The sequence below is a fragment of the Carcharhinus amblyrhynchos genome, chromosome 5 (genome assembly GCF_965287045.1).
Source record: "Carcharhinus amblyrhynchos chromosome 5, sCarAmb.v2.hapA, whole genome shotgun sequence".
Taxonomy (NCBI): Eukaryota; Metazoa; Chordata; class Chondrichthyes; order Carcharhiniformes; family Carcharhinidae; genus Carcharhinus; species Carcharhinus amblyrhynchos.
This window is the reverse complement of record NC_137328.1, coordinates 15,041,792-15,113,880: the sequence shown is the minus strand read 5'-3', so window position 1 is coordinate 15,113,880 and position 72,089 is coordinate 15,041,792. Positions and strand designations below refer to the sequence as shown.

The 72,089-nt window shown below is 43.6% G+C and overlaps 1 protein-coding gene across 2 annotated transcripts; it reads right to left on the bottom strand.

Moving 5' to 3' along the window:
* Positions 1 to 31,106: 31,106 nt before the first annotated feature.
* LOC145343400 (programmed cell death 1 ligand 2-like) lies at positions 31,107 to 41,447 on the bottom strand. Of its 2 annotated transcripts, XM_080189621.1 has the most exons (7): positions 41,069 to 41,447; positions 37,413 to 37,481; positions 36,062 to 36,421; positions 34,892 to 35,170; positions 33,535 to 33,681; positions 32,041 to 32,155; positions 31,107 to 31,583 (listed from the first exon to the last, which is right to left on the bottom strand). In XM_080189621.1, exons 2-6 carry the CDS (start codon positions 37,465 to 37,467, stop codon positions 32,103 to 32,105), a joined length of 894 nt encoding a protein of 297 aa, XP_080045747.1. In that variant the 5' UTR covers positions 37,468 to 37,481; positions 41,069 to 41,447; the 3' UTR covers positions 31,107 to 31,583; positions 32,041 to 32,102. The 2 variants fall into 2 exon arrangements, with proteins under 2 accessions (XP_080045747.1, XP_080045748.1); XM_080189622.1 differs by lacking the exon at positions 32,041 to 32,155.
* Positions 41,448 to 72,089: the final 30,642 nt, after the last annotated feature.

Below are 72,089 nucleotides of genomic sequence, written 5' to 3'. Positions count from 1 at the left end.
TCCTGTGGACACTTAAGCTTTTAGAGCTTGCCTGCTGTTCTGAATTGTGGTTTAGCTTCTAATTTCTGCTAAATATCTCACCTGAGTTATGGGGAAGGGGGAGGGCAGAAGTCAAATGGGTGTAGAAGAAATCTGAATTGAGAAGTTTGGTTTGGGATATCAATAACTCTGTTCAAAATATTATTGATATCATTAACATTACCCATCATTTAAGACAGTATAGTTGTTCATATTCATGTTGCTTGCTTTTGGCATTGTCAGGGTGTTGGGTCAGAATGCCAAATTACATTAGGAAGCTAGACTGGACCCCAACAATTTTTCCTTTTTGGCACAAATGTTAGGGTAGGATTTATTTTCCAGGAATGACTACACTGACCAAATAAGGATATTTTATAGTAAAAAAAACTTTATTTAACAACACAGTTTCAATATAACATTAACAAATGAAGCAGCTTATACATTAACAGTTGAACAATATTTAAAAATGAAAGAAAGCAACTTTACTTTCCAGCTTATGTCTGTTCCAAATAAGCCCCATTCATGCATAGATCAATACCATTTTTAAATAAATACAATTAGCAAACCGAGGCATACATGCTATAAACAGTGTTAAGTCTTGGAGCTTTTAGAGAGACATTAAGTTCCAGAAACCTGCAAAATCCATCTAACTTTAGCGCTTTCTGCAAGTGCTTTTTTCCCTCTGCTACAGGTCCAGCTCTGCATCCAGGGGCGACATGGTGGCTCAGTGGTTAGCACTGCTGCCACACAATGCCAGGGACCCGGGTTTGATTCCCAGCTAGGGTCATTGTCCACGTGGAGCCTGCAGATTCTCCCCGTGTCTGCATGGGTTTTATCCAGATGCTCCAGTTTCCTCCTGCATCTGAAAGATGTGCTAGTTAGCTGCATTGATCATGCTAAATTCTTCCTCAGTGAACCCGAACAGGCGCTAGAGTATGGGGACTAGGGGATTTTCACAGTAACTTCATTGCAATGTTAATGTAAGCCTTCTTGCGACACCAATGAATGAACTAAAACTAAAACATTGACCACATCATCACATGACCCCTGTCATGTGGGGTGGGTTGGGGGCGGTGGCGCCGTGATTAGCACTGCTGCCTTACAGCAGCAGAGACCTGGATTCAATTCCGGCCTCAGGTCACTGTCAGTGTTGAGCTTGCACATTCTCCTTACGTCTGTATGGGTTTCCTCTGGCTTCTCCGATTTCCTCCTACACTCCAAAGATGTGCGGGTTAGGTGGATTGGCCATACTAAATTACCCTTAATGTCAGAGGGATAAGCAGGGTGGATATGTAGGGTTATGGGACAGGTTCTGTGTGGAATTGTTGATGCAGGCTCGAAGGGCTGTACAGCCTCCTTCTGCACTGTAGGGATTCTAACTCCGGTATTCTTCATCAAATGTTGCCACAGTGATGCTTCAGTCCTGCTGAGCTAAAAATCTAATTCCTCTTCAATGGGCTGTGGGCATCCGAAAACAGAGAACTTGGGTGGAATGGGTTAAGAAAGTCTTTGTTACATTAAAACCAAGTTAAATTTAAGAGAAAAATGAATTGCTGAGTTAAAAATATAAAGTCTCCTGGGGAACTGAAAGCTAAGCCCTAGTTAACGCACAGGAAATACCAATACGACTGGCTTTGAGCATCTCTACTTTCGTCTTTTACCACAAACCATAAAAGTTTATTTTCAATCCATCCTATCTCCACAGGGAGCCACAGGTCAGCAATAAGTAATACTGAGAATGAGTTGAACACCAATACCTGAATTGATGATTTGCTAGCATTTGAAACAAATTCACCTTACTCCCAAAGGCCAAAAATTCAGCAACTGTGCCACCTTGCAGATTTGTATCCTGATATACCTAGTTTCTTCACGGGAACATATTTTTAAAAATTCATTTGTTGACATGAGCATTGCTGGCTGGCCAGCATTTATTGCCCACCCCTTGTTGCCACTGTTCAGAGGGCAGTTGAGAGCCAATCACATTGCTGTAGTTCTGGAGTCACACGTAGGCCACACCAGGGTAAAGGAAGTTAGTGAACCAGGTGGGTTTTCCCGACAATCGTTTCATGGTTAACAGTAGATTCTGAATTCCCGATTTTTTTTTTAATTGAATTCAAATTCCACTATCCACCTGGGATTTGAACCCAGGTTTACCTAGAACATTAGTTGAGTTTCTGGATTAATAGTGTAGAGGCCATTGCCTCCCTAAGTACAATTGCAAGACTTCTTTCCGGGCTTCAATTACATGTGAATAATCTGAAATTTATGCATTTGTTTCATATGCAGGGAAAGATAGGTCAGGAAATTCATGTGTTGATCACTGGCATCATTTGGGCAGGCGCCTCAATGTAAACTTGCCCTTTGAACCATTGTCACAATTTGGCACTGAACAGGCCCATAGCTAAATCCAAGGGTATGATGTGGGAAAACTATGCCATGTATTGCTGTGGAAAGTCACTGACTGATGATCCACGGCCTCCAGTAATCTCTCATCATTAACCAGCATTTCTATAGCTCATCCATTTTATACCTTACTCCTTGCTTTAATGTAAGTATGATTCTGGTTACCCGCTAACATTCTCAGTCCTGTTCTCCTAATTATTTTTAACCTACAATCTGTTCTGCTTGCAAAAGGTGATGCAACACTGAAATGAACTTTAGTTAATGATGAATCATTAACCAACTATTTTAAAAGCAATCCCTCCCAGATCTGTTAATTTTATTCAATTTCTATTTGCGTGCAGCATCCTCCTATCGTGCATCCATCAATTTGATCAAAATTGAAATTTCCTAGGACTACAGGGGCAACATGTTAGCACAGTGGTTAGCACTGCCGCCTCACTGAGCTGGGGACCTGGATTTGATTCCTGGCGTGGGCCACTGGCTGTGCGGATTCTGTATGTTCTCCCTATGGGTTTCCTCCGGGTGCTCCGATTTCCTTCCACAGCCCAAACGATGTGCTGGTTAGGTGCATTGACCATGCTAAATTCTCCCTCTGTGTACCCAAAGAGACACCAAACTGTGGCGACTAGGGGATTTTTACAATAACTTCATTGCAGTGTTAATGTAAGCCTACTTGTGACATCAATAAATATACTTTGAAACTTAAACTTTATTACTGAAGACTTGGAACTTGGCTGTCATCTCAACTCCCAGAAACTTCTGCAATCTCTTTGTTTATTTGGTGCCCTGTGACATATTCCTATATTTCTTTTCCCTTTTTTGCTCATCTTTATTTGTATCCAAAGAGATTCACTTCCTGTATGCACTCCATTGTAACTTGCCCCACTCTAAAAAAATAATTGGCCCCTAAGTCCTGCCTTAAATCCCCAACTTCGAAGTAATTCCAGTTAACTTTTCAATTATCATTTGATTTCAGTCAGGCTATTATTTATTATTTACCAGCATTTCTAGCTCATCCATTTTATACCTTACTCCTTGCTTTAATGTAAGTATGATTCTCGCTACCCACTAACATTCTCAGTCATGTTCTCCTAATTATTTTTAACCTACAATCTGTTCTGCTTTCTCTGCTGTGTGAGTTTAAATTAACCTTACACCCTCCAGATCAGGCAAAGTCAGTTCCTCTCAAACAGTTTCTTTTGGACTAAGAAGTGTCCCAGGAATCTGAGAACTTCCCTCTTTCACCATGGGCAGGATTTCATGGCCCTTTCGTTCCAAAACAGTAAAATCTTGGCCGAGGTCAATGGATCTTTCTGTGCTCTGCCCCTTGCCTGATTTTAATCAGGCAATTGAGGTGGGCGTGTTAGAATATGAACTCCCTGATTAAATACCAAATTGGTGGGCCAATCAAGGAACATCTTGCTTTGTATTTAGGAAGTACTCTGAAGATCACCACTCTTGTCCTCCATCCTCAATCTTAACTCCTAATGGGATGGAATTCTCCTATCTGAAGACTAGGTCCATGGTGGAGGAGGGAAAGTGGAGATCAAGGGGCTAACTCTTCCAGCCCTGATCTCATTGACTATCCAACCGGGTGTTCTGCGCCATATTCCGTGGTGGGGTAGACTGGATGGCACAGAGTCATCCCATCCTACCCGGGCACCATATTGAAAAGAAGCTCAATATCACTGACCCATTATTGAAGAAAGAAGTTGGACCTCCTGAGAAAGAAGACGTATCTCCAGGAACATTCCTGGAAGATGGATTCCTTACAGGACACTGAATCTGTTAGATCTATGTGAAATTTCTCCCTCGCACAGTACTGTGGCATTCCGGGATCCAGTTTTTCCAGTGGCCATTATCCTAAACTCCGGAGACAGCATTGTCCAGGCGAGTCCTGACATCTGTACATCATGTTGTTCTGAAAGTGTTTCATACCACATGTTTTCTTGCTGGCACTGTGGAGAATCGGACGTGAGTGATCAGACCTTCACCTACAATCCATTAGCGGGAGTTTTATGCCGGGCTCCAGTGGGTTTGCTGATCTACCATGGGGGGGGGGAGCCAGTGAAGGTTTCCCCCATAAATTCATGTCAGGGTGAAGCCATTTTTGGGCTCCCTGTCAAATCCTACCCCCTCCATTGAACCTGCCAGTGGAACCATGGGAGAATTCCACCTCTAATGTCCCCAAAATAATTACCTTCTATGCAACTGTTACCCATGGTTCCAACATGGACAGCTGCTGGCAGTACTCCCATTCCTAAAAATATATGTTCTTGGCCCTGATGCCAATAATGCAATACTATTTGAGACCAACGTGATAATTACAGAAGTTGAATCTCTCATTCTTTTTCTCCTGTTTATGTCCATCTGACAAAATAACGTGCTTCGCAGTACCATGTTTGTTTCTGTCCTGCGTCTCAGATCTTGTCTGCATCACAACATAACATAGCGATTACATACTTATAGATGCATAGGGATTTCTTACTCTTTTCTGCTTTACCTTCCTGTGCTAGGAGTGGCCACCCATTCTCCCATTTGTCTTGTTGTACCTGCTTTCTTAACTTGCGTGCCATTAATTTGTTTCCGTCTGTGTGCCATGAAATCTGACCAGTTCATGGAATCATAGAATTCTTACAATGCCAAAATTTGATCCATTTGATCCATCACGGCTAACACCAACAACCAACCCCAGCCCCGTTACCTCACTTAATCACCCTGAAAGTTCCCCTGACACTAAGGGGGAATTAAGCATGGCTAACAACGTAACCCACACACCTTTGGATTGTGGGAGGAAATCCACGCAGATGAGGGGAGAATGTGCAAACTCCACCCAGATAGCTACTTGAGGCCGGAATTGAACGGGGGCTGTGAGGCAGCAGTGCTAACCACTGTGCCACCACACCGCCCCTCACTATTTTCCTGCTTCAGCAGCATATAATGTTTTCTGATGTAATAGATCCCGGAGAGGCCGCCTCATATAGCTTGTGCATTTAATTGTGTGTACTTGCCATTTTCAAAAACTCAGTTTCGTCCTTAGCTTCTAAAGGGAATTATTTTTGATGGATTAGGCATATATTTAGCAATTGAATTTCAATATAGATAAATGCAAGGTGGTGCATTTTGGTAGGAGGAGTGAGGCCACATATTCCTTGGAAAATAAGTCTCAGTGGGGTTGAGGGGCAAAGACATCCAGGAGTACTGATACACATATCACTATAGCAACCAAGGTTGATAAAAAAGCAGTCAACCAAGCATTAGGGTTCATTTCACGAGGAATAGAACTGATAAAGCAACAACCTTGTACACAATCTTGGTAAGAGCAACCTTGGAGTGAAGTCAACAGTTAATGATATGGATCTGTGAGCATTGTAGAAAGTGCAAAATAGGTTCACAGGGATCATATTGGAACTAAAAGATTATTACTAACGTGAGTCCTAAGCAGTCCAGGGCTCTTTTCCCAGAAAAGAGAAGATGGAAGGGTGATCTGATAGAGGGCTATGAGAGATTATGGAAGGAGATTTAGAGAAAAAGGAGAAGAAGTTCATTACCCCAGTGACTATCTATTACATGCAGCTTCCAATATTAAGCTCCATGAATGTCAATTGAATGAAACATCGGGAGAAGCATGTTTACTGTCTGTTCTGTGCGATTGTCCAAGACAAATTCCTGTCTCACTGCTTCCATTTGCAAGGGAATGCAAAGATAGAAGCCATGAATAGAATATTTGCAATGCAGAAAGAAGCCTTTCGGCCCATTGAGTCTGCACCTATTCTCCAAAAGATCATCATGCCCAAGCCAAAACCCCAGCTCTATACCTGTAACCTCCTTCATTTTCCATAGACCATCTGCACATCTTTGGAGTATGGGAAGCACCTGGAGGAAACCTATGCAGACATGAGGAGAATGTGCAAATTCCACACAGACAGTCACCCAAGTCTGGAATTGAACCTGGGTCCTTGGTGCTGTGCTAATCACTGTGCCACCACACCACTCACTAATCACTATCACTCATCACTAAATCCACTAGGGATTTGAGGATGAACTTCCCTGCTCAGAGATTAGTCAGAATTTGGAAAAATACTTGTCACAAGGATTACTTGAGGTAAATAGCATTGATAGGCTTGTGGACAAGCTAGGTGAGCAAATGAGGGAGAAATAATTAGATTATACTGACAGGTTCAGATGAAGAGAGATGGTAGGAAACTTATGCAAAACATAAACACCAATACAGACCAATTCAGCCTAATTATCTATTTCTGGATTGTATATTTTCATTATTGTGGTCCAGGTCTTCTGTTTTCCAAATAGTCCAAGTCCTGATGTGCCCTGGAAGATGTGCCATAAGACCCACAGAAGTCCCAGTGCTAGGTCTCTGCGGGAATTGTCTGAGAAGTTTCAATTTCTATTAGGAAATTTTCCTGTTCCCAGGACACTCAAATAAAGTTTCAAACTTTGAGTTGAGTCGGAATCTTTGGAGGGTTCTGAATGGCTGGAATAGTTGCCCAAGAAATGCTCAACTAGTAACAGCACGTGTACTCCTGCCTTACTATACAACTGACCCCTCTCCTCGCTGTGACTGGCATCAACCCCTTCCATCATCATCGACCCTCCACCTCCCTCCCCCAACCCTCTGACTCTCACGGCCTTCTGACTTCTGTCCTCTCTGACTTCTCCTGACCCTCTGAGTCCCACTGACCCTCAACTCCCCTCAAAGCCAATCTCACCACCCTACCCAACCTTCTATCCTATCCAGCCATCATCCATTCCACCCTTCTTCCTGCTTCCCTACCAGCTACAACCCTGGCCATCTACCACCCTAACCTGCTGTCTACCACCTAAAACCTATCTACCCTGTCATCCTATCCAGGTAACACCCACCCACTCTATCCACTTCCTCACTCACTCTCATTCATTAACGTATTAAAAATTCCAATGTGTTCCAAGTGCTTGTGGATGAAGACTTACCAAAATATAGCAGCTAGTGCAGTAAAAAGGGATGTGGCTTGGCTTCCCCTGAAGACCCCACGAAGAAAGTCATTGGGAACAAGTACACGCCACATTTCTGAGGAGGCCTGACTTGGAAGTTCAAGTTAGAAATGTGGACCCCTAGCATTGGGTAAGTATGTAGGGGCAGAGTGGCAATCTGACAGTGATTGCCTCTCCTCAGAAGGTTCAGCCCATGAGAAAACATTGATTGAAAGATTCCATTCCTGGCTTGGATCACTGTCTGTGCAGAGTTTGCACATTCACCCAGCGTCTGGTTGGGTTTCCTCCAGGTACTCCAGTTTCCTCCCACAGTCCAAAGATGCGCAGGTTATGTGGATTGGCCATGCTAAATTGCCTTTAGTGTCAGGGGAACTAGCTAGGGTAAATGCATGGAGTTATGGGGAAAGGGTCTGGGTGGGATTGTGGTCAGTGCAGACTGCCAAATGGCCTCTTTCTGCACTGTAGGATTCAATGAATCTATGACTCACCGCCAGCATTGCTAACTAATGGTGACACATGCATATTCCTGGTTGAATCACCAGACTATATGAAATACACATCAATACATCCATTTTCTCTGGAAAAATGGCACTCATCTACATCATTGTATCAGTTCTGAAACCCACTATGAAAAAGGTGCCTGATTTACCTGTTGGTGCTATGAGCTTGCAGTGACATTATATGCAAATTCATTTCCTATTATTTGCCAGTTCATGTCACTGTCAGGAATGTTGTTTCTTCATGTTAAGTCTTTCATATGATTTAGAATCATACCATTGTGAAATATTGCAATGGGGAAGGAGTTATTTGGCCCATTGTACCAATGTCAGTGCTTTGGAAGTGTTATCCAATTAGTCTCTCTCATATGGTGGGATTTTGCTTTCCTGCCTGCCAGGGAAATCGTAATGGGTGAGAGGGTGGACTATGCCAATATCCGGTGACCTCAGGCAGGATTTTCCAGTCTTGGGGTGAGCTGAGCTGGAAAATCCCACCCATAGGATCAAAGTAGTTACAGTACAGAAAGAGGCCACTCATCCCAGCGCAGCCATGCTGGCTTTCTGCAAGAGCAACTCAGTGAGTTTGCACTTTCCCTACTTGTAGTAGTCCTGCAAATATTTCTCTTCAGGTGCCTCCTCAGTTCCCTTCCTGAAGGCCCAATTGTATCTGTCTCCACCATAGTCTCAGGCAGTGCATTTCAGATCCTAATCACTCGTTGGGTATTAAAATTTGCCTTATGTCACCATTGGGTCTTTAGCCAATCACCTCAAATCGGTGTGTTGTTTTTGACACTTTGGCTAAAGGGAACAGTTTTGCTCTATCTGCTCTGACAAGACATCAAATCATTTTGAGTATTTCTACCAAATGTCATCTCAACCTTTCCTAAGGCATTAATATCCTTCCAAAAGTTGGGTACCTAGAGTTGAACAATATAAGTAGAAAGTAATATAAATAGAATATAAATAGAAATGGTCCAGAGCTTCACGTTTTTAGGTGTCCAGATCAACAATAACCTGTCCTTGTCCACCATGCCAACACTATAGTTAAGAAAGCCAGCCAATGCCTCTACTTTCTCAGAAGATTGAGGAAATTTGGCATGTCAGCTACAACTCTCACCAACATTTAGAGATGCACCATAGAGAGCATTCTTTCTGGTTGTATCACTGCTTGGTATGGCGCCTGCTCAGCCCAAGACTGCAAGGAACTACAAAAGGTCATGAATGTAGCCCAATCCATTGCGCAAACAAGCTTCCCATCCATTGACTGTGTCTACACTTCCCACTGTCTTGGCAAAGCAGCCAGCATAATTAAGGACCCCATCACCTCGGGCATTTTCTCTTCCATCTTCTTCCATCAGGAAAAAGATATAAAAAGCCTGAGGTCACGTACCAACCGACTCAAGAACAGATTCTTCCCTGCTGCTGTCAGACTTTTAAATGACTTACCTTGCATTAAGTTAATCTTTCTCTACACCCTAGCTATGACTGTGACATTACATTCTGCAATCTCTCCTTTCCTTCCCTGTGAACGATATGTTTTGTCTATACAGCACGCAAGAAGCAATACTTCTCACTGTATGTTAATACATGTGACAATAATAAATCAAATCAAATCAAAATATACTCTAGCTGAGGCCTAACCAAAATTTGACCTAATTTCTTAAACTTTTATAAAACTCTGGTTAGCTCCTGTACACTATTCCTCTATCAATAGAGTTATCAATCCTATATGCTTTTGTTCAGCCTGCAACATGCACGCCACCTTCAACGATTTTCATAGAATCCCTACAGTGCAGAAGGAGGCCATTTGGCCCATCAGATCTGCACAGACTCTCTTTTGCAGAGTATCTTACCCAGATGTACCATCCTGCCCTATACCATCTAGCCTACATATTGTGGACACTAAGAGACAATTTAGCATGGCCAATCCATCTAACCTGCACATCTTTGGACTATAAGAGGAAACCGGAGCATCTGGAGGAAACCCATGCAGACACGGGGAGAAAGTGCAAACTCCACACAGACAGTGACCCAAGGCCAGAATTGAACCTGGGTTCCTGGTACTGTGAGGCAGCAGTGCTGATCACTGTGCCAATGTGCCATCATACTGGCCATTACTTGATTGATGTGCATATGCCCCTGGATCTTCAGGCTTCAGTCTCCCCTTTAAAATTATGGCATTTAGTCCCCCACCCCATTCTCATAAATGCAATGAATTATTACATACTTAAATTTCATCGATCACACATCTGCCCATTTGAATGTCTTCCTGAAACCTGTTACTATCAACCTCATTCTTTGCTGAATTTTCCAGTTCCATGTCAGATGCAAACTTTTAATTTACGTCCAGGATACCCAAATTCATAGATATCAAAAAGGGTATCATTCCCAAAAGCAACCTTGAGGAACACTTCTGTCCTGGAAAGATCAAATTGGATTGCTGCCAAACCTCTTCAAATCTTCAGGCTTATCTTTATATTTTGAGAACAAATTGATCTTTCCACAATTGTCCAAATACATGTTAAACTCTTTCTCAGCACAGAAACTTGCTGTATTTTGGTTTAACGTCAGTTTATTAATGTTCAATCTTTAAAAATTCCCTTTCCTCTTTTGAGAACTTTTGTCAGAGACCAAACCTTAACTCTTTAAATGTTAAATCCTGCAGCCTGGGCTTCCTGCTGGGCCTGGTCCAGATCAAATTTAATGTACTGGCCAGCCTGGGCGTACAGGGCAACTGTGACCTACTTGACACATTTGTGGATGATTGGTTGGAAAATGCCACAGAGGTCTCCATTGCTGGTCTGGAAGGACCTGGCAGCATAAAAGTTTAAGGTGGCCATCACTTTCACAGCCACTGGGCGTGGGTGCCCCCCCATGCCAGGTTCTGCAACAAATGGCACAACTGTTGCACTGTCCCCGTTCAGAGCTGGAGGCATCGGCAGCACACTGTGTCCAACAGTTGTGTGTGAAACAGCCGGGGCCTCCACTCCTCCTGTTCCTGCAAACACCACCGCCCCCCCCTCCCCGGCCCCCGCCCCTAGCAAAGGCAGTCAAGTCTTGCCTTCACTGGCTGTCTCCCTCTACTCCCGCAAGTAGTAGGGTCAGGTCCTCCTCCTCCTCAGCTCCAGCAACGACCAAAATAACAGCAATGTAAAAGCAAATTACTGTGGATGCTGGCACCTGAGAGCAAAAGAGAAAATGTTGGAAAATCTCAGCAGTTCTGGCAGCATCTGTAAGGAGAGAAAAGAGCTGATGTTTCCAGTCTAGATGACTCTTGGTCAAAACTGAGCTTTGACAAAGAACAGCAAGATCAATTGGTGAATTGCAAAAGTCATCTCGTCAATCTGGAGAGGAAGGGAGACTCTAGGGAAAGAGAGAGACAGATGGAGAGATTAAAGAGCTCTGCTCAACCCCAACCTAGCAACACATACTCTCCATACCTCCCCAACAGGCCCCCCAGTAACACATCCTCCCCATACCCCCCCAAAAGCCCCCGAGCAACACACCCTCCCTATAGCCCCCCAACAATCCCCCAGCAACACATCCTCTCCATATCCCCCACAGACACTCAGCAACACGTTCTCCCCATACCCCCTACAGACCCTCAGCAACACGCAATCCCCATACACCCCCAATAGCCCCCCAGCAACACATACGCCCCATACCCCCCTGCAGTCTCCCCGTAACACACACAGCATACCCCCTACCCTCCTCACAGACCCCAGAATGGCAACACAGCCACCACTCTCCCCCCGTTCCTCCTCCACTCACAACACATACCCAGAACCCATATAGTAGTGGGCATAGACAACATTGCTTGACAAGTCCTGATGCTGCAGGACTGCTACTTCATAGAGTTTCCAACCCATATTCCACTGGCAAAAGTGCTTGCTGCTGCCAGCACTAGGACCCAGAGTAAGTGCTAAGATCCGAAGTCAGCACTCTGACCCAAGTCTGTCCTGAGAGGCCGAAGTTGGACCACATGAACAACAGTAGCCCTCCATCTCCCCACACACTCGCTGGCCGCCTCCCCCCAACCTGAAACACAACATGGTCACTACAAAACAACCCCCTCGAGCCGCACAGAGTGTTTGCTCACCGTCTCTGCTCAAGCGCCTGAATGCGACTTTTCTACTTGTGATGTTGTCCTGACCAATGCAGCTGCAGTGAACAAGGTGGTTCAGGCAGGTGAGCTGGGACGATTGGGAGTGAAGCTCACTAATTACATTATGATGAATGCAAAACAATGCAAACTGATGTTTTGCCTGTTTTTGGCAGGGTCCCGATTGTGCCAATTTCTTCCCCTTGTAAAATGGGAATGGGCGCCAAAATGGACACCCATTCCCACGAGTCAAAGCACAAAGAACAAAGAACAAAGAACAAAAACAGCCCGGGAAACAGGCCCTTCGGCCCAACGAGCCCGCGCCACCATCTTAACACCAGTCCCCCTCTCCACCCATGACCCTTATCTAATGTTTTATGGCCATCCACATTGAGGGAAACTAATTTAGGGACAATTTATTACTGCCAATCAAGCCTAATAGCACATCTTTGGGGTGTGGGAAGAAACCGGAGCACCCGGAGAAAACCCACGCAAGCACAGGGAGAATGAGCAAACTCCCACAGACACCGGCCCAAATCCATGTGTCTGCACAGCAATCAGTGATAGTCACTGAGTCATATCAAGCCCAATCTCACAATTTTATTTTGTCAGAAAATGGATGTGATGAGGTTGTAGAATTGCGCCCACTAAGTATTCCCACCTACACATCCCTGAGTCACGAGGTTCTTCACCTCGCAGGAGCACCTACCAAACCCCCTCCTCCTGTTATCAGTGATATTCTGCATGATGTTAACTCGCTTTATTATTCATTACTTTCTCCCCCTCACTTTTAGCCACGCTGACTCTGTTCCAATGTTTGGGATTCCTGACATTTTGAGGAGGTCCCAGCAGTCAGTCAGGTCTAACTGAATGTGAGTAGTTTAAAGTAAACAATACTAACTGCAATGTTTGCTTTTTATTGGGACTTTCCCTTAACCATAAATATCAGTGCTTCCTGCTTGTACCACTGAGATTCCAAAGCACATCAGAGAAAGCTATTCTTCAGTACGAGCAAGAAAGGTAAACATTCAGAGCGGCTGAATCTTTCAGACAGCCGTTACAATACCATACATTTATACCATGGAACCATAGAATCCCTACAGTGCAGAAAGAGGCCATTCAGCCTATTATGTGCAGAGAGCATCGCACCCAGGCTCCCCCCTCCACTCTATCCCCGTTACCCCGTACATTTACCACAGCTAATCCACCTAACCTGCACATCTTTGGAAACTAAGGGGCAATTTAGTGTGGCCAATCCTGCGCCGTGGGAGGAAACCAGAGCACCCAGAGGACACTCGCACAGACATGAGGAGAATATGCAAACCCCACACAGGCAATGACCCGACTCCAGATTCGAACCCAGGTCCCTGCGCTGTAAGACAGCTAACCACTCTGCAACCATACACTGTACAATTGCAGCTGGCCAGGCCTGTTTAGTCTGCAGGTTAGTGCGAAAACACAGAGTGTAAGAAAATACAACATACAACAGCTGCTCTGGCCTATCGGCTATAGTAATTGGATTTCTAGCAAAACATGTAGGAAAAGGAAACAGGTATGTAGGCCAAAGGTTGTGGTGGAAAATTATAGCAAGAGAGTCAGCTTTCATGTATATAACTCATACTAATTGCATTAACTCTTTATCCCTTAAATCATTTTCTGTTTTCTTTTTCAATTTTTTTCTATACTTTCTGCCTTTTGTTTGGCTTTGCTCTGAATTATGAATCTGATGTGTACCTGAAGCTTCATTGCCTTGATTCATTTCTGTTTAACGAAGAACAAAGAACAGTACAGCACAGGAACAGGCCCTTCGGCCCTCCAAGCCTGCGCTGATCATGATGCCTGTCTAAACTAAAACCTTATGCACTTACAGGGTCCGTATCCTTCCGTTCCCATCCTATTCATACATTCGTCTATTTGCCCCTCCAGTGCTGCTATCCTACCTGTTCCCATCACCTCCCCGGGCGCGCGTTTCAGACATTCACTACCTTCTATATAAAACACTTGAGTCACACATCTCCTCTAATCATTTCCCCATGCACCTTAAACCCATGTCCACTAGTACTTGGCTTTTCTGGATTGATTGTCTAACGATAATACCACTAGGCCAAGGCCTACTTGATTTTTCTACCCTATGAAAGAGCATCTGACTATCCACTCTGTCCATGCTACTCATAAACTTGTAAACCTCTATCAGCTCACCCCTACCCTCTGTCTTTCCAGTGAGAATGAGCGTGCAAAATAGGATGCCTAGAGCCCATTGCAGTTGGTGCAATGTCTGTTTGGTGCTTGCAATAAATTTACTGCCGTTGCAATAATGAGTGATTCATTAGAAAAGTGAAAGGTTTGTTTATTAGTCACAAGCAGGGCTTACATTAATACATGTAATGAAGTTACTGTGAAATTCCCCTAGTCGTCACACTCCAGCGCCTGTTCATGTCAATGCAGCCTAACCAGCGTGTCTTTCAGCATGTGAGAGGAAACCGGAGCACCTGAGGAAATGCATGCAGACATGGGGAGAATGCGCAAACTCCACACAGACAGTGACCCAAGCAAGCAATTGAACCCAGGTCCCTGGCACTGTGAAGCAGCACTGCTAACCACTGTGGTGCTGTGCCGCCCATTGTGACCAGTTAAGTTGGATTGCAGTCATGTTGTGGACAGGGAGAGCGTGGATGTGTGTGTGTGGTGGGGAGGGGGAGGATCAGGCATTATAGCTGTGTGAAGATAATGCATCATGGGGGTGGGGGGGGAGGGCGAGATGGGAGGTTCATTGTGACGAAAGGAAGGACTGGGCAAGTGGTACGAAGATCAGACATCAGGACTGGAACTGGGGTTTGGGGGAATGGGAAGGAGGCATTGGCAGCGAAATCTTCCTTGAGAAGTGAGACAGAAGAGGTGGTACCGGTGGTAGCATCCCTGCTTCGCCTGGCCCACTGGGTGTTTCAAAAAGCCATTTGTCATCTTGAGGTCTAGAATCCCTACAGTGCAGAAGGAGGCCAATCGGCCCATCAAGCTGCACCAGCAGCAATCCCATCCCAGGCCTTACCTCTGTAACTCCATGTATTTACACTGCCACTCCCTCTGACACTATGGGTGGAATTTTACCGACATGTCTACCCAAGGTTCACACTATACCTGCCTGAGGCCAACGAGGAACTCCGTTCTGTGAGCCTTGGATTAAGCGCGTTGGTAAAATTGCGGCCTAAGGGTCAATTTATGTTCTTATGTTCTTAGTGTGGCCAATGCACCTAATCAGCACCTCTTTCGGACTGTGGGAGAAAACTGGAGCACCTGGAGGAAACCCATGCAAACATGGGGAGAATGTACAAACTCCACATAGACAGAGACCTGAGGCCAGAATCGAACCCGAGTCCCTGGCGCTGTGAGGCAGCAGTGCTAACCACTGTGACGCCTGTGGCAGCTCCCACCTCTCACTTGCTGCTGGGATTTCTGAGCCTTGGAATGCACACACAGCTGTCAGTTTTATATCAGGTTAGGAAATACAATGTGGGAAGAATCTTCCCTGCTACTTATGGGATGAGTTAAGTGCAGACCAGCATTCTCTTTCTGCCCTGGCTTTATGACTTGCCAGTGAATTGAATCAGAAAATCCTCTTAGGAATCCTTTTTGATTTACTCAGTATTTTGGAGAAATGTAGTTGAGCTGAAGAGCTGGAATATTGATGGGAAATGTTCAGAATGGGAAATTGTGCAAAAACCCATGAGTTATACCACTGATGGGAAATGTTCAGAACAGGCCAAAATATTGCCATTGTTGTCCAGTAGAAATGAAGAAAGAAAAACTACCACCAAATCATTTTATATTTCCTCTTTCTTTGAAAATTTACAAATGGGAAGAAGTGGACTAAAGTGAAACTGAAGATTTATTCAGAAGTTCTGATGATGCATTTTACTTCCTAGTTATTTGTGCAAGTGCACTGAAATTTGGGAATTACCATTGTTGAATACATTGTTACACCCGGCAGGCAAGAGATTCAACAATGGAGAGAAGATATTCAAACGGATTTAAATGGAAATTTAAAATGTACACCCAACAATTCATTATTCATTGGTATAGATTTAATAACGGAAAACTTGTTAATATTAAGCCTTGGTAAGATTTTGTCTGAGTGACTCCTTTACTCTTCTGTCTGCCACATGCCTTTGATTACCTTATGCATTTGCCTCTGAAAACTTAATTAAAGTTATTTCTGCAACATTCAAAAATCTAATAGCAACCCAACCTTCGAGCTGTGTTTTGTTACGATCTCATGTGATGCATTGGGACGGCTCAGCAGTTAGCACTGCTGTCTCACAGCACCAGGTACTTGGGTTCAATTCTGGGTTTGGGTGACCATCTTTGTGGAGTTTGCACGTTCTCCCCATGTCTGTGTGGGTTTCCTCAGGTGCTCCAGTTTTCCCCCGCAGTCCAATGATGTGCAGGTTAGGTTGATTGGCCATGCTAAATTGACCCTTAGTGTCGGGGTGATTAATAGGGTAAAAACGTGGAGTTACGGCTATGGGACCTAAATGGGATTGTTGTTGGTGCAGGCTCAATGGGCCAAATGGCCTCCTTCTGCACTATAGGGATTCTACAATTCTATATTAATGACCAAGACAGATTCCTAGAGGGCAACCCGCCTTGATAGATCTTAACTATTTTTTGAAGATACATGGAAGGTCACTTCTGAACAGAGTCACAGGAAGCAGCTGATGAACATTTAACAAAAGAATGAAACATTTGGGAAGAAGATAAACTAATTATAATACACAACTCCATCCACTATACCTTTATAGATATATACAGAATTCGTAAGGATAACACAAGTTACACAATCTATGTTAAACTCTAATGTGCACAGTGAATAAATAGTCTATGTAAACCAGTAGGTGAAATGTGATCAGACAACACGCACTCTGAAACCAAGTAGCAGATTCCACCCAGAACAACTTCTACAGATTTCTCATCAATTTCCTCCAGAGACTTGTCACACTGTACACCAACTGGCCTTACTGGAACTCTGTCTTCTACATCAGAGCTTCTGCTCTCCACTCCTGAAGAACACACCTTGGAGTGTTCCCCAAATGAGGCTTTCGCTTGAAGCTTTCACGAAGTATCCAGCTCCAGTGTTTCAACCTCTCCTCCGGTACTCCTCTGCCCTGGATTGCAGTGTGCATTCAAACTTTGCCTTTCACAGAAATTCCCAGCTGTGTCAACAAAACACCACTGCTTCACCGGCCATACTAACATGTCAACAACCTTTGGGTCAATTTGGATCTCTGGCTTCTCACAAGCCAATATCCCCAGGTCCTGTTTTTATGTTGGAGCCTCTCTGCTCCTCACTTCGAACTTCACCAACCAGAATATATTTTCAGATTCTTGTTCCTCTGAATGGAAGCTTTTGAATGGAATTTGCTTCTGTCCCTCTCCCTAGTTACTGGAACTGTCTTCTTCAGTTTCTGGGACTTGCTTTCTGTCCCTGTGCATTGTCCTGCCTGGTCTAGCAGTTTCTATGGAATGCTCCTTCCCTCTGGATCACCTTGTTCCGATTGTTCAAACTGCGGCTGCTTTTCTCTACAGGCCCGTGGTTACTAGGCAATATCTCAGTTTTTTATCCTGTGTTTGCTTTATCTTTATAAGACTTTATTAGACCATAAGATATAGGAGCAGAATTAGGCCATTCAGCCCATCGAGTCTGCTCCGCCATTCAATCATGGATGATATGATTTTCATCCCCATTCTCTTGCGTTTTCCCATTACACTTGACCCCCAAATTGATAAAGAACCTATCTATCTTTGTGTAAGAGATATTACAATGCAGGCATCTATACAAGCACACAGATTTACAGGAACTTAAAAATGAAACTAAATCTGAAGTAATATAAATTAAGCTTAAAATTAAAACTTTATCTTATTCTGAACACAGATAAATATAGATATAAATTACACAAAACTATATCAATTTCCAAGCAGATTAATTCACTGAGATTGAGCAAGGTTATGTTGTTGATCTGCGGGGAGGCAGAGATTAACGATAGCTACATGAAGTGAAGTGAAGAGGAAAGCAAGGACTAAATTGCCCACAGTGTTCATCTCAGAACCTGCTTATATTTATTAGACAAAATAAATCTTCATTCCATCAGACTAAACATATCGAGTCCAATATGACTCTTCTTTAGAAGGTTAACTCTGTTTCTCTCGCCACTGATTTTATAGAATCCCTACATTATAGAAAGAAGCCATTCGGCCCTTCAAGCTTGCACTGACAACAATCCCACCCAGACCCTATCCCCGTAACGCCATGAATTATCCTGCTCATCTCCGGTGGCACAATGGTTAGTACTGCTGCCTCACAGATTCGACTCCTGGCTTGGGTCACTGTCTATGCAGAGTTTTCACATTCTCTCCGTGTCTTGTGGGTTTCCTCCGGGTGCTCCAGTTTTCTCCCACAGTCCAAAGATGTGCGGATTAGGTGGATTGGCCATGCTAAATTTCCCCTTAATGTCAGGGGGACTAGCTAGGATAAATACATGCAGTTATGGGGATAGGGCCTGGGTGAGATTCTGATCGGAGTAGATTCAATGGGCCGAATAGTCTCCTTCTGCACTGTGGGCTTCTATGATACCAAGGAGCAATTTAGTCTGGCCAATCCACTTAACCTGCACATCTTTGAATCAGATGTTGCCTGATCAGCTGAGTTTTTCTAAGTATTCTCTATTTTTATTTTAGATTTCCAGCATCTGCAGAAGTTTATTTTTATCTTCACTCTGTCAGCCTTGGCTGGTTTTGAAACTGGATGAAAGGACAATCCATTGCATTATATTCTCCCTGAAGTAACCTGAGTTTTATTTTAAAGAAGTAACCTAAAACGAAATATCATAACTTTGCATAGGATGTGATTTTCGTTGGAAGGTCTCAATGTTAATATGTATAAAGTATAGCTTTATACATAATTAGACTTCTAGCGATTCAAATTGGTGAGGTTCTTGAACATTGAATTAAAGTATTTTGGATTGACTAAACATATAACACATAATTAAAGATATATTTGATAGTTGTGGTTATTTTAGGGTACATAAGAACATGAGAACATAAGAAATAGGAGCAGGAGTAGGCCATCTAGCCCTTCGAGCCTGCCCCGCCATTCAATAAGATCATGGCTGATCTGTCGTGGCTCAGTTCCACTTTCCCACCCTCTCCCCATAACCCTTAATCCCCTCTCTTATCAAAAACCCATCAACAGTAACAGTGCAAAAATGGATCAACTGCCTTGAGGGGCCAATTGGGACTGAGAGTGAGTCATCACCCAAATGGATAGAGTCCTGTGTTAGGAGAAGACAGTCTGAAGACATGTAGTAGACATATGGGCACTAGGGCAGGTGAGAGTTGCGGGATGCGAGGGGTTGGGGAGGAGGGAGTTACTGCTCCAGGGTAGCTGGGAGGTGCCCGCCTCTGAACAGTTCTTTCCTTATAATAAATAACCTTGGTGTTCTTGATGAAGTCTGTAAGCATGCATTATTATAATTAATAGATTGGACTTTCAACCACACCTACTCGTGGTCAAGAACTCAGACATGTTACGGCACTTTAGCCCTTTATAATCCCGAATACTCATTACAAATTGCCATGTCTTATACATTTCAGTACCCTTTCTGTTTGCGGGGTCACACATTTCTGCAATACATAATTATACAAAAGTTAAAATCCACTTCCATATAAGGAGAATTTAATTAGTCTTTTCCCTTATCAAGATCTGTTAATGGACAGGTTTCACTGTTTTTATCAGTTCAGCTAATAAGATTGGTCTGATTCTCTTAACTTGCTATTTATCTCTTGTTGCATATAATTGTTATTCTACAAAGTGAAGCTTTTAATTCAAAGTTTAATTTAGCGTCATTCAGAACTAGTCAATCTCCTGATTCTACGGAAGTATTTATTTCTGAAAGATGCAGGATTAATTGTTTTCCTTGAAGCTCACCGACAATGATCGTAGAACCTTGTAACTTTTATTTTATCTTTATTTATTAGTCACAAGTCGGCTTACGTTAACACAGCAATAAAGATACTGTGAAAAACCCCTAGTCGCTACACTCCGACACCTGTTCAGGTGCACTGAGGGAGAATTTAGCATGGCCAATCCACCTAACCAGCATGTCTTTCGAATTGTGGGAGGAAACCAGAGCACCCGGAGGAAACTCACGCAGACACAGGGAGAAAGTGCAAACTCCACATAGACAGTCACATAAGCTGGGAATCGAACCTGGGTCCCTGGCAGCAGTGCTAACCACTATGCCACTGTGCTGGCCCATGGGTGACCAGTTAACTTAATGATCAGTATGAAAAGTGTACCTTAAATAAGTCAGTGAATGCTTCACTCTGAAACTGACTATCACTATAGGGGGAATGTCATTTCAACACTTTCCTGCTCAACATGTAAAGGCTAAACATACAGACAGGAGCAGGAGTAGGAGTAGACTATTCAACCCCTCCAGCCTGCTTTGCCATTTGATACGATCATGACTGGTCTGATTGTGGCGTCTACTTTCTTGCCAACACCCTACACCCTCTGATACTGTGGGCGGGATTTTGTCCCAAAACTGGAAAATCCCATCCAACGTCAACGGTTGTTTCCATATTCCAACCCTCATCTATTCAGATTCCTGTGGCGGGCGGGGTGGTAAAATTCTGGCCTGTCTATCTAACTCAGCCTTAGAAATATTCAAAGTCTCTCCCTCCACTAGTCTCTAGGGATGAGAAGTTAATGTGACTACCACTGAAATGGTAAAGTAGTCCTCAGGACATTCTGATGAACACTACCCTTACACTGAGACCATTCTGGCCCTTCAGAAACCTGTTGGGTGTGTGTGAAATTCCATAAATCCACAAACCAGAGAGACGGAGAGATTTAAGTTTAAGTTTGTTTATTAGTATTACAAGTAGGCTTACATTAACACTGCAATGAAGGTACTGGAAAATCTCCTAGTCACCACACTCCGGCGCCTGTTTGGGTACACTGAGGGAGAATTTAGCATGGCTAATGTACCTAACCAGTACATCTTTTGCACTATGGGAGGAAGCCGGACCACCTGGAGGAAACCCATACAGACATAAGTCTTTGAAGGTGGCAGTGCAAGTGGAGAGTGTGGTGAAGAAAGCCTTTGGTATGTTAGCCTTTATAGGAAGGGGTATAGAATATAAGAGCTGGAGTCTAATGTTGCAGTTGTACAGAACGTTGGTTAGGCCACATTTAGAGTACTGCGTCCAGTTCTGGTCGCCTTACTACCGGAAGGACGTGGAGACTCTGGAGAGAGTGCAGAGGAGGTTTACCAGGATGTTGCCTGGTATGGAAGGACTGGGATATGAGGAAAGATTGAAGAAATTGGGGCTCTTTTCCCTTGAAAGACGGCGACTGAGGGGGGATCTAATAGAGGTATATAAAATTATGAAGGGTATAGATAGAGTAAACAGAGGTAAGCTATTTCCTATGATAGAGACACATAGGACAAGGGGCCATGGACTTAAGGTGAGGGGGGAGAGGTACAACACAGATATTAGAGGGAGGTTTTTCACACAGAGGGTAGTGGGGGTATGGAATGCTCTGCCAAGTAAGGTGGTGGAGGCAAACATGCTAGAGTCATTTAAGAGTAACTTAGACAGGCACATGAGTGGGTTGGAGATGGGTTGATATAGGAGATTGTTTTAAATAAGGGTCATTAGCATTGGGGCGTCCCTGGTAAGGTAAATGGATATGGTACAATAATAATGTTTTTTTTTTCCTTTTCATTCACAGGTTTTAAGTCGGCCCGCCTTGTGTCCAATGAGGTGCATACACGTGATGGGTCGTACTGGGGCTGCTCTTGGTTGTTCGAGATTGGCCTAGTGCTTCATGTCATTAGTGTATGCCTAAACTGGACCAGATATTGGGCAAAACGACAGCTCAGTGACTATCACTGATTGCTGTGCAGACACATGGATTTGAGCCGGTGTCTGTGGGAGTTTGCGCATTCTCCCCGTGCTTGCGTGGGTTTTCTCCGGGTGCTCCGGTTTCCTCCCACACCCCAAAGATGTGCTGTTAGGCTGATTGGCAGGAATAAATTGTCCCTAAACCAGTTTCCCTCAATCTGGATGGCCATAAAACATTAGATAAGGGTCGTGGGTGGTGAGGGGCACTGGTGGTGTTGAGATGGCGGCGCAGGCTCGTTGGGCCGAAGGGCCTGTTTCCGTTCTTTGTTCACAGGGAGAACTTGCAGAGTCCGGACAACCAGGGACCCAAACTGGGAATTGCACTCGGATCCCTGGGTCTGTGAGGCAGCAGTGCTAACCACTGTGCCACCGTCCCTCTTTGTAAAGATGCTTTGCAAAGATAGGTTCAACGGATGGATTCCCTGGTCTCCCCATGGAGCATTTCTCGACAGTGGGAGAAGGTCTGCCATTGGCCAGCGGCGAGATCTTCTGGATCTGTTGTTGTCATTTGGCTTTCCCATTGAAACCATCCCATGCTGCCTGAAAACCAGTGGGGATGTACTGTTGGCAGGCCAAATGAATACACCGGGAAACAGCTGGAAGTTCTCACCCAACAGTTGTATTCAACTGGCATAATAGCAAAAAACTATTCAGAAGTCATGAAATATTTCAATAATTTGCAGCCAAGGATTGAGAGGATTTAATTATTAATGTCGGGGAGCATTAGAAAATAAAACAAAAGTAGGGAACAATTTGAGGTGGACAAATAATGTGAGGCTCAGCTCTTCAGATTAGTACACTGGGAGATCATATAGAACACTCACCCCCTCCAGTTAAATAAAAACTTACCCTGTACAGAGTTTTAAATGTTAAAGATATTGCTCTTTCAACAGCTATCACTGTACAAAATATGAATGTTCATCTGCTCATAAATTAAAACAAACATTCAATGGAAACAACTTGAAGTGCAAAGCAGGATGTGTGCAGTAAGAAATGAAAGAGGCGTCATGCAAAATTAGAATGCTTCTTTCACTAGCGACCAAATTTAATATGGAGGGGGGTGGGGAGGAGACAGACAGCTCAGACACTGGGAGTGGGAGTGAATTGGGTGACAGGGTAAGTCTAGATGATAGGAAAATCTCCCAGGAGAAGGAGGGTCCGAGTGGGCCTGAGGGTCTTCAGTGCATCTGTTTTAATGCGAGGAGTGTGACGGGTAAGATGGATGAACTTAAGGCCTTGATGTTCGTGAGGAATTTAGATGTGGTGGCAGTGACAGAGACATGGTTAAAGGAAGGGCAGGACTGGCAGCTAAATATTCCTGGGTATAAGTGTTTTAGGTGTGACAGGGGAGGGTCGAAAAGAGGAGGGGGAGTGGCGCTCTTAGTTAGGGAGCAGATCACAGCGGTGCAGAGGGAGGATAACATAGAGGGGTTGGAAATTGAGTCTCTGTGGGTGGAGTTGAGGAATAGGAAGGGAGCCATTACTATGCTAGGAGTGTACTACAGGCCGCCCGACAGCAGTGGAAGAGAGTATATGTAGAGACATTTTGGACAAGTGTAGGAAGAACAGGGTTGTTGTAGTGGGAGATTTTAATCTTCCTGGGGTGGATTGGAAGGTGCCTAGAGCCGGGGGTTTGGACAGGGAGGAATTCATAAGATGTGTATTGGAAGGATCCTTGCAGCAGTATATAGATAGCCCGACTAGAGAGGGGGCTATACTGGATTTAGTTCTGGGCAATGAGCCGGGTCAGGTGGTTGAGGTTGCGGTAGGAGAACATGTGGCTAATAGTGACCACAACTCCGTCTACTTTAGGATACAAATGGAAAAAGATGAGTGCTGTCCTGAGAGGAGGGTGCGAAATTGGGGGAAGGCTAGATACAGCCGGATTAGGCAGGAGCTTAGGGATACAGACTGGGACAGGCTGTTGGAGGGCAAGTCCACGTTAGGCATGTGGGAGTCTTTCAAGGGAAAACTGCAATGGGTGCAGGAAAGGCATGTGCCGGTTAGAAGGAGGGATAGGAAAGGTAGGATTAGAGAGCTGTGGATTACTAGAGATATTGAAGACCTGGTTAGGAAGAAACGAGAGGCGTATGTCAGGTCTAAGCAGCTGGGAACGGAGAGAGCGTTGGAGGAGTACAGAGAGAGTAGGAGGGATCTCAAAAGGGGAGTTAGGAGGGTAAAAAGAGGGCATGAAATGGCTTTGGCAGGTAGGATTAAGGAAAATCCAAAGGTGTTTTACTCCTATGTTAGGAGCAAAAGGGTGGCTAGGGGTAAAATCGGTCCTCTCAGGGACAGACGAGGGGAATTGTGCTTAGAGTCTGAGGGAATGGGGGAGATCCTGAATGAATACTTTGCGAAGGTATTCACGAAGGAGAGGGGCTTGATGTCTGGTATGGTCATCGAGGGAGCTGTAGACCAATTGAAGGATTTATCGATTACAAGGGAAGAAGTGTTAGGGCATTTAGGTAGCATTAAAACTGATAAATCTCCGGGGCCTGATGGCATTTATCCTAGGCTGCTTAGGGAAGTGAGAGATGAGATTGCTGGGCCTCTGACGCAAATCTTTGTCTCTTCTTTGGACACAGGTGAGGTTCCAAAGGACTGGAGGATGGTGAACGTGGTACCGTTGTTTAGAAAGGGTAGGAGGTATAACCCGGGCAATTATAGGCCGGTGAGTTTAACGTCAGTGGTAGGCAAGTTGATGGAGAGGATTCTTAGGGATAGGATGTATGAGCACTTACAGTGTTGCGATCTGATTAAGGGTACGCAACATGGCTTTGTAAAGGGGAAGTCTTGCCTTACGAATCTGGTAGAATTTTTTGAGGAGGTGACAAAAATGGTTGACGAAGGACGAGTCGTTGATGTCGTCTATATGGATTTCAGTAAGGTGTTTGACAAAGTCCCTCATGGTAGGTTGGTAGAAAAGATTAAGGCTCATGGGATACGTGGCCAGGTATCCCATGGGTTGAGAACTGGCTTGCAAAGAGGAGACAGAGAGCAGTAGTGGAGGGGTCCTTTTCTAGCTGGAGGTCTGTCATTCATGGTGCACCGCAGGGCTCAGTACTGGGACCTCTCCTCTTTATATTGTATATAAATGACTTGGAAGAGGGAGTAAGTGGTGTGATCAGCAAATTTGCTGATGACACCAAGATGGCTGGATTGGCAGGCAGTGAGGAGCAGTGTCTGGCAATACAACGGGATATAGATAGGCTGGTATATTGGGCAGATACATGGCAAATGGAGTTTAATCTGGATAAATGTGAGGTGATGCATTTTGGCCGGAATAATGTGGGGGGGAGTTATATGATAAAAGGTAAGCCCATAAGGAGTATAGAATCACAGCGAGACCTGGGGATGCAAGTGCACAAGTCTTTGAAGGTGGCAGTACAAGTGGAGAAGGTTGTGAAGAAAGCCTATGGTATGTTACCCTTTATAGAAAGGGATATAGAGTATAAGAGCTGGAGTCTAATGTTGTAGTTGTACAGAACGTTGGTTAGGCCGCATTTAGAGTACTGCGTCCAGTTCTGGTCACGTTACTACCGGAAGGATGTGGAGACTCTGGAGAGAGTGCAGAGAAAGTTTGCCAGGATGTTGCCTGGTATGGAAGGACTGGGTTATGAGGAAAGATTGAACAAATTGGGGCTCTTTTCCCTTGAAAGTCGGTGACTGAGGGGGGATCTAATAGAGGTATATAAGATTATGAAGGGTATAGATAGAGTAAACTGAGGTAAGCTATTTCCTATGATAGAGACACACAGTACGAGGGGCCATCGGCTTAAGGTGAGGGGGGAGAGGTATAACACAGATATTAGAAGTTTTTCACACAGAGGGTAGTGGGGGTATGGAATGCTCTGCCAAGTAAGGTGGTGGAGGCAAACACGCTAGAGTTGTTTAAGAGTAACTTAGACAGGCACATGAGTGGGTTGGAGATGGGTGGATATAGGAGATTGTTTTAAATAAGGTTCATTAGCATTGGGGCGTCCTTGGTAAGGTAAATGGAAATGGTATGATAATAATGTTTTTTCTCTTTTCATTCGCAGGTTTTAAGTCGGTCCGCCTTGTTGTCCAACGAGGGACATACACGCGATGGGTCGTACTTGGGTTGCTCTAGGTTGTTCGAGATTGGCCTAGTGCTTCATGTCGTTAGTGTGTGCTTAAACTGGACCAGATTCTGGGCAAGACGACAGCTCAGTGACTATCACTGTTTGCTGTGCAGACACTTGGATTTGGGCCAGTGTCTGTGGGAGTTTGCGCATTCTCCCCGTGCTTGCGTGGGTTTTCTCCGGGTGCTCCGGTTCCCTCCCACACCCCAAAGATGTGCTATTAGGCTGATTGGCAATAATAAATTGTCCCTAAATTAGTTTCCCTCAATGTGGAATGCCATAAAACAATAGATAAGGGTCATGGATGGAAGGGGTTACTGGTAGTGTTAAAATGGCGGTGCGGGCTCGTTGGGCCAAAGGGCCTGTTTCCCGGGCTGTTTTTGTTCATTGTTCTTTGTAAATATTGAATTGCAAAACAATTTCAGAATGGTCCTATTCAAGGTGCAGAGGATCCTGGCGCTGCAGATAAACAAGCCACCTAAAATACCAATAGATCGATAAGATCATTAAAAAGTAAATGGGCAGCATGGGGGCACAGTGGTTAGCACTGTTACCTTATGGCACCAGGGACCCAAAGTGAATTCTATCTGTGGGTGACTGCATGGGGAGTTTGCACATTCTCCCCGTGTCTGTGTTGGTTTCCTCCAGATGCTCTGGTTTCCTCCCACGCTCCAAAGATGTGCAGGTTAAGTTGATTGGCCATGCTAAATTGCCCATTAGTGTCAGGGGGTGAGCAGGATAAATATGTGGCATTATGGTGATAGGATCTGGGTGGGATTGTAATCTGTGCAGGATCAATGGGCCAAATGGCCTCCTTCTGGACTGTAGAGATTCTATGATTCTCTGAACGCTGGAGTTTGGGTCTTGGATCTACCTAAATTAAAAAATTCACTCACCCTCTGCAAATTGCAAAATCAAAACGTTTTCATCTTTTATTTGAAATTTATATCAATACTATTGTTTCATATTGGCATTATGTAAAACTAATATGTACTGAACTTACTCTTGGTATTATGAAGAAGATAAGATGCACACCAATTTTTTGTTCGATTCTTGGAGATGGCCAACCCATTGGAAATCCAAGAACACACCAAAACCCTAACCTAGTCCAAATGTAATTTTGTAAAAGATGTTGACACCAAAAAGAGTTATGGTGCAGGGCTTTAACTGCGTGGTGCAGGCTCTAGCAGAATCCACGAGTGTGTGTGTCAGAGGATAATAGGGCTTCTGGACCTCACTCCGGCTGCCCCTCCATCCAATGGAGGAGCCCACAGGCTCCCAAGCACCCAAAGGGAAGAGGATCAGCAGGAGTGTTGTGCAGGAGAACTTAAGGGCGTTCGGCCCATCTGACACCCACCTCCCTTTGAGCGACACACCTCCAGTCCCATGCACTAAGGAGGACAGCATTTTAATACCCATTTAGCCTGGATGTAGCTCTGAACCCTCAACTTCCAGGTCCCCCCAGGGACACCCACCAAGGCCATGTTAGGAAACAGAGTGTGGAAGTCAGCAGGCCACCTCAACTTCAGCTGTGGATCCGGGGGAGACACCTAGACTTGGTGGGAAGGTGAAGAAGCTGAAGAAATCACAGGCACAGGTGAACCTAGGTCACCATTGTAATATCATTCTTGTAATAAAAATCACTTTCTTCTCCATAAGGATCCTCCACGATGTCATGTCATGGAGCCATGCTCTGCAAACCCCTACACAAACTCAACGCTTCCTCCCTGTGCAATGAGAGAATATTAGCGCCATGTCTTTCCCACCCCCACATACTAATGACAGAGTAAATGATGAGGAATTTATTTGGCTATTCCAGTTCAGTTTCAGGTCAATGGTAACCCCCAGGATGTTGATAGTTGGGAATTCAGGGATGGCAATGCCATTAACTGAGTAGGCATGATGGTTAGATTCTCTCTAGTTGGAGATGGTCATTGCCTGGCATTTGTGTGGCCTGAATGTTATTTGCCACTGGTCAGCTCAAGCTATTGCCCAGGTCTTGTTGCATCTGGACATGGACTGCTTCAAATTGGAGGAGTCGCAAATGATACTGAACATTGTGCAATCGTCAGCAAACATCCCTACTTCTGATGGAAGGTAATTTTTTGTATTCATTCATGGGACATGGACAATGCTGGTTGACCAGCATTTATTGTCCATCTCTGGTTACCAGAGGGCAGTTAAGAGTCAACCACGTTGCTGTGGCTCTGGAGTCACAAGTAGACCAGACTGGGGAAGGACGGCGGGTTTCCTTCCCTAAAGGACATCAGTGAACCATTTTTCCGACAATGGTTTCATGGTCATCAGTAGATTTTTAATTCCAGAATTTTTAAAATTCAATTTAAATTCCACAACTGCTGTGGCAGGATTTGAACCCAGGTCCCCAGAACACTAACTGACTTTCTGTATTAATAGTTGAGTACCACTAGGCCATTGCCTTCTCATTGATGAAGTAGTTAGTTGTTTGGGCTGAGGACACTACCCTGAAGAACTCCTCCAGTCATGTTCTGGGACTGAGACGACTGACCTCCAAGAAACACAACCATCTTCCTTTGTGCTAGATATGATTCCAACTAGCAGAGAGCTTTCCCCCTGATTCCCATTGATGCTCATAGAAACATTGAAAACTACAGCACAATACAGATCCTTCGGCTCACAAAGTTGTGCCGAACATATCCCTACCTTAGAGATTACTAGGCTTACCTATAACCCTCTATCTTACTAAGATCCATGTACTTATCTAAAAGTCTCTTGAAAGACCCTATGGAACCTGCCTCCACCACCGTTGCTGGCAACCCATTCTACGCACCCATCACTTTCTGAGTGAAAAACTTAACCCTGACATCTCCTCTATGCTCATTCGCTCAAATGCAGCCTTGCTGTCAAGGGCGACTATTCTCACCTCATTTTAAGTGTTCAGCTCTGTGTTTGAACCAAGGTTGTAATGAAGTCAGGAATTGAGTGGCCTAGGCAGAACCCAATCTGATCACCAGTGAGCAGATTATTGCTAAGTTATTGTCACTTGGTAGCATTGTTGCGGACCTCATTCATCACTTTACTGATGATCGAGAGGAGACGGATGGGACAGTAATTGGCTGAGTTGGATTTGTCCTGCTTTGTGTACAGGACATACCTGGGCAATTTTCCACATTGCTGTGCAGATGCCAGTGTTTTTGCTGTATGGGAATATATTGGCTAGATGCGCAGCAATTTCTGGAGCACACATCTTCAGTACTACTGCTGGGCTATTGCCAGAGCCAACTACCTTTGCAGTCCTGTACTTTAGCTTCACCAGGTTGACACCTCATCTCTAGGTAAATTAAATGCACAAGAAATGGAAGTTTCCAAAACAAGCTTTTTTAGTTTTTCTCTTAAAAAGATAGTTACACAATCATACAAAACAGGTACATAAATACAATAAATCAAATAAAAAGTTCACATTTCACAGTTGCAAATTATTTAGCTTAAATGTTTATCGAAGCAGAAAATTCAAACTAAACTGCATCGTTTTATTGTAAACAATTATTAAATCACACAAGAACACTGAAAGAAGCTTAATCCATCTGTATCAGGTAGCTGAGATAAGAAATAAAAACACTCCAAACTCATTTTAGGCATAACGGTAACTATCTGATTCTAAAATAAATAGTTTGGCAAAAAAATGTGCCTACCTATGACTTTACAATTTATACTGTCAAACAATATCTATATAGATATTTCAGTGCATGTTAATGGGCCACTTTTCTTTGCTACTCTTACTAAACATACTTCTACCAGAATGCCAAAGTTTAGCTCACTGTTCTGAACATCATCATTGTTGAAATTCAAACAATAACTTCAGGGCAGTCCCTTGTTTTAAACCATTGCCTTGTGACTTCTGCTGAAGTTTCTCCCTGAGTTGAGTGAGTGCTTCCGAACTTCCACTCTAATTTTGGATAACACATCCTTCATCTTGCACTGCACACATCCTGTTTCGCATCTCAAGGTGTCTCCATTGAATTTTTATTTTGGTTTATAAGCAGATAAACGTCCACATTCTGTACAGTGGTAGCTGTTGAAAGAGCAGTATTTCCGATCTTTCAGCTTTGCAATTGAATGGGGGTACATATTTGTGATATTCATTAAAGAGGTCAAAAAGAATCCCCAAAAATGTGTGGCATTTGGCACCAGTGAGGGGGCAGCATGGTGGCACACTGCTGCCCCACAGCATTGGGGAGCAAGTTCAATTTCCGACTTGGGCCACTGTATGTGTGGAATCTGCACATTCTCTCCCGCGTCTGTGCATCTCCTCTGGCTGCTCCAGTTTTCTCCCACAGGTCCGAACGACGTGCTGGTTAGGTGCACTGGCTATGCTAAATTGTCCCTCAGTGTTCCCGAACAGACTGTGGCCGCTAGGGGATTTTCACAGTAATTTCATTGCAGTATTAATGTAAGCCGACTTGTCACACGAATAAATAAACTAACAAAGAGTTTCCCTGTGGCCCTGATTGAGATCCGAGTGCTGGAGGCTTTATGGCCGGAAACGGTCACACAAAACCTTGGAAGGGAGAAAAAGAGAAGCAAAAAAAAAAGACAAAATGTGGAGGTAGATACAAGAATCACATTGAGAGCTAAATTCCAGCTTCAGAGGTTTAGAAGGTGGGAACACCAAATCCAAAAATTTAGAGCAAGGTTTCTTCTGCTCCACTTCTTCTCCCTAATGTGGTTCAACAATGTGCAATGTTTAAAAAAAAATCAATACTGAATAACCTATCAGTTTCAAATGACATGAGTACTGTCATGTAGCAGAGATATTCCTTCAGTTATGAAGTGGATCACACACAGAACAAATCCACTGCTACAACGATGGCTTCAACCAGGGCTGAACAAGAAATTCCCCTTCCATAAAAGCCCATTAAAACTTTCCCAGCTGACTAGTTTGAGTAATCTTTGGCTGCTTATTTCAGTGATATTTTTCCAATGGGGATTTCTCACACCACCTCCCCGCATCCACCCCCTCCCCCCCCCACTCCCCCCACTCCCCCCCCGCCACTTTTGTGAAACAGTCTTATGTCCAGAATGCAAAAGGTGAATGCGGGCATGTTGCAGCAGTTTCTCTTTGTCATTTACTGGCAGGCAAAGCTGTGGTTTTCAGGAAGGAGCAGTGGACAGCTGCTGGGAATCACTCCACTTTATCGTAAAACTGAGAATCTGGATTCGATTCCAGAGGACGGATTTCAGTGAGCCAATTCAGCCGGCATGCGCTAGACTCGGAGTACTTTCACCCATGTCTTGTTGGGACAATGTGCTTGATGAACAAAATGCTGGATAATTAAGTGCCTGTTGCTTCATCTTTAAAGTCTCATTCATTGTTCGTTCACAAAACTTTTGTGCAGCGATGTGCAGTCAGCTAGTCTTGTAGAAGAGCACACAGTTCTCAGATTTCAGGTTTGAGGGTTGAAAGTATTCTTTCTGATTCTGAGTGCAGGTTTCATATCAGTAGGCTGGTTTCAGATGCTTTTTTCTTGTCTGATTACAAGAGGAAAACATGCACACGGTAAGAACAGCTATTCAACCCACATTTGCCTACAACCTGCACAATCAGGCAAGGGATGTGTAAACTTGAGCAACATTTTACAGTAATATTAAAATTATGTTCCTCATTTTTATATCCTGGGAATCCAAATAATCAAGATGAGCTCTCTTATTCTCTCAGTGGCTCACCTTATTTCTTGCATTAAGTTACAGGACATTTCTAGTCTGCCTTTTATTAGTCCTTAATAATGTTGCAGTTACTTATGTTAGAAATGTAACTGGAATATTAAAAATGGTAATACAGTGAGTTCAGTCAGTGCACATGCAAATCCCTCTGCTCTACTTCCAAGAGAGCTTTTTTTCAGTGTCAATTGAGAGATGGGAAAGCCATTTGGCTGTCATTTTTCTACTAGGTTACTCAGGCCTTAGAGTAGAATAATAGCCCACCTACCTTTTTGCTTCAACAAAGCTGCCATTCTAAAACTTTTTCTGCCTATTTTAGTCCCAGAATGTTTAAGGAAGTTCACATGCCGTCTCTGCAGATGCAATCATGGGATCCATGACAACTGCAAGGGCAGAAACAACACATTGTAAAGCCATGAAATGGACCTCATTCACATGGGGGGGGGAGTGATTGGCAGGAGGAGTGCCGGGGTAAAATCCAACGTTCACAAGAGACACAGAATAATTGGCCGCTTCCTATAGTCTTTGCCCAATGTTCCTTTCTACTGAGAAGTCAATAATGGATGTACATGAGCCAGCTGGGCTGCCACCACCATTGAGGTTGAATTTTGCCACCACAATGCCTGAACCACAGGAACTAACAAATAGTCAAGGGGAGTTGAAAAGTTTCTTTCGTTCTCCTTGTTATGCAGATTCCTGGTGGGATCGGCTACTTCTGGTGCCAGCTCCAGCAGCGACTTCTCATGCTTGAGTGCACTGACAAAATTTCAACAGGCTATTTAACTGCCCAAGGCATTGCAGAAAAGCAGTGTCCTTCCTCAATATTCCCACACCTCTACTTTCCTGAAGAAAGCAATCAGGAGCAGGAATCCTGACTGGTTCCCCAATCTTGTTTTCACACCAGGCACTGAGGGCAAGGAAAATTATCCAAGCTCTGCCTTGGCTGAGGCTGGCCTCGCCTGAGTTCGGTGATCTGGGATCTGTGTTTAGGAAATAACATTTTTTTTAAAAAAATGCACACTTTCCTATACAGATGCAAAAATTAGGATAGAAACATTTTATCTTACTGGAAGGGTTTGTGTTTTCTGTTCAGCTACACAAAATTTAATTTCACAGGTTTGCTGACTTAACATTTTTTTCCCTACAAATGGAAGTTTCTCAAAGGGATTTGCTTCCCAAACGGGAGTAAAAAATTTCACTGAACAGCACTGAGGTGAGACATATATATTTTTGATCATATTTTCCCCACCCCTTGCTGTTTGGTTGAGGGACAAAAAGAGAACCTGGATGCAAATATTTAAATAACTAAGAGATTGACAATATTGGCACATAAATAAAAGTTCAAAAAGACAGGTTAATGGTTTAATCATAGAACCATACAGTGCAAAAGGTCATTCCGCCCATTGCGTCTGCACTGACAACAATCCCACCCAGGCCCTATTCCCATAACCCCATACGATCACCCTGCTAATCCCCCTGACACTAAGAGACAATTTAGAATGGCCAATCCACCTAACCTACATATATTTGGACTGTGGGAGGAAATTGGAGCACCTGGAGGAAACCCACGCAGGCATAGGGAGAATATGCAAACTCCACAGACAGTGACCCAAGCCAACAATTGAATCCGGGTCCCTGGCACTGTGAGGCAGCAGTGCTATCCACTGTGCCACCACGATCCACTATTTATAACCCTCAACTCCAAGACTAATCCCTTGCATTTCAGAAAGCGATGCATCCGTCATGTACAGCAGTGTCTTACCTCGATGATTCTGCCTTGACTTGAGCATGAAGGACATGATTATAATGACTCCAAGTAGAACTGTCACAGGAACAGCGATGGCTACAATAAGGTAACTTCTCTTTGTTGATAGCAACACGTCAATTTTTTTATCCGTCTCTTCCGTTTCTAAAAAGTGAGGCAGTAGCAATCAAAATGTGTACATATCAGGCTAGTTTACAACTCAACATGATATATTACTGTGGATAGCTGTAATGAGCAGAAACAAACAGGGACATCCACACAGATACACAACTAAAACTGTGTGCTTTAGTCTTATCGATATTCCAAGAAATAGCGTATGGTCGTATCAACTGCTTCAGGATATTTTGCTACATTGTAAGTGCTATAGTGAAACCCGACAGTGCAGAAGGAGACCATTTAGCACATTGAGTCTGAACTGACAACAATCCCACCCAGGCCCTATCCCTGTAACCCCACATGTTTACCCCGTTAACCTATGCACCCCGGGACTCAGAGGCAACTTAGCATGGCCAATCCCCCTAACTTGCACATCTTTGGACTGTGGGAGGAAACTGGAGCACCTGAAGGAAACCCACACAGACATGGGGAGAATGTGCAAACTCAACACAGTGACCCAAGTCAGGAATCAAACTCAGGTCCCTGAGCTGTGAAGCAGCAGTGCTAATCACTGTGCCACCCTGCCACCCCACTTACGCTTGCAAACTGTTGTTATTCTAAAATATCTACTTAAAGCAATGTGACTAATGTTTACATAACTGTTTCTTTTATTTGCTGCTTCACTCTCAACATCTACCTTTCTGACAAGCCTTCTGAGATCCAAAACTCATCAGCTGGGAGATGAAGGTTCCCAACCAGCATTATGGTCTTGATTTGACAAATTACAAAACATACTATTGAGATGAAAGCAAAATTACTACGCTCGCTGGAATCTGAAACAAGAACTGAAAATCTCAATATGCGTGGAGAGTGAACAGAGTGACTATTTCAAGTCTGGATGACTCTTTGTCAGAGCAAAGTATTGTTGAGTGCACCACTGAGCTTGCACCACACTGCCACATCCTCATGGCAATGGCAATGTTGTGATCAGAATTGTTTGCAACAGGTTAACCTTTTCACCATTGCGGATGCAAGTCTCGTGCCTTAGTAAAGAGGCAATTATTCTTACAGACCACCCAGCAAAAGCTGCAGTGCTGTAGTCAACGTAGATCAAAATAACTTGTAGCCAAACAACTGAGTTGAAGATTTTCCAAAGGGCAGTCAGTTTCTTTTAACAAGAGGTAAAGTAATGGGAAGAAGTACGCTACTGCCTATTGTCCTTACGCAGACAAACAGTTTTCGACCAAAATTGACTTACCTTCATTTTGTAAAATAGCTGACGTATTCATGTTAAGTTCTTTAATCCAGAACATACACAAATAAGCATCGTTTGTCTCTTCCTTTATTCTAAGTACGCTTCGGATGTTGTACAATCCATCGGTGCCAGTGAAGTGGGTGGTATTTGCTGTTTCGTTGATGTCAGATCCATTTGCGTAATACCAAACCACCTCAGCTAAAGGATACCCCACAGACTGGCAGACAAACTCTGTCTCCTTCATTTCCTTTGTTTTAATGGTCTCTATTTCACCATAGGAAGCTGCAAAATACAAAGTCAGAGTGTGATTTAACCTGGCTGTGTTTCTAAGCCCTTTGAAGTTCTGCAGTTGTTGTTTACCTTTTGCAGTGAGATTTAACTGTGTAGCTTTTGATTTACTATCAAATGTATTGGGATACAGTGAAAAGTGTTGTTTCTTGTGCATTATACAGACAATGCACACTGTTCACAGAGTACATAGGGGAGAAGGAAAGGAAAGGCTGAAGAATATAGTGCTACAGTCATAGCTAGGGTGCAGAGAGAGATCAACATAATAAAAGGTAAGTCCATTGAAAGGTCTAGTGGCAGCAAGGAAGAAGTGATTCTTAGGTTGGTTCGTATGTGATCTCAGACTTATGCATCTTTTTCTTGATGGCAGAGAGAATGTCCAAGGTGAGTGGGGTCCTTGATTATGCTGGCTGCTTTGCCAAGGCAGCCGGAAGTGCAAACAGAGTCAATGGATGTGAGGCTGGTTTGCTGATGTATTGGGCTTTGTTCACAACCCTTTATAATTTCTTCCAACCTTGGTCAGAGCAGTAGTCACACCAAGCTGTGATGCTTTATGTTTATAGGATTTTTATTTAAACAGTGCAGAACTTGCTTCACTATCACTATTTTCTTATTTTTTCACTTTAGGCTTTTGCCTATTATCCATTAATTCACCCTGGATTGGAAACTATACTTGAACTTCCACAACTGAATGCTAGGACACATATTGTACAAGGTGGTGGATGTTCATCCTATCCTCTGTGGAAGTTCTGTCTCCGTCCTGTGCCTCCATGTTTCGTGGTGTGGGAACTTATAGATGCAACATCACATCTTGCTATACTCGAGAACAACGTACATCTAATTTGAATGAATCAATTAGCTGCTGGCTAAGAAGACATGGCCCACCTGTGACTTCCAGTGCAGTCTCTTTATAATCCACTCCATTGAGATCGATAACACAGCGGTAGGTCCCTGCATCAGAGACTCGGACTTGGTTGATCTCCAACACCGCACGTCCACTGTGGAGTTCATCGAGCAACATGAAAACTCGTTCACTGTATTCCTGAGACAAATCCTGAAGAATTGGTTCCCCGTTAAACAGCTTGTAGACTAACTGGGAACTTCCATCGTTCAGCATGTGATGCCAGTACACTTTTATCTGCTTTGAGTTGAAGTTGGATTCAACTGGAAATCTACATTCCATGGTAATATTATTCCCATAGGATGCACTGTAGGATGATCTGGGAGTAGTGACCATAAAGATAGCTGAAATGACAGAACATGGTGTTACTCACTGATTTTCAGAAACAGATAATTAGGGCTGAATTTCTGTGGTCATTCTCTTGACTGTTATCATAACACCAGTCAAATCCTGGAAAACATCATTAACACTGGATGCACAATGTTTTCCAATGTTTCTGTGGTGGATGATCAGGAGAAAACCCACAGAAATTCACCCTGTTAAACTAATGACTCATATTTGGCCTGGGAATAGTGACTGGAATCATAGATTTCCTACAGTGCAGACGGAGGCCACCTCAGCCCATCAAGTGTGCACAGACTCTTGGACAGAGCATCTTCCCCTGGCTCACCTCCTGCCCTATCCCTATAACCCCACATTTCTTCTAAATTGCAACATCTCTTCGAACAATTGTTTCCCTAGATTGAAATTTCTCTCCATGTCCAATGTGATAACTAAGCATGGGGGAGGGAGTCACAAACAAGCACACTAGACATTTTTACTTTCCTTTGTTGGTTTTTCCTCATCTTAGACAGTTGATTGTCAGTAGCCTCCGTGGCTGTGGTTTGTGTAGGAGTTCTATTCCCATCTGATCTATGCATATCTAGCAAGGATCACTCGACAAATCATCAGGAGATGGAGCACTGCCCAATTTGCCCTTCACTAACTCAAGAGTGCTGTAGATACAATTGTAGTCAATTGTGTGCCCATACATTGTCTAAAAATCGGCAAATTCTGCACTCAGTGCAGATCAAACCTAGAGCTTTATAATCTGTTTGGCTCAGGAGTCAGCATTACATTCTCTCAGGGCTGGGACATCTGCTCTATGTTGGTTACTGAGGCCTATATGAAAGGATTCAATCCCAGCCAGCGGGAAATTTGAATCAGCTATCTACTGGAGATTTGACAACAAAGCACTTTAGCAAGTTCTAATGCTTCATTAATGGCCACAACATGCATTTATGTTTTGCGCTGATTTATTGCTGATATAGTAAAATTATCATCTTGATATCATACCTGTCACCGAGGGTAGGTGAACTCCCAGTATAACCACTAATGATACGATCTTCATTTTTCTGATGTTATCTGAAACATAAACATGCACTTTTCAGTTAAATTATTTTTCCCTCCCTATCCCCATGTATTCACCATAGCTAATCTACCTAATCTGCGCATCTTCAGTCTGTGGGAAGAAATCTGTTAGAAATGCACACAGACACAGGGAGTAGGTTATAGTTCCACATAGAAAGACACCATTGTGCCACTGTGCTGCTGTTGACTCCACTTAATTGTACAATTAATCAAATCCTTTAGAATCACTTATTTTTGACTAATCTGTGGTCACTGGACTAAAATCTTACACATGCCCGTTGAAAGATTCTGTTGAGTAAACTGTGTTTAAATCACAACACTACCATGTTTTGCACTGATCAGTTGCTTACTGGTAAATGCAGTAGAAAAGCGAGCAGATTTGTTATCTTATCCATCTTGAGCCAATGCCATGTATTGTTTTGAGTAAATGAGAACAACTTCCACGGAAGCCAGTGCACCTCAAAGGAAATGTGCTCAACTAGGAACTGATTGCCTCAGTAAGACTTGTAAGTAGCATTGAGCAAGAAAAAAAAACTAGGTCAGGCTGGAATTTTAATTTGAAAACTATGAGATTCTAGTTGTACGGTCCCCTTTTCATGTTTGAGTTTACACAATTTTCAATTAAAACGTGGACGTTTTTTTTGGCTTGAGTTTAATGGGAATCGTAACACGTACAAAAGGACATTTGAAAGATGTTACCAGATGTAGAAAATTGCCATTAATGTTCTCTTCTCCATCCCATACACTGAGCTGATGTGATAATGCAATTCCACAACTCATGTAAAGTTTGTTAAGTTTTCCAATGTAATGTCTATTATTTTATGTACTATTATTATCCTACACAAACACAACCTTATCAAAAGACCCCAGATCCATTGGTTCCCAGTAAAATTCTGGAAGACACCTCAAAAGTATAACACCTGGTGCTTCAATGCCCCCAAAAAATGATAACAATAATCTTATCCTGCAAATCCAAAGATGTACAGGTTAGGAGGGTTGGCCATGCTAAATTGCTCCTGTGTTGGAAAGGTTAGTTAAAGGAAATGTGTGAGGTTAAGGGGAAAGGACGTGGGTAAAACATTCCATCAGAGAGTCAGTGCAGATTTGATGGGCCTCTTCTGAGTCCCTCCAGAGGGAACAGCCTTCAAATGAGTTGTCCAGCTTTTTAATTTCAGCTCCTGTTCATTAATAATTTAACCCAGCAGGAACACTGTCTCAGATCTAAACATTGAAATCAGTTGAACTATATGATTTGATGGTACTTATCAAATCAGATAGCAGGATATCCTAATCCATTTAATGTTAAGTGTCAGGATCTGGTCATTTAATTGTACTTATAGCAGTAGGTGTATTATCAACTCCTGTCTTATGCCAAGTGGCATCTAGTCTTGTTCTGATTTATGACAATATAATTTCTAAAACACAGTAATTTCAGCAACATATACAATGGGGTGTGACCTGCAATATTCAGATTGATGGAATGCTATATCCTAAGTTCTAGTGCAGTGATCCTGTGTAATTTATGCAACCATGTATCTCAGATTACAAAAGATGCTGCTTCCTGACAAGGAATCTGCTACACATATCCAAAGAAATGGAGCTACAAATAAGCCATTAATTAAAACAATAAATGTTTAAGTTTATTGTTGAGGTGGTAAAGGATGGCAGGATTCTACTTAAACATTTCAGAAAAAACAGACCTGTGCTTCAGATTCATTCGGCATTATTATGGCACGGTGGCACAATGGTTAGCACTGCTACCTTACCATGCCAGGGACCTGGGTTTGATTCCCAGCTTGGGTCACTGTCCCTGTTTCTGTGTGGGTTTTCTCTGGGTGTTTCGGTTTCCTCCCACAGTTCAAAGATGTGTGGGTTAGGTGGATTGGCCATGCTATATTGCTCCTTAGTGTCAGGGGGCTAGCTAGGATAAATGCATGGGGTTATAGGGATAGGGCCTGAGTGGGATTGTGTCAGTGCAATCTCGATGGGCCAAATGGCCTCCTTCTGCACTGTAGGACTCTATGATACTGGCCTATGAAAAGACTGTTTAAATGTAGGGCCATTCCGAGATTAAAAATGGCAATATCTAATCAAGTTTAGCGGTCATACATGAGAAGTGTCAAATTATAAGCATTCAAGCACCTAGACTGCAAGAATTAAAATCTTTTCTTGTACTCTGATCTCCATTATTTTATATTGAAAGTTTTATATTGAAAGTAAAGGTGAGGATTAAGAAATGTTAATCTTATGTTGTGTAAACCAATGTAATAACTAATGGGGTATGACTCTAGACTTAAGTAAAATATAACATATAATTTGGCAGTTATATTACTACAAACAGAATAAAAAGGCAAATTATTTCTTTAAATAAAATACCAACAGTGGACAATAACCCTGTTTAAGGTTTGTCAAAACCAATGCATGTTTCTCAGCAAACAGCAATACTATCAGACAGAAGAATCAGTCAGACAAAAGCATCTGACAACAAAACTAACAAATTAGTACGCCTGTGAAGTCAATACGCATGTCTTTAACTAGCAAACATGTAGGAATACACAGAACGATGCAATTAAGTATCGTCAAGCAACTTTAGAAACTGGTGCTCATTTGGAGAGCCAGGTGCAGACATGTTGGGCCAAATGGTCTCCTTCTGCACTGTAACAATCTTGTGTGCAGAAAACTTGTCAGCAAGAATATGATTGGGGGAGTCAGTTGAGAGATTGGAGCAGGACAACAAACCTGTCTGAGAGCGGTGATGTTGAAATGCCGGCTTTGGACTGGGGTAAACACAGTAAGAAGTCTCACAACACCAGGATGAAGTCCAACAGGTTTATTTGGTAGCAAAGTCCACAAGCTTTTGGAGCGCTGCTCTTTCATCAGGCAAGTGGGAGTTCTGTTCACAAACAGGGCATATAAATGCACAAACTCAATTTACAAAATAATGGTTGGAATGTGAATCTTTGAGTTTGTGTCTTTATATACCCTGTTTGTGAACAGAATTCCCACTTAACTGACGAAGGAGCAGTGGTCTGAAAGCTAGTGGATTTTGCTAACAAATAAACCTGTTGGACTTTAACCTGGTGTTGTGAGACTTCTTACTATGCCCAGCCCAGTCCAACTCCAGCATCTCCATATCATGCCCACCACCACCCCGCCCCCCCCCCCCCCGCGCTTAATGGTGATCACCAATAGCATCAAACTCTCCATCACCTTGTAGCTGGGATGGGACGTAGCAGTAAGTCCCCAGCCACCGTGGTGCTAAGTTATGTAACAATACGGTGGTAGCAACAAGCAATAATTAATTCCTGCAAACCGAACAACATCAACTCCAGTACACATTCAGTTTACAAACTGGATAGCCACAGCAACACAGAGACCATCCAAATGATCATTTCATTAAAAATCACAAACGTGTTTTTTTTGTTCTAGCAACCACTTCAGACGAATCCCATTCTCTTTGCTTTGCTCCCTTTAACTGCGTCCCAGCCAACTATTTCCCACCCGAAAGTGAAGAAAAGGCAGCATTGCTCAAGTCAGTATCAAGGGCATGCAGCGGGTTGAGAATAAGCTGCATGTCTTACCTTCTCCGCTTTGTTATTCAGCAAGTGAGCTGTTGTATCAATGATATGCAATGACAAACAGCTTACAGTCTCTCTCTCTATATATATACTCACACGGCTCGACTTCAAATTTCCCTTTATGTCATCACTTTCACTCACGTGAAATTTGTATAAGGTAATTCCAGTAACGTCGCACTGAAAGTCCCGGTCAGTCTACCGGCCAGCAGGGAGCAGAAAAACTATGTTCTCTCCCCTCCGTTATCGATCAATTCGGGAAATAAACGCCGCTCCTTTCTCTTATCCAATAAGTTGTTGATTAACGCTTATTCAAAGTGGAAATCCGGAAATATCGACGGGTCTCTCGTTGGGATTTCTATCCTGATCACTCCCGTTGCTTGCAGCTACAACCCTTCACTTTCCTTATGATGTGAAGGCTGTCTGGAAGCGGCTGATTTCTCGGCAGTGCGAGGGGGTGAAGTCACCCCTGCCTTCAGCAAGTGGATGACTGTCCTATCCGTCACTCTCCAGTTTGCGCATTTGCCAAATCCCCCTCTTCAAATCCCAAGCCAGGATTTAATTACTGGAACATCTCACCGCCTCTGAATGACCAGACTCGACAACAATCCCACTCAAGCCCTACCCCCGCAACCCCATATATTCAGCCTACTAATCCCCCTAACACCCGGGAGCGATTTAACATGGCCAATCCGTACATCTTTGTAAAATGAGAGGAAGCCCGAGCACCCGGAGGAAGCCCACACAGACACAGGGAGAATGTGCAAACTCTGCACAGACCCATGCCAGGAATCAAACTCAGGTCCCTGGTGCTGTGAGGCAGCAGTGCTAACCATTGTGCCAGTATCCCACCGGTGCCTTGATCCTTTTAACCACAAGAACTATAATTTGTTCTTGAAATCGGATGACATTTTAGCCTCAACTACTTTCTGTGGAAGTGAATTCCACATATTCGCCATCCTCTGGGTGAAGAAATATCTACCCACCTCAGTCCTAAAAGGTTTACCCCTTATCCTCAAACTATGACCCCCTAGTTCTGGACTCCCCCATCATCAGGAACATTTTTTCTAAATCTACCCTGTCTAATCCTGTTAGAATTTTAAAAGTTCCCATGAGACCCCCTCTCATTCTTCTAAACTCCAATGAATATAATCCCAACTGACTTAGTTTTCCCTAATATGACAGAGCTGCCATCCCAGGAATCAGCCTGGTAAACCTTCACTGCAGGGACATCCTTCCTCAGATAAGGACACCAAAAGTGCACCCACTACTCCAGATGTGGCCTCATCTTTTGGCAAAGATCAAGGGAAGAATTTTACCATCATGGGAATCGGAGCGAGTGAGGGACGGACCATGGAAAGGTCTGTTGACCTGGAATGGAATTTTCCAGTTGCGGGGTGAGCAAGGCTGGAAAATCCTGCCCCAAGTATGAGACCAGGTGTAATGGCTGTTCTTGTCAGCTTGGATCCAGTATGCCTCTTTTGTGGAGACCATGAATTGGGTTCAATTTGATTTAATTATTAGCGCAAGCAGGAAGATGGGTTAAGGGTTTGTCTTGTCCACTCTGCTGTGGAAAAACAATAACATTTAAAAAAATATCTCTGTGCTACCTTGGCCCAGCCACACCTGGAGTTCAGAGTCAAGCTCTGGCCATCCAGCGAGTGAAGACATTAAAAGCACTGGAATTGGCTGAGGGAGGAACTCTCAATTTGTGTTCCTACAACCTGGTCTTATCCAGCCCTTTTATTTATTAAAACACGCCAGTGCTTCACAAAGTGTCATACAGCAAAACATAACATTGAGCCCTAAGGTAGATTTTCAAAAAGATAGTCAATAACTTGTTCAAAAGAGTTTAAAGTTTATTTTAGTAGTGTCACAAGTAGGCTTACGTGAACACTACAATGAAGTTATTACGAAAATTCCCTAGTTGCTGCACTAGGGCAGCACGGTGGTGCAGTAGTTAGCACTGCTGCCTCACAGCACCAGGGACCCGAGTTTGATTCCCAGCTTGGGTCACTGACTGTGCAGAGTCTGCGTGTTTTCTCTGTGTCTGTGTGAGTTTCCCCTGAGTGCCCCGGTTTCCTCCCACAGCCCAAAAGACATGCTGGTTAGGTACATTGGATTTGCTATATTCTCCTTCTGTGTAACTGAGCAGTTGCCGGAGTGTGGCGACTGAGGGATTTTCAGAGTAACTTCATTGCAGTGTTAATGTAAACCTACTTGTGACATGAATGCAATAAACTTAATCTTAAACTCTGGTGCCTGTTCGGATACATTGAGGGAAAATTTAGCATGGACAATGCACCTACCAGCATGTCTACCAGCATGGATAGAGGAGAGCCGGTGGATGTGGTCTTTCTTGATTTTCAGAAGGCGTTTGACAAGGTACCTCGCAAGAGGTTATTGCAGAAGGTCAGGGGACATGGAGTTGGGGGTAGGGTGTTAGCGTGGATAGAGGATTGGTTGTCAAATAGGAGGCAGAGAGTGGGGGTCAATGGGTGCTATTCGGATTGGCGGTTGGTGACTAGTGGAGTGCCCCAGGGGTCGGTCCTGGGGCCTCAGCTATTTACCATTTATATAGATAATCTGGAGGAGGGAACCGAGTGTAGGGTGTCGAAATTTGCTGATGACACCAAGATTGGTGGAATGGCAAATTGTGCGGAGGGTGTGGAGAGTCTGCAGAAGGATCTAGATAGGCTGGGCGAATGGGCCAGGAAATGGCAAATGGAATTTAATGTTGGCAAGTGCAAGGTGGTACACTTTGGTAGGAATAATGGTAGGAAGGATTATTACTTACGTGGCGAAAAACTGCAGCAGGCGACGGTGCAGAGGGACCTCGGGGTCCTTGTGCATGAGTCGCAAAAACCCAGCTTGCAGGTGCAGCAGGTGGTCAGGAAGGCGAATGGGATGCTGGCCTTCATAGCGAGGGGGATTGAATATAAAAGTAGGGAGGTCTTGCTGCGGCTGTATAGGGCATTGGTGAGGCTGCAGCTGGAGTACTGTGTGCAGTTTTGGGCGCCGTACTTACGCAAGGATATTTTGGCCTTGGAGGGAGTGCAGAGGAGGTTTACTAGGCTGATGCCGGAGTTGAGGGGGTTGAGCTATGAGGAGAGGCTGAATAAATTAGGCTTGTACTCGTTAGAGTTTAGAAGAATGAGGAGAGATCTCATTGAGACGTATAAGATGATGAATGGGATGGATAGGATAGAGGTGGAGAGACTCTTCCCGCTCAGAAAGGATAGTAGGACTAGGGGGCACAGCCTCAAGATAAAGGGGGGGGGCGGTTTAGAACAGAGTTGAGGAGGAACTTCTTCATTCAAAGGGTGGTGAATCTCTGGAATTCTCTGCCCGTTGAAGTGGTGGAGTCTACCTCGCTAAATATTTTTAAGACGCGGGTTGATGGGTTTTTGATAAGAGAGGGGATTAAGGGTTATGGGGAGAGGGCGGGAATGTGGAACTGAGCCACGACAGATCAGCCATGATCTTATTGAATGGTGGGGCAGGCTCGAAGGGCTAGATGGCCTACTCCTGCTCCTATTTCTTATGTTCTTATGTTCTTTCGGACTGTGGGAGGAAATCGGAACACCCGAAGAAAACCCACGCAGATATGGGGAGAATGTGCTGATTCTGCACAGTCACCTAAACCAGGAATCAAATCTGGGTCCCTGGTGCTGTGAGATTGCAGTGCTAATCACTGTGAAAGAAGGAGGTTTTAAGGAGCACCTTCAAGTAAATTGGGGATGTGGAGAGGTTTAGGGTGAGATTTCTGGAGCTCAGGGCCAAGGCTGAAGGCATGACTAGTAATGAAGGGGATATTTGAGAGGCTAGGATTAGAGGATTGTAGGTATCTGGGAGGATTGTGGGCCTGGAGGAGATTACAGAGATAGGGAGAAACAAAACTATGGAGGGATTTGAAAACAAGGATGAGAATTATAAAATTAAGGGGGTGCTTCACTGGAAGTCAGGTGGTGAGTGAATTGGACTTGGTGCAAGTAAGGACATGGATGATCTCAAGTTTGCAGAGTTGATGTTGTTGATGTTGTAGAATATGGGAAATCCTCTGAGATTGTAAAGGAACAGCAAAATCTGGCGGTGACAAAGGCATGGACAAGTGTTTCAGCATTGCATGAGCAATTCATAGGAACACAGAAAGTAGAAGCAGGAGTAGGCCATTTGGCCATTTGAGCCTGTTCTACCATTCATTTTGATCATGGCTGATCATCAAATGAAATATCCAAATCTTGCCTTCCCCTCAAATCCTTTGATCCCTTTAGCCCCAAGAACTAGATCTATACAACAGGTGAGTGGAGGCAGAGACAGCGTTGACTGATGTTATGAAGATGGAAATGGGTTGTCTTAGTGATGCCATGAATAAATGATAGGAAGTTCATCTTGGGGTCAAATATGGCACAGAGGGTGGGACTTACTGAGGGGCAGCCAGCCATTGGCTACTGGTGGGATCTTCTATTCCCAGCATTGTCAGTGGTGTTTTCCCTTGAATACATCACTCACCACCATAAAGCCCACTGTGGGGAGTGGGGGAACTGGAAGATTGACCAAAAAGTTCTGGCAAGAGTTTCTGAACAGGCTGGTTCATTACCAGACAGTGATGCAGGTGATGGCTAGGGAATGGAATTCATGGCAGAGACCAAAGATATTGGTTTCAGTCTTCCCAATACATAAATGGAGTAAATTTCTGCTCATCCAGCATCGGATCTTGGAACAACAATCTACTGACTTCAGGACAAAATGTGGGAACAGGAAGAGAGTCCATTGAAAGTGAGGATCTGGCTAAGATGGAACTGCTTCCGTCTCTAACACTATTTCCCCAATGATGGTACCTCTGTCTAGCATGGGAGGCAGTGGCCTTGACTCCAGCCTGTCCCCAACTCAGCAGCATTAAGAGAGGGTGAGTAGGCACTGCCCATCAGGGGATAAGATGACAATGTCGAGAAGTGGCCTGACTCCTGATTCTCACCTCCAAGATGAGCATCCAGCCATCTCTACCCTTGAAATTCACCTGTTGTTATTTCAGTATCTATCATCAAAGAAGATAGCTTGTTACTGCCAATCTTGTTCCATGACAAAGTCCTTGTTAGGATTCAGCTCTCACAGAAGCATTATAACTGCTCCCTCCTTCAGTTTGAGATTGTGCAGTCCATACCCACAGAATGTATAGAAACTCTTGAGAATATTGACTGTTTCCATTTCCTATTCCTCTAATTCACCTGGCAGCTTTACTCAAAAATTTTCATTCAAATTTTGTAAATCTTAACTTTTAGCAAAAAGGAGAGCTTCTGAATAATGAGTTGTAACAAATAATTGTCCCTAACTAATCCCGTCATCTCATCCTCCCTTTCCTTGCCACTCCTCTCTCCCATGCCATCCTCACTTATGTCATTTCTTCCTTTCCATTGTATCCCCATCCCATTCCCTTCTTTTCTTCCTTCCTCATCATACCTATTCTCTGTCCAAACCTCCCATCAGTTCAATGCCAACCTTCACAGAAGCAACATTTCCAGCCAAGGGACCTCTGCTGTTGGAGTCCTCTTATCTTCAGCTGTTTTTACTCTCCACTAAGCTCCACCACACCCCCTCCATGCTCTTTCAACCTTCTGATCCGTTCAGGGTGACACTTAGTGTTACAAACATAGGGCAGAATTTCACAGTCCTTGATACGTTTTCAGATGGGGAGAGGCCCATGAAATTGTCCAGGTGGACCTCCTACTACCCTCATGCCTATGATCTCTCCACAATTTTATGGAGGGCAGGCTGAGAGGAGATTGATGTAGCTAGTCCTGCACCTTAAGCAAAGAAAATGTTGTCCCCATCAGTCACCAAATAAAACATGGGTGGAAACCTTTGCACAAATTGAAGAGACTGTGTTGGTGAGGATTGAAATGTGACTGAAGAGTCACCTAGCTAAGCTAGAGGAAAGAATCTCCAATTTGTTTCTTAAATGAAAGTCACTTCAGGGATTCAAAGCAAAGTGGCTGGAAATAAACGCTACCAAGAATTGAGAAAAAGCTTTAAGATGGTTCCTGGTGAATGAAGCTTCCATTTAAGGAGCAGAGTAAAGTGTAACCGTGAAAGGGAGTTTTCTGTAAACTAAATAGGGGATCTTTTCTATCACTTGGACTATAAGTTACCGGTTGAATAGTGTTTAAGGATGTTGTTTTTAGTTTATGTATTACTGTAAAAGTCTTATCATGTGTTCCTTCCAGTCAGCCACTGTAAAATCAAATATTTTTCTAAAAGTTACTGGTCTGTACAGGAACTGTGACATATCAATATGAGACATATACATACATTGCATGCACAGTTGTACATGCTTCCCAACATATTATTCATTCTTGATTAAATTTTTCCAAATGTGATGATCCCTGGAGGGAAAGCAAAATAAGCAAATTTGCTGAATGAGCCCTGAAAGAAGAAATTATCAACAAGATTCCAGTTTTTGTAACTTTTACTTAACATGAATCAGGACCAACCTAAATTAAATACAAATTAACAGGGAAATTATACTTCAAATAAACAGGTAAATTTCACTTTTAATAGTCAATGTACAAAGATTTGTCTTACACAACCCCAAGTACCCGCATTACTCCTCATAGACATGAGGCAGCATGTAGTTATACATTTCTTCTTTATTCATTCAGGGTGAGCCAAGAGTCCTTTCTGACAATAGCTTTCATCTTCGTGTTTCAAGGGTACATTTATCATCGACAAGAGCAAAATACAGATACTGAAGATGTGAGATAAAAAGAGAAACTGCTGAAAGACCTCAGCAGGTTTGACAGTGTTTGTGAGAAGGAAAAAGACATAGTTGACATTTCAAGTCCAAAATGACTCCTCTTCAGTACACTTCTACGAACCCCAGCTCCCTTGGGTCATGACAGTCCCGATATGCAGCTTTCCAGAATTTATTTTCAAAAGACAACTAATAACATCTCAGTTCATGGTTTGGCCATTTCTAGGTAAACACCAGGTCAATAGCACCCTTGAGCTTTTCATACACTTTCCTGTGTTTTGGACCTTTTCAGACACCTTGCATATTCCCTCTAAGAACTCCTGCCTGCCTTGTTTTCTGTCAATTGGAAAAAGCTGACCTCTTCCTGAGAGTAATGTGCTCCTTCTTCTTACAAGAATTCTCTGTGTTTCTCTTTCTGTCCTATCTGCTTTCCTTTTGTGTCTGCATCAGTGTGCTGAACAATTTCAGCCTTCAGCTCCTCCGCTTGTAGAGACTATGCAAATCCTTTAAATTCTATTTCAAACATTACCAAAAAGACAATTTGATTCTGCAGACTGCCAAATAAATTACAAGATTTCTTTATTGAATTGTTTCTGGGTCAAATACGTCAAATGAAGTATTATAATCCATGATTTTTAAAAAAGCTTTTCCTTCATTCCTTTGATACTTGTCCTTTTAAATAGTACATGGAGTATTGGTTTATCCTAGATTATGTTAAATTTAATGATGTCATGCTCAGCATTGCTCAGGGGTAGCAGCAGCACCAGGCTATTGGCGTGAACAGATTAAGGTAGCACAGTGATAGAATAGTTAGCACTGCTCCTTCACAGCACCAAGGACAAGGGTTCGATTCCTGGCTTGGGTCACTGTCTGTGTGGAATTTGCATGTTCTCCCTGCGTTTGTGTGAGTTTCCTCCAGATGCTCCAGTTTCCTCCCACAGTAGGAAAGACGTGCTGGTTAAGTCCATTGGCCGTGCTAAATTCTCCCTCAGTGTATCTGAACTGGTGCTCGAGTGTGGCAAACTAAGGAATTTTCACAGTAACTTAATTGCAGTGTTAATGTAAGCCTACTTGTAACAAATAAAGAAACTTTAACTTTACTTAGATTGAGGCACAGAGTCACTCATCTATTAATCCAGAATCTCAGCTGATATTCTAGGGACCTGGGTTCAAATCCTGTCATGCAGATGGTGGAATTTGAATTCAATTTTAAAAAACCTGGAATTAAGATACTATTGTCGATTGTCTGAAAAACTCATCTGTTTCACAAATGTTCTTTGGGTAAGGAAATCTGCCGTCCTTACTTAGTCTGTCTTACATGTGACTTCAGAACCACAGCTGGTTGACTGTCAACTGCCTGCCAAGGGCAAATAGGAATGGGCAATAAATGCTGACCAGCCAGTGATGAATATGTCCCACAAATTAAGGCAAAATGTTATTGTTTATGACATCCTTCCGACATTAGGTGAGAAAACCTTCATGTAGCATCTTTACTAGTGTGGACTTTTAACTGGATATTCTCAGTTCAAATTGAGTTGGATCTACTAAAACAATCTATTTTGCATAAACCTTCCTTTCTTCTTTTTTGTGGGCACATTGAAGGCCTGTATAGTTATCACCATAGTCTTTGTGCCGCACACTCGTTATCACATTATTGGAATGCTCATCTTAGACTTAAAAGTTTTTACTTCCCGGATGTTTCTGAATTAAGTGGGAATTTCCTGTGAGTTGCGCTTGCCCCAACACTGCAATTTCACCAGAAGTGCAATGGAAACCCCACAACAACACTGGAGCAGGAGAGGTCCGTGAAATCCTGGCTATTTACCAATAATGTAGTCTCTCCTGAACATTCTAAGCCCTTATACTTCCACCACTAGAATCTCATGCGCTTCTGAGATCTTACTGCGTCAGAGTTTCCAATTGTCGCACAGTTTGTTATATTCTGAAATACTTCAGTTACTATTAGAACAGCAGGATCACGTCTTGGGTCTCTCATGTTCAGACAGGGATATACCGTGGAGGCAAGAACAGAGGCACATCTGGTCTCTGGTACAGAAACAGGTATATTATAGAGGCAAAAGGTTTCTATTTGATTTCTTCTTAGGATTGAACTATATCAAGGTTACATTTATTTCTTATTCCTTTATCTTTGAGACTTGGATGGCTTACTGGGCCACTTCAGAGGATCTTTAAACATTAACCATGAATTTTTCAATTATAATCATGTTTAAGGCTGATTTGGTAGGCCTGAACCTTTGATTGAAATTAATTCTATGATTCTATATGGTTAGACTCAAACTTGGCCACCATATTTCTAATCCAGGCTACTACTTTACTGTACCTTAAGACAATTAGGGTGGCATAGTGGCACAGTGGTTAGCATTGCTGCTTCCCAGCACCAGGGACCCAGGTTCAATTCCAGCTTTGGGCGACTGTCTGTGTGGAGTTTTCACATTCTTCCCATGTCTGTGTGGGTTTCCTCTGGGTTCTCCAATTTCCTCCCACAGTCCAAAGATGTGTAGGTTAGGTTGATTGGCCATGCTAAATTGTTGCTTTGTGCAGGGAGATTAGTAGGGGAAATATGTGGAGTTACGGGGATAGGGCCTGTGTTGGATTGTTGTTAGTGCAGGCTGGATACATCGAATGGCCTCCTTCTGCAATGTAGGGATTCCAGGATTCTATGATCGTAATTCCATCAAACATAATTAATGAAATACCCCTATTGAAGCAACTTTCCTATGGCTTTATTATATCAGTACAGGCAAAAGCATACATACACTTTATGGTAGATATTGGGGACAGCAATCTCACATGTGGTAATCCTTCTGAATGCAAGAAACTTGACCGAACTTACAGTGCTAGTTTCTACTGTGTTATGTTACTCAATAGGAAATACCACAACTTTATTCCCAATGCACAGTTACAGTAACTCATGATGCTTGCTTGCAATATAATACAAACACTTCCAGTTGATATCTTCCTTGTCCTCTGAGGCCACATGTCTGAGAATGAAGGAAAATCCAACTGGATTAGTTATTTTGTTAGTAGGGAGGTAAATCTCAGCTGGGGTAAATTTTTGTCTTCATCATTTGGAGCTCCTTTTTGCGCTGTAGGGATTTTACGATCCTATGGTAATATGACAGTGAATTGTCTGACCTTAATAGAATTGGCACTAGTTTTATCTCAGACAGTGAAGGTAAACCCTCCTCCAAAGACTTGGTTGGACTATGGTGGCACAGTGACATAGTGGCTTGCCCTGCTACTTCACAGCGTCAACGACTTGGATTCAATTCTTGCCTCAGGACACTGTCTCTGTAGATTTTGCACATTTTCCCCATGTCTTCGTAATCCTTAACCCTGCTAGACCCATCTGATAGAATTGTAGAATCCCCACAGCACAGAAGAAGGCCATTTGGCCCATCAAGCCTGCGCCGACAACAATCCCACCTATCCTGTAATCTCACGTTTTTACCCTGCTGATTTCCTTGACACCAAGGGGCAATTTAGCATAGCCAATCTACCTAACCAGCACATCTTTGCACTGTGGGAGGAAACCAGAGCATCTGGAGGAAACCCATACAGATACGGGGAGAACGTGTAAACTCCACACAGACAGTGACCCAAGGCTGGAATTGAACCCGGGTCCCTGGTGCTGTGAAGCAACAGTGCTAACCACTGTGCCACCATTCCACCTGTATTAAAAAAAGCTGTTTCAGTTGTTGTTAGAAGTTGATAAAGCAATATTAGGATTCAAGGTTAAAGGCATGTAAAATCCAGCTCCTGTTAAGAAGGGAGCTAGACAAAGATGAGAGAACTATAAGTCGATCAGTCTCATGCTGGTGTTGGGAAAACTGATGGAATTCTGAAAGGGAGAGAATAGTAAAAAACAGCTGGAAATTACAAGTATAAATAAAGGAATAGTCAGCTTGGATTTCAAAAGGGAAAGGCTTGCTTAACCAGACATACCAACTTATTTGAAGAGGTAATGGAGAGCGTAGTGGAGTCAATGTAATTTACCTAGCATTTTGAAAGGTTTCTGATGAGATGCCATTTAACAGATAAATGAATATATTTGAACATAGAGCCAGGGGACAGAAAGCAGAAATGATAGCTCATTGACTGCATAATAGAAATGATGTGGAGATGCCGGCGTTGGACTGGTGTAGGAAGTCTCATGACCCCCTAAAGTCCAACAAGTTTATTTGGAATCACAAGCTTTCAGAGCTCTACTTCTTCGTCAGGTGAGTGGGAACAAAAAGTCAGAGAGCACAGATTAAAGAATAGCTATACTGAGTTACAAAGAATAGTTATAAAAAATGGCAGAAGGTTGAAAGTGGTGTCCCAACAAGGATCAGCGCTGGAACCACTGTTGCTTAGTTTGGCGGTAGTCAACACTAAGGAGGACTGCAACAAATGGCAATAAGACATCAAAAACTTGCATGATTAATTGGGAAGCAAGTTATACTCAGGATAAGTGTAAATATTTCATTTTGGGAAGAGAAAAGGGAGAGTTGCATATTATTTGAAAAATCAGGGCGTATATGGAATGGGGGAGCAAAGAGAGCTGAGAATACAAACAGTTCGCTTAAAGTAATGCGAAAGGTAAATAAAACAAAAAGCACTAATATTGTACCTAACAGCCTGGGTCATTGTACCTTGTGAAAGTTAAACTGAAAGGTGACCTAATAGAGCTCTTCAAAGGTGATCCAAAAGAGATCTTTAAAATCCCTGGCAAGTTTTTGATAGAGTGGATAAAAGAAATAATTGCCGTGAAAATGTGATGGCAAGAAATTAAACAGGGAATTCAGAAAAAAAAACGTCCTTATTCGGAGAGTGATGAGAGTGTGGAACTTGCTGGCATTGCAAGTTCCACATTCATTGAAGCAAATAGTACAAATATTTATAAAGTGAGGCAAGATATGCGTATGTTAAAGAAGAGGGATCGAGGATTATGGTGATAGAGTTAGAGGAGGAGTGTGAGAAAATTCAAGTGCAGCATCTGACATGGATTAGTTGGCCTGAATGACCTTTCTCTCTGTAGACTATAACTAATGAATATGCTTTCTTTTAATATGCAATGAGGGAGATTCCCATGAGTGTGGGATTGTCAAAAAGTTTTGCCAATAGTGATTTATGGAAACCTGATTACTTAATACTGCTGGGATATGATTTAATAAAACTGGTTTCCCTGGGAATGAGACAAAATTAACTTTTTGGTTACATGAGCACTTGATCATTATACTTCACTGTTTCCGCGCAATGGATTGAAAAGGGCAGAAGTTTTTTTAATTTAGTTAGGGCATTATGATCGACATGGGCTTGGAGAGCCCAAGAACCTGTTCCTGTGCTGTACTTTTCTTCATTCTAATTACGAGTCAACCACATTGCTGTGGCTCTGGAGTCACATGTAGGCTAGACTAGGAAAAGATTGTATTTCCTTCCCTAAAGGGCATCAGTGAACCTGGTGGGCTTTTCAACAATTGATAATGGTTTCATGGTCATCAGTAGACTCTTAGTTCCAGATATTTTTTATTGAATTCAGATTCCACCATTTGCCGTAGCAGGATTTGAACATAGATCCCCAGAACATTTGCTGAGTTTCTGGATTAATAGCCTGACAATTATACCACTCGGCCATAGCCTCCCCTGAGGCATCTATGCTGGCGATTTGCTACATATGCAAATACCTTCATCATTTGTCTATGTTTCTTTTTGATTCTCAAAAGCTCTGTGTTGCAATTATTTGGTAATAAAAGATATTTCTTTCTCCTTCTTCTCTTCCTTCCCGCAGACCATCTGAGAATTACAAAAAGCAATCTGCGGCAGGCAGTTGTATACTTTAGTTTGGTGCATCCTCCCTCTGAGCGACAAGGTGCTGTCTGGACGCCTCCTCACATTGCCACCACTAAGACAGTAACTATTCCCCTGAGGCAAGCTGTAATTTATCCGCCTGACAAAACACCTTGTATTCTCCACAGTATTGCAATGTACACACCTTGTACTCTCCACAGTACTGCAACGTTGGGTTAGTGACATGTTCTCTTCAGAATTCCTTGAATTTCAGGTGACAACTGTTGAAATTCCTCTCAGGAAGGTAGGATCCAGAGAAAGCACCTGTGAATGCACGATCAGTGCATTCAGTGAGGCAGCAGTTTCTGTACTCTGGGATTCAGGCAAGGATGATAGATTTCCTTCCCTAAAGTGAACCAGATGGGTTTTTACGACAACTGACAATGGTTTCAGGGTCATCATTAGACTTTTATTTCCAGTTATTTATTGAATTCAAACTCCTCCATCTGCCATGGTGGGATTTGAACCCTGATCCTTGGAATATTACCCTGGCTTGCTAGTCCAGCGACAACACAATTATGCCATTGCTTCCTTCAGCTCATAAATGTAATCATCGAACTTTGGCCTCTTACACATCCCCATCACCCTTCATCCCACCACTGGCAGCCATCATTTCTGTCATCTATGCCAGTAAACTCAGATTTTTCCTCCCTAAGTTGTTCCCTCTCTTCCACCCTCCTTTCCCTCTTTGACAAAGCTGTTAGTCGTCCCTCCTAATTTTGCCTTGTTTTACTCTGTGTCAAGTTTTGCCTCATTAGACTCCCATGAAGAGCCTGGAATCCCAAGTGACTTCTGTTGCACAGTCATCCATAACACTAATTTTTTCCAAATGGGAAATAGAAATATTGAACCAAGAAAAGAATGCTGAAATTAATTGACATGTAACATAAAGTAGAATAATGCACTCATTATCTTGAGTTTGGATGTTATGTTGCAAAATAAACAAAGTTACAGCAAAATGATCACCCTATAGGTTATAAATGGCTATTTTGTAAGGTGCTGCTGATACATCCAAACACCTGAAACATCCTCTCAAAATGTTATTTGTATGCTCGGTAATGAACCTTTTTCTGTATGGGTCTCTTTATGTTCTGCTTGACTCCGTGGCCATGAGTCGATGCTGAAGAAAATAGTTTTGCATTCTGAGAAGCCATCCTTTCAATCCACATTAACCTTCAAGTGTGCTTGTCACAGAAGGAAGGTCTTAAATTCAAATTATTGTAACATCTGGCTGGGAATTGGACACTGGCCTACATGACACAGTGAGCTGGTCACTGACCAGCTCCATACTGCTGGAAAAGAACCTTTCTCTGATCACGTAGGCCACAGCATTGGACAGATGGCATTAACAGCAACCTGCATTCTGGGCTGAAATTGGGCAGTTTTCTCACATGAAGGTGGCTCCTCAATGGAAAACGAGAAAGGAGATGCAAGTATTTATATGGGTGATCAAATACATCTGTCAACAGTAACCTGACTCACATTGCAAATGCTCCTGTTGTAAATTGGAAATGAATGGAGGCAAATAAACTCTGGGCGCCAATGACATAGAAACATAGAAACATGCAAGATAGGAGCAGGAGAAGGCCATTTGGTCCTTTCAGCCTACTCCGCCCTTTGTTACGATCATGGTTGATCATCTAACACAATAGCCTAATTCTGCTTTCTCCCCATAACCTTTGATGCCATTTGCCCCTAGTGCTATATCCAGTCGCCTCTTGAATACATTCAATGTTTTGGCATCAACTACTTTCTGTAGTAATGACTTTAACTATCATTGGCAATATTGATCAGAATTGTACAGGCATGACTGCCCCGATTCCGGGGATGGGCTCAACTGGGAGAATGGCATTCTCCAGTGGCCTCAGGCGGGATTGTACGAACCTTGGGCGAAAGTGCCGGTAAAATTCCATCCATTGTCACCATTGTGGAGGCGAGACGCTGCTCTGTAGCTGCCTCCCGTTTGAGTCAGACCTTATAATGCCTCCATCATTACCGGGTAGCTTGGCTAATATGTATAGTTGGACGTATAATGTTGGATGCAGGGAGACTGGTTCTCATAGCAATGGATCAACATGTTTTGGCGTCTTTATTCTTGAGTGTTAAGTGAATAAAGATAGATGCTGTTGGCATTTTTCACCTCACTCTTATCAAGACAGATTTACAAAAATATGAAATCTCAAATTTTTGCATTAATATGAATCTTTCCCTGATGAGTGTAAGATGAAAAGCTTTGACAGCATGTATTTTTTATCAGCAAGACTCAACTTTTGTACTTCCAAGCGACTGTTTCTCTATTCCTCTTTATCCTATCTAATTGAATGCATTAAGGGGAGAGCAAGGAAATCAATTCCAATTTCAACTAAATGTGACAAAAGGTGCTATACAGTTTGAGGAGACGTTTTTCTCAACATGTGGCTGCTCCATGAGATGTGTACGACGCAGTTAAGGTTAGTGCCAATGGGAACAGGGTAGGAACACAGGACAATTGTGGATAACATCAGCCTTATTCTTATACAGTCAGAAGTTTCACAACACCAGGTTAAAGTCTTTTACTTGGTGTTGTGAGACTTCTTACTGTGTTTACTCCAGTCCAACGCCGGTGTCTCTATGGTATAAGAATGATTTATTCTTAAACCACAGAGGTAATTTTAACTTAACCTGTTAGGCAGGAATCTGACAAGGCAATATTGATCATTTCTTTACATGCTGTCTGGTTTTACCTTCCATTGAATTCAACAGAAAGCAATATTGAGCTTGCATAATGGGTGAGGTTTGGTTAAAATTGCCCTCTGTCGATCTGCATAATGAAGCAAGAGAAATAACCAAGTTAATTTTAAGTTTAATGCTATTTATTAATGTCACAAGTAGGTCACATTAACAGTGCAATGAAGTTACTGTGAAAACCCCCTAGTTGCCACACTGATAGAATTTAACACGGCTGAAGCACCTAACCAGAATGCCTTTTAAACTGTGGAGGAAACCGGAGCATCTGGAGGGAACCCACACAGACATGGGGAGAACATGCAAACTCCACACAAAAAGCGACTCATGCTGCGGATTGAACCCAAGTCACTGGCGTTGTGAGGCAGCAGTGTTAGTGTTTTTGCCACCATAGTTCCATTCCAAAAAAAAAATTCTCATCATTTTAAATAGTCTCTGTAGTGATAAATTGACAATATATCGCTTCTGTGTGAATTTCTTCCGGGTGCTCTGATTTCCTCCCACGGTCTAGAGATATGCAGGTTAGATGAATTGGCTATACTAAATTGACCCTTAGTGTCCCGAGATGTGTTTGTTAGGTGGATTAGCCATGATCGATGCATGGGGTTATGGGATTGGGAGGGGCGATGGGATTAGATAAAGTGCTCTTTCGAAGGGTCAGTGCAGATCTGATGGGCTGAATGGCCTCTTTCAGCACTGAGTGGATTCTATGGATTTTATTCCACGGATCTTGTCCTGAATCTTTCCTGAAAACCTATTATATTGTTCAAGCAACAGTGACATGTTGCCTTGGAGTACAGATCTTGATGTGTCACTGCAAATTACACACACTGGTATTTTACCTACAACTGCAAATTTGATGGAACAACAAACTGCATGATTGCCACAAAGAAGAAATATCAGCCACGGCATTGAAAGATGTTTACTATTTGTATTGATATACATTTTGATATATGTGAGGGTGGAGGAGGTGATGGCCTAGACTATTAATCCAAAAACTCAGCTAACTTTCTGAGGACCCGGCTTCAAATTCCACCATGGCAAATGGTGGAATTTTAATTCAGTAATAACTATTTTGAACGCTGAAACCATTGCCGATTTGGGGCAGCACAATGGCACAGTAGTTAGCGCTGCTGCCTCACAGCACCAGGGACCCAGGTTTGATTCCAGGCTTGGGTCACTATCTGTGTGGAGTTTGCACATTCTCCCTGTGTCTGCGTGGGTTTCCTCCGCAGCCTCCACCACTTCAACGGGCAGAGAATTCCAGAGATTCACCACCCTTTGAGTGAAGAAGTTCCTCCTCAACTCCGTTCTAAACCGCCTCCCCTTTATCTTGAGGCTGTGCCCCCTAGTCCTACTGTCTTTTTTGAGCGGGAAGAGTCTCTCCACCTCTATCCTATCCATCCCATTCATCATCTTATACGTCTCAATGAGATCTCCCCTCATTCTTCTAAACTCTAACGAGTACAAGCCTAGTTTATTCAGCCTCTCCTCATAGCTCAATCCCCTCAACTCCGGTATCAGCCTAGTAAACCTCCTCTGCACTCCCTCCAGGGCCAAAATATCCTTGCGCAGGTGCGGCGCCCAAAACTGCACACAGTACTCCAGCTGCGGCCTCACCAATACCCTATACAGCTGCAGCAAGACCTCCCTACTTTTATATTCAATCCCCCTCGCTATGAAGGCCAGCATCCCATTCGCCTTCTTGACCACCTGCTGCACCTGCAAGCTGGGTTTTTGCGACTCATGCACAAGGACCCCGAGGTCCCTCTGCACCGTCGCCTGCTGCAGTTTTTCGCCACGTAAGTAATAGTCCTTCCTACCATTCTTCCTACCAAAGTGGACCACCTCACACTTGCCAACATTAAATTCCATTTGCCATTTCCTGGCCCATTCGCCCAGCCTATCTAGATCCTTCTGCAGACTCTCCACACCCTCCACACAATTTGCCTTTCCCCCAATCTTGGTGTCATCAGCAAATTTCGACACCCTGCACTCGGTTCCCTCCTCCAGATCATCTATATAAATGGTAAATAGCTGAGGCCCCAGCACCGACCCCTGGGGCACCCTGGAGGCTGCCTCGCTAAATATTTTTAAGAAGCGGGTTGATGGGTTTTTGATAAGAGAGGGGATTAAGGGTTATGGGGAGAGGGCGGGGATGTGGAACTGAGCCACGACAGATCAGCCATGATCTTATTGAATGGCGGGGCAGGCTCGAAGGGCTAGATGGCCTACTCCTGCTCCTATTTCTTATGTTCTTATGTTCTTATGTACTCCAGTTTCCTCCCATAGGCCAAAGATGTGCAGGTTTGGTGGATTGGCCATGCTAAATTGCCCCTTAGTGTCGGGGGAGAGGGTGGGGTAAATGCATGGGGTTGTGGGAATAGGACCTGGGTGGGGATTGTGGTTGGTGCAGGCTTAATGGGCCAAATAGTCTCCTTTTATTGTCCATCCCTTCTTATCCTTGGAGGCCAGTTGAGAGTCAACCACATTGCTGTGGCTCCGGAATCACATGTAGGCCAGACTAGGTAAGGATGGCAGATTTCCTTCCCTAAAGGACATTAATGAACCAGATGGACCAAATAGTCTCCTTCTGCACTGTAGGATTCTATGATTGTTGTAAAAACCCATCTGCTGTCCTCACCTGTCTTCTGCAATGGCTTAGTAAGCCACTCAGTTCAAGGGTAACTAGGGAAAGGCAATAAATGCTGGCCCAGCCAGCAACACACATGTAGCATGAATGAATGAAGAAAATCTGGAACTCTCCCAGAAACAAAACCTATTGAGGTTTGAAAATATCAAAACCGAGACTGATAGGTTTTTGTTCAGTAAGCCAGGAAGGAGAAGCCATAGGTAAATGTGATTAAAGATGCAGACTTGCTACAGATTAATTGAACAGCTCGAGGGACTGAATGGGCTACTGATATTCCTTTGTTCCTACATTCTCACATATATAAAAATGTAAATTGACACAAAACATTTTTAGAAGCTCATTTATCATCACTTGAAATGTATCAGTGATAGCAAGCAGGTAAGGACTGGTACCTCAAGGATGAAGCTTTTGAGGTGGATTGGGGTTGGGTGTAGGTACTGAGGATGAGAATGGGAAATCCAAACCTGTTGCTTCTCATTATCGTAAATTATAAGTTCCACTCATGACATCATCAGCAATTGCTTCAGTTTCAACAGTACGGAAATAGACCACTTCCTTCATGTGTAATTCCAGAATACAGAAACCGTTGCTCACTAAATACAATGATTGTGTGTTCACAGGTAATTTCTCTGGATCTTGCCTTCTCAAGAGGAGTTTCCACAGTTGTCATCTGAAATTCAAGGAATTCGGAAGACAGCATGGGACTAGCCCAACATTGCAGTACTGTGGACAGAACAAGGTGTTTTGTCAGGCAGACTGGACCTGCGCCCAAATCGGGTGTCGTTAAAGTTGCGATTTTCTCAGATTTGGGTGCAGATCATGTTAAAGGCCTGACGCCCAAATTTACTGCGATTTCATGCCCGAAAATGGGTGCAAATTTTTGGTAAAATCGTGGCCACCAGGTTAAAGTCCAACAGGTTTATTTGGTAGCAAAAGCCACTTCTTGCATCTTTGTAGAAACTTGATGTCTGTGTCAATATGCGCGATCTTCTTGGAGATCCTCTCCACTTGGAGCCGGCAGTTTGTGGTGTCGATGGGAGTCATGAAGAGAAGAGAGGCAGGAGAAACAAGTACCTTTTATTACTGAATAATTGCAACACAGAGCTTTTGAGAAGCAAAAAGAAACAAAAAATGAATGACTAAGGTATGTGCAAACCTTAAGAAAATAATGCACCTCCAGCATAGGTGCCCCAGGGAAAGCAATGGCTTAGTGGTATAATTGCTAGACTATTAATCCAGAAACTCAGCTAATGTTCTAAGGATCTGGTTCGAATCCCATCAGAATGGATGGTGGAATTTGAATTCAATAGAAAATATCTAGAATTAAGAATTAAGATGACTGTGAAACCATTGTCCATTGTTGGAAAAACCCATCTGGTTCATTAATGTCCTTCACGGGAGGAAATCTGCCGTCCTTACCTGGCCTGGCCTACACGTGACTCCAGAGCCACAGCAATGTGATTAACTCTCAACTGCACTCCAAGGATAAGGAGGGATGAACAATAAATGCTGGCTAGCCAGTAACATCCATGTCCCATGAATGAATAAACAAATGGAAAATCTCCATTTTATGATGTAAGTAAGGGGCTTTGGTGAAAGACTACAAAATGGACAAGTTTTATAAACTGATGGACAATAATATTACAAATATAACCTAGAAATTAAAGTTGGCAATATGAAATGTCTTTGGTTAGAGGGTATTAATTGATGACACTTGTCTTCCTATAGATTGGAGCTAATTGAAAGTTTGTTGTTGTTATTGGTCTTGGAAGTACAATGTCATTTAAGAGGTACCTGCAAGTAAAAACTAAGTGAATAATGACTTCTATGTCCTGTCCTTCACCACAGTTGTTATCACTGCTGCCATACAGCGCCAGGGACCCAGGTTCGATTCCTGGCTCGGGTTGCTGTCTGTGTGGAGTTTGCACATCCTCCTCATGTCTGCGTGGGTTTTCTCCCAGTGCCCCAGTTTCCTCCCACAGTCTCAAAGATGTGCTGGTTAGGTGCACTGGCCATAAGCTGGATAATGTTTATGATACTGTGTACCATTGTCTGAGGTAAGGATATCTGTAGTTTATTGTATTGTTGTTAATTTTATTGTTTCATAAACATTTATTGCATTTAAAATCATCATGAGACATTTGGGACATCATTTCAAACCTTTGTCCACATAATGTCAAATTGCAAAATACAGTTGAGGACAGATGTACCAAGTTTCCCTCTAGGATTTGGAATAACCCAATGTTTGCAATCATCCGTATTCTTGACAAAGTGTTTCAACTGTATGCTGGGTGGCTTGGTTGAAGTGTTATTGTATTTCACCAAGTGGTGAAGATCAATGCAAGGTCAAGGAATATAAAAGTACTTCCGACTTAGGTTTGAAAAGACCACACCTTCAGGCTATTTGAGAAAGGGTTCCATTTAAGGTAACTGAAAAAATCATTTTGTGCGTATTGAGATCATCTCCATTGCTGCTGAAGAAACCTTTCAAGAAAAGTAAAGATTCACATGAAACATGATAAGGTAATTATTTTTTATTGAAAAAGCAGATGATGTGCTGTTAATCCAGTCAGGATATTATAATATCCCCGTAACAAAACCCAACACCTTTCACCAGAGCGTTAGATGAGCTATTACTGGCATTACATGATAAGGATAAGAGAGAGAGGAAAAAAGAACAAAGGGTGAGATTCTCCAGACTCCCACTCATGTATTTCCCGCTGGTGGGAGGGGGCGCGTAGCTTGCTAGCAGCAGGATTCTCTGAATCACCCCATGCTGACGGGGATCACACAAGCAGGGATGTGCTCCTGATGGGACAGGAGAGTCCCGCGTGAACGGCCGGAGAATTCCGACCAATTTATTTCAAAGTCAAATGTAGGCAATTTGCCCAACCTAACGGTCGTTGGTTAAAAATTCTGCTCAAGGATAAAGGTGGCATTGAGCAGGATCTGAGACTGATAGGAAAGATGAAAAGTACATCTGAAATCTGAAAGATGGAAGTCTCCTCTTTTTTAAAATTCTTTCAGGGGATGTGGGTGTGGTTGGCATGGCCAGCGTCTATTGCTCATTTATAATTGTCTTTATAGAGGTGGTGCTGAGCATGGCCTGCTTGAACAGGTCTAACCCAGTGTATTCTTTGGGAATTCCAGGATTTTGACCCAGCGACAGTGGAGGAACGGTGATGTGGCGGATGGGTGTTTCAATCCCCACCTTCAGTGGGCGGGAATTCCGAAAGGGTGCAGAATTGAGGGAAAGTCCCAAAATGGCATTGATGCCAATGGGACTTTCCCACTCGATTGCCTCTATCCCACCACCTGACATAACAGGCTTCCCATCATTCATTTGAACACATTTAATTATGACCAGCAGGCCTCCCTGCTGTAATACCTCCCCATGTAGGAAAGTCATTCCCTCCCAACCCCCAAACCCCAACATCCCCGTAAGCATGGGGCCTACATCAGGTTTTTAAAAATGGGCAACTGGCACACAGGTACATACAGGCCCCCAGGGAGGAGGCAGTCATGCCCGCGTAGCACCCTGGCAGTGTCCAGACAATGCTGGAGTGGTGGGAAGGTTCGGGGTGGGGGTGCTTCTGAGTCCATGGGTAGCAGGTGGGGTTCTCTGGGGGAGGAGTCCATGTCCATCAGGATGTCCTGGCAGGGTTTCTCTGGGGGGTGGGGGGGGGGGCGTTCTGTGTGGTGAAGGGGTGAGTTTTGTATCCGTGGGGTCATTCCTTGTTACATCAGGGTGCCCTTCACAGTGGGTAATATTTTAACTGATAGACAGGAGTATAAATTTCTTACCCGATCTAACATGAGCAGTCCGTATAAAGAGTTCTTAGAACCAGAACCATAGAATCCCCACAGTTCAGAAAGAGGCCATTCTGTCCCTTTAGTCTGTACTGACTCTTTGGAAGAGCATCCCTCTTCTCTGCCCTATCTTAATAACCCTGCATATTTACCATGGCTAATCCATCTAATTTAGACACCTTGGGACTCTCAGGGGCAATTTAGTGTGACCAGTCCACCTAACCTGCACATCTTTGGATTCTGGGAGGAAACCAGAGCACTCAAGGGAAACCCGTGCAGGGATGGGGGGAATGTGCAAATTCCACACAGACACTGACCCAAAGCCAGAATTGAACCCTGGTGCTGTGAGGCAGCAGTGCTAACTACTGTGCCGCCCAAATATCTATTCAGAAGTTTAGTGCATATATTCTTTACACATTGAGTCCACAGGTGAAATCCTAAATTACTGTTTTCTTTGGGCTGGATTTTACAGGATGCTGTGATCTCCTTATGGCTGTCCTCAGCATTAATTTAACATTTGGATAAGCGTTCATTGTTAAAAGGCAAGATTTCCACCCTTATCTTGGGAGGATGCCCTGCCTGAGAAAGCTGCCAGTCAATCGGATGGCCAAGAGGGTGTCACTTAAAGGTGAAAGGTGAGGGGTTGGAGGGGGGGGGAGCAGGGAGATAGGTGGTGGAGCCAGCAGCATTGGCAGCAGTGGGATGAGGCTGTTAAGTGGATATTAATTGGTGTCTTCAGCGCCCCAACCTCAAGTCTGTTGCCTTCACTCCCTACTAGCATATCAGATAGGTCAGGAGCAGGAATGTAGGCAGTGGGATGGCCACCTGCTGGATTTTACAGGCCCCTCCAGGCCATCTAATCTCAACAATAGTGTGTAAAATCCAATCCATCATGACAGTGCTCCTGCTCCAGATTAATGCCAGCAATTAATGTCTTTTTCCATGTTTTGCATGCAGAGAGAGAGACAGGGTTTCGTTAAGCCAGTCATATGGACTCAAAAAGTTAACTCTTATTTGCTCCACAGATGCTGCCAGATGTGTATTATCTGCTTTTTGTTCATAAAGTTTATGTTTTAGTGTCACAAGTAGGCTTACATTAATATTGCAATGAAGTTATTGTGAAAATCCCCCAGTCGCCACACTCCGATGCCTGTTCAGGTACACTGAGGGAGAATTTCGCATGGCCAATGCACCTAACCTTTCGGACTGTGAGAGGAAACCAGAGCAACCCTGGAGAAAACCCACGCAGACACGAGGAGAACACACAAACTCTACACAGACAGTGACCCGAGGCCAGGAATTGAATCTGGGCCCCTGGCAGCCGTGCTAACCACTGTGCCACCGTGCCACCCCAAGTAAGGCTGAATTATCAAAGAAAATTGATAATGTGCTGAGTCATCACATTAGACCAACTGAGACAAAACTGCATTCTGGATATTGGGTAAAAGAGAGTGTCACAGGGAATGGAAAGGCTGTGGTAATGTAATAGGTTGTGGTGGCAAGACAGTACTTGTTAAATATAACAATCAAACTATTAAGGTTCATTTTCGCAACTAATTAGAGTTGATTATAAAATCTTGGACTCTTGAAGGAAGCAAGATACTTCAGGCTGGATTTTCCTATCGGAGATGGGGAATTGAGAGGTGGGTCTGATCTGGCATCATGTTCCTGCCTCTGTCTGCAGCCGGCTGTGAAGTAAAATTTTCTCACTTAATGATGACAGAGTCGGGTCTGCCACCAGATTAGTTGCTGGAGTGGGTGGGGGGAGGAAAATAGAGACAGGATATCATGGAAGTGGGCCACATTCGGGCAAGAATCCGCAGGCATGACTTTGTGTAAAATGTAAAACTTGGTGGAGTGGGGGGATAAGGATGTGGTTAACCCTGTGAGACTTTTACTGGTATGGATATTATGGGCTGGTATCATTTTAAATCAACTTAAGAGATTGCAACTTGCATTCCAGTAAATGGTACTAAATCATCATCGAATCATAGGAAATGGTTTAAAGTTTATTGATTAGTGTCACGAGTAGCCTTAACACTGAATGTTACTGTGAGAATTCTCTAGTTGCCACACTCTGGTGCCTATTCGGGTACACTGAGGGAGAATTTAGCATGGCCAGTGCAACTAACCAACACGTCTTTCGGACTGTGAGAGGAAACCGGAGCACCCGGAGGAAACCCACGCAAACCTGGGGAGAATGTGCAGACTCCGCACAGTCAGTGGCCCAAACCAGGAATCGGACCTGGGTCCCTGCTACTGTGAGGCAAGAGTGCTAACCACTGTGCCATAATATTACAATAAGAGGAGGAGGAGGCCGTTTAGCCCTTCCAGCCTGCTCAGCCATTCTTTATGATCCTGGCTGATCATCTAACTCAATAACCTGATCCTGCTTTCCCCTCATATCCTTTGATCTCCTTCACTTCAAGAGCTATATTGAACTGTTTCTTGAAAACATACAGGGTGGGATTATCTGACTGCACTAACCCCAAAACCGGAATATCCCGCCTGAAGTCATCGGACCTTTGCATGGTCTGCCCCTGCCACTACGATTCCTGAGGCGGGGAGATGGGAAATTTCTCTCTGTAGTGTTTTGACTTCAACTATTTTCTGTGGGAGTGAATTCGACAGGCTGATCATTCCCTGGCTGAAGGAATTTCTCTTCATCTCTGTCCTAAACCATCCACTCTGTATCCTCAGACTGTGACCCATGGTTCTGGACACTGCCACCACTGGGATCATCCTAACTGCATCTAACCTGTCTAGTCCTGTTGTAGCTTTCTATGAGATTCCCCCCCTCAATCTTCCAAACTCCAGTGAATAAAATCCTGGCTGACTCAATTTCTCCTCATATGTCAGTCCTGCCATCCCAGGAATTAGTCTGGTAAACCTTCTCTGCATTCTTTCTAGAAAGGGAGAAAAGAAAGTTGTATAATCCAAAGAGGCAGAGCAATGGCAAAGCTTGATTGGTCAGTTTGAACTGCTTGCATACTCAGAATCTACCACATTCTAGTTTGGGGTGGCATGGTGATACAATGGTTGGCACTGCTGCCTCACAGTGCCAGGGACCCAGATTCAATTCCCAGCTTGGGTCACTGTCTGTGTGGAGTTTGCACATTCTCCCCATTTCTGCATGGGTTTCCTCCGGGTGCTCCAGTTCCCTCCCACAGTCCAAAGATGTGCTGATTAGGTTCGTTGGCCAAGCTAAATTCTCCCTCAGTGTACCCAAACAAGCACCAAAGTATGGTGACTAGGAGATTTTCACATTAACTTCATTGCAGTGTGAGCGTAAGGCTAATAAATACACTTTTTAGATGTGTTGGGCAGGGAGGTTAAGCACTTTAATCAAAAATTGTAGCAAGTGTTACAAAAGCAAAGCATAAAAAAAATTAAAATGAAAAATGCTGGAAAAACTAAGCAGGTCTGGCAGCATTTGAGGAGAGAAAAAGGAATGACATTTTGAGTTTGTACATTTCTTTATCAGCAGGGAGTTAAAGAAAATTACCTTGGATAAATTTGATTTCCCATGTACATGAAGTTCTGAAGAATGTGAATCTTGTCATTTTTAACAAAGCTTCATTTGGTAATTTTCCTGACCAATATTCCAGTATAGTTGGTTTCTGTTGCTTGTGTAGTAGGGCAAACCCCGGGAGTGTGGGCTGCAGCAGGGGAAGAGTGTATGGAAAGGGTTAGACAGACAGGCTGACTAAGGTATCCACACTCACTGCAGGCAGATAGGACAAAATACAAATAACTACATCTCAGATGGCACTAAAATAGCCATACTGTTCCAAGGTGACAGCAACAATAAGAGAATTGGTATCAATTATCAAGTTCGAAAAGTTCAAAATGTCTCTCTGAAAACTTAATTAAATATCCAGGAGATGGGACAATTAACACCCCATTGAAATCAGTCTGACAAACACAACACTTTGCTATTGTAAAGAGGTAGACAGGCGATCTCCAGAAAATGATTAAAGCTAAAGGGGTGTAAGAATCTGTACGAAACCATGTTCAGTAGCATAGCTTGTGGTTACAGCCTCAAGTTCTGCTCTCCCTCATGCATGTTGAATAAAGCTGTTTTTGTTGAAGTTCTATATGGTCTCAGAAGATTCAGTTTGTTCATTCCCTTCTACAGCTTGTAGGTGAGAAGGTCTGCATTTGCTGTCTAGCTTGGGAGCTAATTAAACAAAAGAGCTGTTAAAGCCTCTTAAACCCTGTTTTTTTATGGAAACAGTGAATTCTATTTTGCAAATACATTCAGAGACACTGGATGTGATTTTACCACTGTGCTGTGTCTGGTGACCAGTGTGGTGAGTGATTCATTTCTTCTCTATAAAAGTGTTGCTCTGAGCCTGCTACTCGTGGTGACCACTTCCTGCCCCAGGTTTTCCACTGCAGATGCCATCCTTGCAGTGTTGTCCCGGGTGCCCTGCAATGCTACCACCACCTCCTGTGGGGATGCTGTGGGATTCCTCCAAACAAAAACAGAAAATACTGGAAAATCTCAGCAGGTTTGACAACTTCCATGGAGAGAGAATAGACATGATGTGGATATGCCAGCGTTGGACTGGGTTAAACACAGTAAGAACTCTCACAACACCAGGTTAAAGTCCAACATTATATTTAGAAGCAAAAGCCACTAGCTTTCAGAGCGCTGCTCCTTCATCAGGTAAGTGGGCGTTCTGTTCACAAACATGGCATATAAAGACACAAACTCAATTTACAAAATAATGTTGGAAAGCGAGTCTTTACAGGTAATCAAGTCTTAAGGGTGCGGACAATGTGAGTGGAGAGAGGGTTGAGCACAGGTTAAAGAGATGTGTATTGTCTCCAGACAGGACAGTTGGTCAGATTTTGAAAGCCCAGGCAAGTTATGGGGGTTACAGATAGTGTGACATGAATCCAAGATCCCAGTTGAGGCCATCCTCATGTGTGCGGAACTTGGCTATCAGTCTCTGTTGATCAGGCAACAATCCCACTCAGGCTCTATCCCCATAACCCCAAATATTTACCCTGTTAATCCCCCTGATACTAAGGAGCAATTGAGCATGGCAAATCAACCTAATCTGCACATTTTTGGATTGTGGGAGGAAACCAGAACACTCAGAGGAAATCCACACAGACATCAGGAAAATCTCACTAACTGCCCCTGCTGGAAACAATACAATTCAAGTTAAATTTGCAGCTGCAAGTCATTTAATTTGTTCCCTATACTTTGTGCGTTTCTCTGAACCGCTCCCACCTGAGCATCCTCCCCCTCCATCGATTAATTTACACACTTCTTGGAGCCTAACCCTACAACTGAAGTAAAATCTTCCTCGTGTATCTTCTCTCGAGCCAACTTACTATCTTTGGATTCTGTTCAATTACACACCACCTTACAGTGCTTAGTGATCCCTGGGAAATACCTGGGCAAAATGGATTGGGACAGAGAACTGGCTTAATCCCATTTTCCTGTCCCCCGGCCATTGGTGTTCCCAATTCCCCTTTCCAAGGAAAAGGAAATTCAATCCTGCTACCCTCCTTTTTTGATAGACTGGCATATATAGAAGGCTGGTCCTCTTTTTATCACCTCCACACGTTGTGCTCTGAAAGTGTAGATATACTTTCTAAAGAACCAGGTAGAGAGACTTCAGAGACAAGGTCAATGCACCGATCTCACACTCTCAGAATGAATTAAGACCACCCCTATGCTGGAATGGATAAATGCACCACATGTGGCAATGTTTCTGGAATTAATATAATTCAGAACCATGTTTTTATGTTTGCTTCTAAACATTTGTCAAAGTGTTAGTAGCAAAGGATATAAACATCCCGGTTGAGAATAAACATCCCAGACAATACGTCATCAAATTCATTGGTAACTGGAAAATCCAACAGTAAATGTTTATTGTGGGTCTTGTCTGTATCCTGTTTGGAAGCACAGCCACAGTGAACATTAACAAACTCAGAATGTACTTACCTAATATTTTGCAACTTATATGGACAGATGGGGGGGTGTTAGTTTAGAACAGATTTCTACACTCGCTACCCATCTGGTGGCAGCAAGGTGGCACGGTGGTTAGCACTACTGCCTCACAGCTCCAGGGACCCAGGTTCAATTCCGGCCTAGGGTCACAGTGTGGAGTTTGCATGTTCTCCCGTATCTCTGGGTGCTCCACTTTCCTCCCACATGCCAAAGATGAGCAAATTAGGTGGATTGACAATGCTAAATTTCCCCTTAGTGTCCATGTGTCAGGGACCTGGACTTGGTACATTGGACACAAATTCACAATTTGCAGATGGCACAAAAGACAGAATCACTGGAACTGTGGGAAGGATAGTGATAGTCTTCAAGGGGACATGGATAGGCTGGTAGAATAGGCAGACAGATGGGAGATTAAATTTCAGGCAGAGCAGTTATAACAGATACAGGAAGATTAAGAAAATGGATTATAAATTAAAGGGCAGAATTGTAAAGGGGGTACAGGGACAGAGTGATCTGTGGTGTAAATGTGCGCCAATCATTAAAGCCTTCAAGATAAGTATCCTGCCTCGTCTAACCCAACATATTTCTCCTATTACACAAACAGAAAGTACTGGAGAAACTCAGCAGATCTGGAAGCATCTGTGGAGAGAGAATGGAGCCAACATTTTGAGTCTGGATGACCCTTCATTAGAGCTCAGACAGGGTAAAAGAGACAAATGGAAATTCCTTTAGAGAGAAGAGCAGTGCTTCTTCAGGGAACACATTCCTGGAAGGGAAGTGGCACTGAGTTAAACACTGATGAAGGGACTTGAAATGTTGGCTCTATTCTCTCTCCACAGATGCTTTCAGACCTGCTGAGTTTCTCCAGCATTTTCTGATTTTGTTTCAGATTCCAGCATCTACAGTATTTTGCCTTTATGTTTCTTCTATTGTTGTGGTTCTCCCAATGTTGTGAGGTTAAAAGGTGCTTGAGGAGACAAAGACACATCTAACTGCCCTTCCTCAGAATCTAACATTTTGTCTTGGGGCTTTCTCTCCACTTACATTGTCTGCACCCTTAAGACTTGATTACCTGTAAAGATTCGCATTCCAACCATTATTTTGTAAATTGAGTTTGTGTTTTTATATGCCCTGTTTGTGAACAGAACTCCCACTTACCTGATGAAGGAGAAGCGCTCTGAAAGCTAGTGGCTTTTACTGCCAAATAAACCTGTTGGACTTTAACCTGGTATTGTGAGACTTCTTAGAATCATAGAATCCCTTCAGTACAGAAAGAGGCCATTCGGCCCATTGAGTCTGTACTGACCACAATCCCACCCAGGCCCTACCCCCATATCCCTACATATTTACCCACTAATCTCTCTAACCTACGCATCTCGGGACACCAAGGGAAATTTCAGCATGGCCAATCAACCTAACCCACACATCTTTGGACTGTGGGAGGAAACCGGAGCACCCAGAGGGAACCCATGCAGACACGAGGAGAATGTGCAAACTACACACAGACAGTGACCCAAGCCGGGAATCGAACCCAGGTCCCTGGAGCTGTGAAGTGGCAGTGCTAACCACTGGGCTACCATGCCGCTCACTAAGAGAGAGAATGGAGCCAACATTTCGAATTTGGATGACCCTTCACCAGAGCTCCTCCAAACAGCCTGAAGTTGCTGGAATGCTGCCGACAGCCATTCCAGCAACCCCCAGCTGCATCCCCGGCAGCTTCGGGAGAACGCGTCCTGGGTGCACCGGTACCTGACTGGAGGCTAGCTGTTTCCTCAGTTCCAGCAGACCTCAGCCTGCCTGAGCCCTCTGACATTCCCACCTCCACCTGAGGAGCATCACCAGCTGTGTGGTGCTCATCAGAAAGTGACCCAGAAGCCTCACTGCTAACATGTCCCACTATGGTTACCATATCTATGCTGTTGGATGGTGTGTATGATGCCTGTGTTGACTGTTGGGTGCTTTCCTCTAGGTGTCACTAGAGCCTCCTCCAAGGTATAGATGGGGGTCTCAGCGGGGGCACCAGGGTTATTGTCAAATCCTGATGGCCCGGCCTCATCGGGAGCACTTAGATCTTATTTGAGATAGGTCTCTTGAATTAAGATCTTGTTGTTCCTCACTTCTGTAGCTCACTCCGGCCAGCTGTCTGTCGTGGCTCTCTCCTTGGCCTCCCCCAATAACTGAGTGAGGAAATATCACTTGGGAACTGGAGAGGGTTGGGTGGCACGGTGGCGCAATGGTTAGCATTGCTGCCTTACAGCACCAGGGGCCCGGGTTTGATTCCTGGCTTGGGTCACTGTCTGTGTGGTGTTTGCACATTCTCCCCATGTCTGGGTGGGTTTCCTTTGAGTGCCCTGGTTTCCTTCCACAGTCCAAAGATGTACGGGTTATGTTGATTTGTCATGCTCAATTGTTCCTTAGTGTCAGGGGATTAACGGGCTAAATATTTGGGGTTATGGGGATAGGGCCTGAGTGGGATTGTTGTCAGTGCAGACTCGATGGGCGAAATGGGCTCCTTCTGCACTGTAGGGATTCTATTCTATGATGCTATGATTCTATGATTTAACCCCCAATCTTCCCCCACTCCTGGCGATTATCGGCCAGCTTCTCCTTCAGGGACAAAAGGGGGATTGAAATCCTGACCATTGGTAGGATGCGGGGTGTTGGCGGTGTCAGGGGTGGAAGCAATTGGATGTCAGCGCCATACCTCGGCAGGCAGGGGAGCGTTGGAGGAAGGTGCTAGGGGCCAGGTGCTGAAAGGCTGCGGGATGTCAGGGAATGGATCGATGTGGACATTTCAGGTCGACAGATGGGGTTGATGCCAGGATGGGATGGAGTCTCACCCTTACTGCACAAACAAGGTTGTTTGTTTTCTATTGGCACTGGGCACTGGTCCTTTGTGCCAGTGCGCTACCATCGCTTCCGAGGCCGCATTGTCAGCCTGACCCCTGGGCCACCAATCATCTCAAGGGAAGATGATAGTGTTCCTCTCCTCCACGGCCTTCATCCGCCATTCCAGCTCTACCTCCGTAAATTGTGGGCCTGCTCTACACGGTGCCATCTTCCTGGCGTGACTGACTGCGTGTGCATCGTTAATATTTAACCACAATAGAACTAACAGGTTGTTGCAAAAATGCTGTTGGCTCACTAATGTCCTTCAGGAAAGGAAACCAGCTACCTTACCCAGTCTGGACTGTGTGAGATTCCAGATCCACTCTGACCTGGCCTCGCGATCCACTCGGTTCAAAATCAAGTTCAAATCCCTTCAAAA

What these genes read in the sequence shown, in the direction of transcription:
- LOC145343400 (XM_080189621.1), bottom strand. Translation starts at nt 37,467, where the DNA reads ATGAAGATCGTATCATTAGTGGTTATACTGGGAGTTCACCTACCCTCG. An exon ending in TCACCTACCCTCGGTGACAG is followed by an intron (nt 36,422 to 37,412) that starts GTATGATATCAA and finishes CTGTCATTTCAG; the next exon opens with CTATCTTTATGGTCACTACT. An exon ending in AGCTATTTTACAAAATGAAG is followed by an intron (nt 33,682 to 34,891) that starts GTAAGTCAATTT and finishes CTCACTTTTTAG; the next exon opens with AAACGGAAGAGACGGATAAA.